This window comes from Ostrea edulis, chromosome 5 (assembly GCF_947568905.1).
Source record: "Ostrea edulis chromosome 5, xbOstEdul1.1, whole genome shotgun sequence".
In the NCBI taxonomy this organism is placed as follows: Eukaryota; Metazoa; Mollusca; class Bivalvia; order Ostreida; family Ostreidae; genus Ostrea; species Ostrea edulis.
Window position 1 is genome coordinate 78,364,271 of NC_079168.1, and position 72,089 is coordinate 78,436,359.

A 72,089-nucleotide genomic window follows, 5' to 3' on the forward strand; every position below is an offset into this window, starting at 1 on the left:
ATTACTGATATAAATTCATTTCACCATTGATGTACAAACTCTCATGTGAGCTAAGTTGTCCATGAGTGTTGTGATTGATATTTATTAATTCAAAACATGAATTAAATTAAAATTTTCCTATAAAATAGGTTTCAAATTAAATATTTTTCTATGAGTACTCTCAGTCCTTTGATGATTTTCCTTAGTGGCTGCTAGCTTCTACGTGCTTATTGCCTGCTGGTTAGTGGCTGCTAGCTTCAGCCTCGTTGACTTAATAAATGATATTGCTCAAATCTATATCAAAGCAGCTATAAAACAGTACCCTTTAAAATCCTAAAAATTTGAAAAAAAGGGGGGGGGGGGGGTAAACCCATACAAAACCTTGGATGTCAAATAATTGTAGAAGTACGTAAGCTTGGAAAAAAGTCCTGAAATTCCCTAAAAATCCAGATATTAAACAATCATTTGCCATTATTTTAATTTGCACCTTTAATTTTCAATGTGTTCATAATATAAATATCAAGATTGCTTCATACATTTCATCCGTCTTTAAAAAAAACAATGATATGATTTCCATTCTAATATATTTTTAAATATCAATTTACCGAAATAACCCAATACGTCCCTCGGTGTCTGCTGCTTTGACGTCCAGTGCTAAGTTTCAGCGACTTCAGATGGTGTTTAATTAATATCTCTGGTACACTCCCCAAGTAAAGTCAATCCCTTTTCTTTGGGGTATGCACCATATGGCGCGCATAAACTGCCAGCATCTCCACACAAGAGTGTTCCTGTGAAGTCGAATATTAGAGATATGTCAAAGATGCAAAAAAATGTTAATGGCAATTTTCTTTTTACGTGGATTGGCGCACACGTATAGTAAAATTGAGTCATTGGATTAATGAAAATGATTACATTTTCCCCCATAATTATAAATTTTCATTTATATTATTTATCAATAATATTTATTTATTTTTTTATTTTATTATTATTATTATAATTTTTTTTTTTTTTTTTTTTTTGGTAAACAAATGGGTGGGATTTTCATGTCCGCAAGCATCTATCATGGTTCAGGGAATTTTTATCATGATTCTATAATGCATTTTTGAAAAATGTTGTGCGTTTGATCAGTGCTCTGAAAGGAAAGGATCCGGAGTATGTTGGGGGGTTGTCATATCCGGGAAAATATTAGCCGGTTTAAGTCGATTATTTTGCTGACAAAATGGCGACTTCGGTGGAGCGATGGATGTGTGATGAGCTCTCTAAACTCGGTTTACCGGCTTCAGAAGATAATGCTAAGTATGTTGTTTGAAGAAAGATACGGATGTAGATGATCATAAAAGATTAGTATATTTCCGAATGTTGTTCATCCATTGGATTTTAGAGAATGCCACATATCAACTGTTTATAGGCCTACTGTTGTGCAATATGTACATGGCTTGGCAGCTGTTAGCAGTTATGTGTAGAATGAGGTAGATTTTGGAAATATATTAAAGGTATCAAATAATGACAATTTTTTACGTTTATTGGTGTATAGTAAATTGAGTACTTAGTAATAAAATGACAATGGTTCAGAGTTGGCGAAAGAGCATAATAAACTACCAGACATGATCATGTCTTGTAGATTAGGGATAATTTAGAAAATCTTCCAGACAAGTTAAAAATTTATCAGACAGAATAAAAAAAAATATCCAACAACCTGAGATTGTTTCGCCTTTTTGTTATTTTCAAGCCTTGAGTGTGACAGCTCAAAACCTTTACTTGTGTTTTAAACAGTTCTCTATTTTTGACCACATAGGAATTGGACTTTCTTATCAATTTTGTTGAGGTTTGATTTTCATTCTATTTGCTGCTCATAGGTGATTGTGGATATAACCATATACCTCGAAACACCCCCTCCCCATAAAACATCTATAGAACAAATGTAACCATTTTCGTTTCATTAGTCATTTTACTATGCATATAAATTCACCATGAAATGTAAAACTTGCCATTTTTATCATCTTTGATATATCTTAAAAGTAGAGAAGGTCAGAGACTTCGAAAATGAAAGTAAATAACCCCTTGGAAAACTCCATACAGTACTAAGAAAGAAAATTATTTGGTGTAGTTGTTTACTCACTCAACCTTGCAATAAAATTTCTTCAAGCTACGCAACACAAAGCCAGTCAATATTTACATGATCTACTACATATAAATTTTCAAAATTTGTAACTGACGAAAATCAAAGCTATCACCAAGGAAGTTAATAGTTATATGTATTCTTAAAATATTTTGTTGTAAACTAAAGGGGAGGGAGATATGCGATCATGTTGACAAACTGTTCAAGCACCTATGTATACACATTCAACTTTCTTTTTCACGTCTGAACTACAATTTTTCAACCATGTGATAGGCCACACAATTGGAAGTAGAATGACATGCGTGATATTGAAAGTATATGCACAGAGTGGGCTTATGATTTCTTGGAAAGCAAATTTGTTGTATAAAAGCAAGTTATCTATACCAGACTAAGTTTTTGTTTGCACAAAAGCCAATAAACAACACAGATATGATCCCTATTTTGTCTGCCAATATCTACCAGACAGTTTGTCAGATGAGTTTCTAAGTTTTACCGGACAAATTGAAAATTTACCTAAGGTATCCAGTAGTCCGGCATCTTTCGCCAACTCTGATGGTTACATTAATCAGATACATATATGATATATATATAACTGTTATTTTTCATAATTATTTTTCTTGTAAATGAAAGAGGGAGGGGGATGTTTATATAATCATTTCCAGAGGCACCTGTGATCTCCAGATCTGTGGCAGTACAAGAAATTTTATCATACATTTTTAGAATTCATCTTTGAAAAATCACATGCATTTACAAAGTCATTATCACATCACTTTGGGGCTGTCACAGTCAGTGTTCGAAATTAGCGTTGGCCCTTCGCCGACGTACACATCGAAGGACTTGCGAATAGTATGACTAAATGGGTCTTTCTCATAATTTTGGGTCGACACGGTTGCCGGGAGTAAAACTTTACAACGTGTGTTGGTTTATGTATTTTGATTACTTAGTTTATATCTATCCAGCACTTTGATTGAATTTGTTGAAATAAATGAACCAATGAGCATCTCTAAAAAAAAAATTACGTATGAGATTTTCAACAGTATCAATTGAAGTCAGCATTTCGCAAATTCTATGGTCGTTATAAGGATCTAGTTCATCAATACAACCTATCATTGGGTCAAATGATGTCTGTCATGTTTCATATTGATTGTTAGGCCGTTCTTGGCACACTGATTTTGACTACGGATAACTCCGTTTACATGATCAGGATATGGGGCTCATGGCGGGTGTGACCGGTTGACAGGGGATGCTTACTCCTCCTAGGCACCTGATCCCACCTCTGGTGTGTCCTGGGGTCTGTGTTTGCCCAACTATCTAATTTGTATTGCTTATAGGAGTAATGAGATTGATCACTGTTCGTTATCTTCACCTTTCATTGGTAAAAGTAATTAATTGTATCATGATAGCATCAAGCGTGCTTTTTATACTTATCTAAATGGTATTTTGAATTAAAATATAAATAACTTTTAAACTATTCATGACCATTTAAGACTCTGTTATGTCACTTATAATGTTTTGTACTGTAATTGCTTGTGAGTTGTGATAGACACCCTTTGTGAAATGAACTTATTTTACCCAATCTGGTAGGGAAAACAATGTGGCGTTTTCTGAATGCTAGTTTAATTTTTGGGCCTACATTGCTGTGGAAGGACTCATGTAGACCCTTTTGCTGTGGGTCCTTTGGTCCCATTGGAAATAATTTTGAATTTCGAACACTGGTCACAGTTCAAAAACATTTTGGTTCAGGATTTTCAAGTTCGGGTATTTCAGTTTAGGTCTATATACAGATATAGCTATTTTAAAAATCTAATATGCAAAATAAAATCAAAAACCTTTATTGTATTTTGTTACAATAATTACTCACAGATGTGGACTCTGGTTTAGATCTATGGTGCTAGAAACAGCTTTGTCGCTTCTACTCGTTTCTATTCCATGCTTTCATTGATTTGTCTAAAATGATTATGATGATCCTGTGGTGTATTTTAAATGTGTCTGACATATCTTACATACTGCAAACAGGTAAAAAAAATTGGCGGTCCTGTCAGTCATTTTTATGCCCTATCCTAAATATGGCCGGGGTATCTAAATATGCTCTGTGTTTATTATTGTGACGTGTCATGTTGTGACATGAAGTATCGGGAAATTCATTTCTATGGTGGAATTGATTGTTCGGTGGAATTCGTTCGGACGAGACTTGAAGGAATGTGGGTCTTTGCAGCTGTTCGTCCAAATAAAGAAAATGTTAATGGTTTCAGTTTCCTATATTTCTTATTTCTTGCGGGGAATAAATTTATGGTTAGGTTTTCTTTCACCCAATTGACACAATCAAATACGTCACAGTCACACTCCATACAGGATATTTTTATCACGCCGCTAGTCAAAACAACATTATTCAACGTCTAAACACCCAGGAGGCTTTTATACATATTTTTAAAACTATACATTCGTCAGGCTTAAACCAGAAATATGCCTGAAGTCAGATATACAAAACGGAATCCAGAGAAAACTAAAACAACGGATTTCAAAATCAGTTGTACTAGATGCCACCGCAAATTCGCCGGGATATCTAATTTGAGAAGGCAGTTTGAACGAATACACCATCCCATCGTTTATGGACTCTTTTTATCAATAAAATAAATATCAGTGTCCATTACATTTAACTTTCACAAACATTTATAAAGTATCATAACGTATTTGTGTATATACATGTTTTTACGTTGCTAAGTAAACACTCCACATTTTTTGTTATTAATAGTAACATGATCCACAATTTTTACCTCAGTAGAGACAATTCTTATAATTTTGTTCTGATGACGACCGCCCCCTGGTCGAAACCGGTCAACCAATAAAGTGTATCCTGCATTCTCACTATGTGTTGGTGATCTATTTCTTTAAGTCTATACTTTGGATACAGACCCTGCTGAATACCACGTGGTATCCACTTGTGAAAATCGTCCACAATTTGAACCTCAAGGTGTTGGTCTCCAGTTTTGACTTTGTTTGTATTTTCCACAAAATGAAAAAATTCAACCTATTTTCCATTGTGAATGGGGCAGAATATCAGGCAATGAGAAGGTACCAATAATCTCTGGGTTTTTAGCTCACTTGAGCCAAAGGTTAATTGTTAGCTCTCACCTGAGCTGAAAGTGAGCTTTTCCGATCACCTTTTTTTGTCCGTCGTCTCTTCGTCTGTAAAGTTTTTACATTTTCGACTTCTTCTCCAGAACCACTGAGCCAGACAAGATCAAATTTACCTGGCAGCTTTCTGCCATAGTACAGATTTATGTTTGTAAAAATCATGGCCCTTGGGGGTAGAGTGGGGCCACAATACTTCTCATTACCAGCTCGTTAGATGTATCACGCTTTGATGACTCTTGTGCGTCATTGGTAAGAAAATGCACAAGTCTCGCGAGCAAGTGCGAGATTACTGGGACATAAACGAAACGGTCATAGCACCCCCCCCCTTTTTTTTTTAAGAGTTAAAATACATGGTGTATTTTTAAATAAAATAACCATTGGTCAAACTGCATTTTTCAAATATTCTAACACAATCTTATTAAAAATGTTACATGTTTTTAAACTCCACCACACCTATTTTAAAAATTCCAAACAATGATGTTCTCTGTTCTAAATCCATCAATATTTTGTAATTTTCAAAATAGCTTGAATGCAGTTTGGAAATGCATTAGTTGTGTTAATTAGTGTTATAAACGTCTTAAAAAATGCAGTTTGGCATATATATCTAAAATATGGAAATTGAGGGGGGTGTGTGTGTTCGTGTACGATTACCAAGTCCATGCCATATGAACCTATCCTAACTGTATAATTCATAGTCTGACAGAATAACTTTAAAAACATATTACTCACATTAAAAGTTTTTGTGTTGGATGTGCATATAGGTTTTTCCCTTCACAGTTCTTTTTGCGATTGATGCTTTATATCGGTCAGATTTGGCAGATATAGTACCTGCTCCCTCAAATAGTTTAATAAGTTTGTCTGTTTTCTTGTAAGAATAATCAATTCCTAAATTTGACTTTAGAATTTTAATCAGTGTTGTGGTTTGCAGTCGGTTATATATAATATGTATCCGATGCCATAATTTATATTATGTATGCCTAAGTAATGTTTACGTATGTTGTCCCGGTAGCACGACTTTACGCACCTTTAATTTGAAGAGTTCCACTAATGGAAATGATAAGTATAGGGGATCAAAATTTTACATGCAAATATATGGGGAAATTTTTAAATATGGGCCAAGGTGACTCATGGGTCTCTTACTTTCATATTGCATTACAAATGTCACATTGGGCGGGGCATTCATGTCCTATGGACATAATTTTAGTTTCTGAAGGACCGATTGAGAAAACATAGCTGTCAGCCCTAATGATTATATGATTAGGTTTTTGTCTATTCACGTCATATTTTGCAGATTTTACAGATCACGATCATGATTTGGAATTGTCTCCGAGGACAAAAAAGGAAAGAAAAACACGAGTCTGAAAAAAAGTTGTAATTTAAACTTCTGTTCCTTCCAAACTGATTTGGCAAAATGGCACAATAATTGATGATTTATCTCTTTTCATTTGATAGAACATACGTATACATACACCGGCAACAAGTACATCATCATTTAGGAAAGACATTGCTACAGTGAATCTAACCACTATAGTCAAATAAATTCATAGATTAGAGTACAGAAACAGGGGTTGAACTGAATGTTTTTTTAAAATCTGCATGTCATGATCAGCAGCGTAGAATAAGGAAGATGAATATGGAAGCAGAAAGGGCAGGGGGGTTGGGGGCCACCCTAAGGCCCCAAATGGGTCCAGGGCAAAGCCCTGGTGAGGGCCCAGGGGGCAAAGCCCCCGGAAGCTGGTGCATTTTAGACAATTACCATGGTAAGAAAGGTATTTTCAAAGTCTCCAATACACATTTTCTTTAATTCTAAACACAGGTACATGGGGTAAGGACATCGTAATTTTCTTCCAATTTTAAAAAAAAAAAGATTATCCATTAGTTTTACTGCAATGATTTTTTCATTCATTTTCAGAAATTTTGTACTCTTTTTATAGCAACTAAATTAAATGTGTTTTTGAATTCCGTGAACGCTTAAATAAAACTACTAAAATTTGATGTATCTAAACTGAAAGAAGATACAATCAAATTTTAGTACTTCTAAATTTCTTCTTTTTTTTTACCACAACAATGTGGAAGCACATGCTTCGGATGCTTCATAGGAAGCTACGCCACTGACGATGTATCTGTCACAGATGGCTGGTCGTACAGATTGTGGAAAATAAAGTAGAAATATGAATCTTTTTTGTTGACACAAAATGGTAATTTATGTATCGTTTAAATACCACACCCTGCATTGAAAGAAGTATTATATCAATACAAGGGAAGAAAATCACCATCTTGGAAAAATACCCCCACTCAGTTCAACAAGGCAAAAAATATTGAATTATCACATCACATTGCAATTTGACCTTGGATTAACCACATTTTTTGATAATCATCCATGTGATCAGGAATACACTCTCGTGTCATAACAACTATGAGACATCAATACTAACGTAGGTAGGACTTGTTGGATCAATTATAAATAATCATTGTAATGGTAGATTTGTTGTTTGCCGATGATCTGTAAATAGTAACAAACGATGCTACATTCTATTCTAATGAAATAAAGCTACCAGAAGACAAAGGTTTGATAAAACATAAACTCTGGTTTTTAAATAAATGAATAACAAAAGCCTCACACTTTGAATTCAATGTAATCATCCCTATAAGCAAACAGAGCATGTGGCATGTGTGTATATCTGTGATTATAATGTGATGTCTGATCTTTAAAGCATTTATTTATATAATTCTTAATTTCTATAAATATATATATAAAAGAAAAAGACAGGTGGAAACAGTTGTTGAAATTGGTCGTTGATGTAAACATTTATATGATTCCGAGTCCAAGTTTAAGAAAAGCAAATTAAGCATCGCGGTAAAAAGAAACGGATATGAGACGATCATGGTTTGTAAATCACCACTCCCTAAGATTTTTGAGTGTCCATTATTTTCACTCGCAATTTTTCAAATTTACTCTTCTTTTGCAAGTATTTCTTGCTAAATCCAACCCCTGTGATACATCAACAACCAGAATATGAAATTACTTGATATAAACAATGAACTGTTTACTTGTAGATATATTTTGAGCATTGGAAATGCCACTGAGATCCAGGAGTACATGCTGGAGTTGCTAGATGGCTCAGATCCCAAAGTGACAACATTTATCTCTCAGTTAATACAGAAGTGGAGACCAGCAGAAAAACCACCAGATAGAATTACTGTTAGTGTTTCTATTCATAGAGGCAAAGAAGTTCATTTATAGGGGGGTGGGGGGGGGGGGGCTTTAGGTTGCCATCCAAAACCTACTGTACATCACAGCCAGTTGATAGAATGACCAGATAACATTGCAGTCAATGTGTCTTTTTATAGAATGACCAGATACAGTATAACATTACTGTCTGAAAAAACTTTATTGCTGTCCAATAAAAACTAAAAAACAAGATGTGAAACACCAATGTCCCAGTATGGCAACAAAGTTAATAATAGCCAAGGTTAAACATTTTCAAAAGTAGGTCAAACCTCAAGGCCAGGGCCAGAGAACACTTTGGTACATAAGAAAGGTTTTGTCACAAGGAATACATATGGGAAATATGAAAGACATGTCACTAAGAGTTCAAAAGTTATGGCCCAGGTTAAAGTTTTTCAAAAATAGGTCAAACTCCTATGTAAAGGTCACGAGGTCAAAAATCTTGCACCTAAAGAAATTCAAAATTCTTTTCAGTAAACATGGTAAATAATAGAATATAATTTAATTCTTATTGTATCCTTGTCTCTGATCGGTGAAATTCCAATTGAGGAACGCAGGTTATTTTTGTATAACCTGGTTTGGTATTGGGACATACCCCCTTGACAACCAGAAGCCGGACCTATTTTTTTCTCTCTCTCTCTAAATTTACATCGCAGCACTGTTTTCAGCCTTCTATGGAATAGAAAGTCAACATGTACAATAAGATACTTCGGTTTGATACACATGCTGTTTTCTCGTTGTCAATATTAGCATCTACTTGTACGCAAATCACTGTTGTAAAACATCTTTCTCTGTATGTATGGTCGAATAAGAGATCAATGATTTGCCAAGTAAGCATTACCCTGTTCATTTTGAAATACATTTCTCACTGGGGAAAGGGGGGGGGGGGGGGGTGTTTCATTGCTTGATCCGTCTTTCAACAAAGCAAACAAAAATTCATACGTCACATTTTATCACATGATGTCAGACACATTGACATGTGGATCGCGATTTGTCACCTGCTTACATATTTTTTTGTGTCGGATTTACTATTAGCGACAATGTTACACACAGGGGTAAGTTTTCATGTAGTAGAAGTTTTCACAGAGTTACAGTTGTAAATTATTGCATTTTTGGATATTTGAAGATTTATTTTGAGTTGGCCTAAACAATGCAATTTCCCGTATTTTCTCAATCTGTCAGAGATGATCGACTTCAAAGTCGATCTCTATCTCTAAAGGGCAGCGAAATATGCATTGCATGCATAGTCTACACATATTTTCTATCATTACAAACTTCACTTTCGGTACAATATTTTGATAAATGGCTAGACTCCGTAGAAGAACTAAGATTAAAGATGGCGACCTTCGTGAACAGCTAGCTTCGTCGTGTTGCTAAGTGAATCATTGCGCTGCTCAGTTGACTTGTATTTTTCCGAGTTTATGTACATTTTGATAAACGAAGGTTAGCATCTTTTTCCCTTGCATTAAATTATAAGGAATGACTTTAATTCTTCGCGGATTATAAAACATAAACTGACCCAAACCAGGTTATACTCATATAACTTGCCCCAGAATTAAAGTAATTCCATAAATAGATTTATTTGAAACCCCATATACCTTTAATAGGTTTACTATTTGAGATGTGAAATACCTCAAGTTTATTGCTTATTTATGATACCTTTAGGTTTATCGTAAATCAGATCAGGATGATGTGTACATCAATGGTAAAAATTCCTCCAGATCATCGAAGAGCAGTAACTCTGTCCAAACGAAAGTGAAACCGAGTGAATCTCTACAGAGAGAGCAGGTCAGTGAACTAGTTCATTAAAGTGTCATCAGTGGGAGATTGCTCCAAGCTGTACACTGAGGAATAAATACTGTATACAGGGAATATTTGTCCGGTTTTATTTTCACCCCTTTCACCCTTGTTGTCACTGGGTGAATTTAAGAGTGGGTGAAACTGTTTTTTCTTTTAGCTTTTTTTTAACACAACTATGTCTGAATCCATTAGCAATTGTAGAAAGGTGAAAATAACCCTGTATACAGTGATGATACTAGGCGTAGCTGCACATGTTGCATTGTATGCGTAAATTGTTGCTGAAGGTCTAGCTTCAGGTTGCTCGTACAGCTGTACAATATCTTAGTATTCAACATTCCATCAAAACCATTTCCATTGGCGATGCACTTGATTACAACTGCCAAACTTTCTTTGTCCTTAGCTGCACCAAGAATCCAAGAAGACCAAGTTTATTCCTCTGTTTAGTCAAGAAGGAGAAGCTAAATCTGTGATAAAACTGGCAGGTATGAATGAGATTACATAGCTTCTGAAACTAATTAGATGTATTGAATGATATTACATAGCTTCTGAAACTTATTAGATGTATTGAATGATATTACATAGCTTCTGAAACTAATTAGATCTATTGAATGATATTACATAGCTTCTGAAACTAATTAGATGTATTGAATGATATTACATAGCTTCTGAAACTTATTAGATGTATTGAATGATATTACATAGCTTCTGAAACTAATTAGATCTATTGAATGATATTACATAGCTTCTGAAACTAATTAGATGTATTGAATGATAGTACATAGCTTCTGAAACTAATTAGATCTATTGAATGATATTACATAGCTTCTGAAACTAATTAGATGTATTGAATGATATTACATAGCTTCTGAAACTAATTAGATCTATTGAATGATATTACATAGCTTCTGAAACTAATTAGATCTATTGAGCTTAAAAGAGCTTTCCTCATTTGAGTTTGTTTGTCACCCTTTACTTTGCCACTTTTTAAGCATACTTTTTTTCTTCTTGCATTTAATTTTTGTACAGCTATATTGTTTATGTCTTTTAAATTATAATATATGTAAGGGATATACACTGAGTTTTGTAATGTGGTGGTCAGACTGGTTTGTGTGGTGGTCATATGGGTTCAGGTGGTGTTCAGACAGGTTCGCTTGGTGGTCAGACTGGTTCGGGTGGTGGTCAGACAGGTTTGTGTGGCGGTCAGGCAGGTTTGTGTGGCAGTCAGACTGGTTTGTGTGGTGGTCAGACTGGTTCGGGTGGTGATTAGATGGGTTCGGGTGGTGGTCAAACTGATTCATGTGGTGGTCAGACTGATTTGTGTGGTGGTCAGACATTTTTGATAGCTGTTAGCCAGATAGCTCAGTTGATAGAACGCGTGACTGGAGATTCATGGGGCCCGGGTTTGAATCCTTGTCCGGTCCATTGTATTTTTTCCCTTCCTGTTACATTTGGTGCTGTGGCCACACTTGGAATTCAAGTGAAAGCACTGCCAGGGCCAAAAGAATCTGGCTGTATGTCTTCGAGGGTGAAGACAATTTAAGGAGGTGGGAAAGGGCAGCAGGGCTTGAAACTAACTTTTTATGTCAGCAGTCCAGCTGGACTGATGGGGTATAATTTCAACCAATCCGCAGAAAAATTTACCAGTCCAACAACTTTCCAGAAATAATTAAACATATTTCATTAATGTTATTAAAATGAAATTTAACTCAATATGCCTCACTTATAACACTTAAATGTTGGATTTATATTTACGAATCAGATTCGTCTGATATCTACAGATTGAAGCATGTCAAATGTGTATAAAATTTCATATTAAGTTTATTTTCCAAAATGATGCATTAGAAAATTAACCAGTCCCATCGGACTAAATAAAACAAATGTCAGTCAGTCCGCCAGACTTTTAGCCAGTCACAGACTGACGGGCATATGTTAATTTCGAGCCCTGGGCAGTATATGTAGTTACATGTAAGGGGCATATGAACTGTGGACATTGTCTGGATAGTTCTGTGGTTAGAGTGCTAGATTAATAATGTAGGGATCCTGGTTCAATCCCAAGTCCAGCCCAAAATTTTCTCCTTTCCTATCCTATACTGTTTAGCGGGTTTATTCCACAGGTCTAAAATTTGGTGATTTGCTGGCTGAAAGGTATGCTAATAATTTTAGCGGAATAAATCTTGGCAGACAGGGAAGAGTTGTCTCTCTTTCAAATAGTGAAGTCGCAAATGGGTGCATATTTGGCAATTGAAAATTTGGCGGAAAGCTATCTAACCGCTAAAATAAGCCAAACTTATAACTCGCTATACGGTATTACATTTGGTGACTTTGACCACCCCTGGACTTCAGGTGAATCTGGATCGTGTGTCTTCAAGGGATAAAAATGTAGTAGTTAGAGCTATATGGACCATGGATTAGTCACTAACCAGGTCATCTTGAAATAGGGTATGTCACTTGCCAAGAGAAATGATATAGGAAGTGGTGAAAATATGGTTCAGTGTTTTAAAACTCTCCTTCTGAAGTCAGAAGACCCACTTACCCAAGAAAGCTGAATCTTGTGTTTGAATTTGTTCAAACCATGATTCCTTCGGGCAGTGCCACAATAGGCATTTTAAATTTTTATATAGCAGTATACAGAAAAATTCTTCTTCTCCAGATTGATATGAGAGTGTAGAGGTCAGACTGGTTCAATTGTTGGTGACCAGATAGCTCACTTGGTAGAACACCTGACTAGAGATTCAGGGAGCTCGGGTTTGTCATAACCCTGATACGTACACTCAGGTTTTTATATGCCCGTCAAAGACGGGACGTATTATGGTATGGCGTTGTCTGTCCGGACCTTGTGGGCAGGATACAGACCGAACTGTAAGCTCCAGGATTTTACAACTTGGTACATTTAATCACCATGATGAGAGGAAGATGCCTATTATTTTTCAAGGTCAAGGTCACAGTATCGCTTAGTAGGAAAAGCTTGAAGACAGTATACAAATCAAACTGTTGGGGCTAGGACCGTCAAACTATGTGCAAATACTCTTTATGCCAAGTGGAGGATGCCTGTTGTTTCCAAAGGTCAAGGTCGTAGTAGCAGGATGCAGACCAATTCATTGGGGCAATGACTATTAAACTTGGTACACATACATCCTATGCCAAGTGAAAATATTACATAGAGTACATGATTTGTCTTGTTTTTTCAATGCAAAGAAAGTATGTCAGACTCTGATGATTGCTGATACTACTTGATGGCAAGGTCTACAAATCATGGTGTAAGAAAAATGCCCTATATTAGCTTTTCATGGGCGTTTTATGTACCATTGGTATTGTTCTGAACACTGATACCCCCAGGAATTTAATGTTTAACACAGCTAGGGAGTGTAGGAAAATTCTTAATCAGTATTCCATAATATTTGATCAACTTAAAGTTGCATTTTGAGTCATTTCGTTGGATTTCACATACTTTTGTGCAGAATTTTTGTGACGATCATTTTCTTCATGCTTGCTAAGTTTCCTTCAAAGAAGAGGGGCATATTGCTTTGCATCTGTCAGTTGGTATGTATCTCGGTCTGTAGACCACATGTTGTCTGCTCAATGTCTTGAGAACCATTCACTTGATCATAATGATATTTCATATGTGGGTTGGTTATGTGTAGAAGAGGACCCTTATTGATTTTGAGGTCAAAAGGTCAAGGGTCAATCCACTCTAAACATAGGAAGATATTGTCCGCCCATAAAATATCTCGAGAACCCTTTCTTTGACAGACATCAAACTTGGTACATGTACATTGTAAGGAGTAGATAACCTCTATTGATTTTGGAGTCACATGGTGAAAGGTCAAGGGTCAAACTGGGCATAGGAATATTCTATCCACTCAATATCTTGAGAACTCTTTGCTTGAAAGGCATCAAACTTGGTACACTGGTACATCCTAAGGGTACATGAACTCTATTGATTTTGAGGTCACATGGTCAAGGGTCAAACTGGACATAGGAATATTCTGTCCACTCAATATCTTGAGAACCCTTTGCTTGACAGATATCAAACTTGGTACACTGGTACATCCTAAGGAGTAGATGACCCCTATTGATTTTGATGTCACATGGTTAAAGGTCAAGGGTCAAACTGAACATAGCAATATATTGTTTGCTCAATATTTTGAGAACCCTTTGCTTGAAAGACATCAAACTTTTTACACTGCTACATCATAAGGAATAGATGGCCTTATTAATTTTGAGTTCACATGGTCAAAATTCAAGGGTCAAACTGGACATAATAATATATTGTCTCTTATATTTTAAGAATAATTTGCTTAATTGACACCAACTTAGTATACTGGTACATCCTAAGGAGTAGATGACCCCTATTGATTGTTAGGTCACATGGTCAAAAGCCAAGGGTCAATTCACTCTGGACATATACTGTAGGAAGATATTTTCTGCTCAATATCTTGAATTATTTTGGCACTACTATAAATTAAATGATTCTTGTGTTTAACCCTTTTCAATTATGCACCACAGTGGCATTTATATGTTTACAAACATTTCTTGTTGCTGAAAATTCCCAAAGACATAAAGTAAGGTTTCTCAACCCTCATGCGATGTCATCATATTTCATGATTCAAAGTCTGACCAATTATTATTATGCCCCTTCGAAGAAGAGAGGCATATTGGTTTGCACCTGTCTGTTGGTAGACCACATATTGTCCACTCACTATCTTAAAAACCAATTACTTGATTGTAATGATATTTCATATGTGGGTTGGTTATGAGAAGAAGAGGACCCCTATGGTTTTTCAGGTCAAAAGGTCAAAGGTAAAGGGTCAATCTACTCTGGATATTGGAAGACCTTGTCCGCACAATATCTTGAGAACCCTTTGCGTGATAGACATCAAACTTCGAACACTGTTACTTCCCAAGGAGTAGATGACCCCTATTGATTTTTAGGTCACATGGTCAAAGATCAAGGATCAAACTGGACATAAGAATATGCTGACCACTTAATGTTTGGAGAACCCTTTACTTGACAGGTATCAAACTTAGTACACTGGTACATCTTCAGGAAAAGATTAACCCCCCCCCCCCCAACCCCCCCCCCCCCCATTGATTTTGAGGTCACATGGTCAAGGGTCAAACTGTATATAGGAATATACTGTCCACTCAATATCTTGAGAACCCTTTGCTTGACAGACATCAAACTTGGTACACTGGTACATCTGCAGAAGATGACACCCCCCCCCCCCCCCCCCCCATTGATTTTGAGGTCACATGGTCAAAGATCAAGGGTCAAACTGGACATAGGAATATGCTGTCTGCTCAATATCTTGAGAACCCTTTGATTGACAGACATCAAACTTGGTACACTGGTACATCTTCAGAAGAAGATGACCCCTATTCATCTTGAGATCACATGGTCAAAGGCCAAGGGTCAAACTGGGCATAGGAATATACTGTCCACTGAATATCTTAAGAACCCTTTGTTTGACATACATCAAACTCATTACACTGATACATGACCCCAGTTGATTTTGAGGTCACATGGTCAAAGGTCAATGATTAAACTGGACATAGTAATATATTGTCTCCTACATATGTATATTTTAAGAATTATTTGCTTGATTGACAACAAACCTGGTACACTGGTACAGCATAATGAGTAGATGACCCTTATTGACTTTTAGGTCACTTGGTCAATCCTCTCCTGACATTGGAAGATATTGCTCAATATTTCGAATTGACGATACTACTGTCAATCAAATTATGCATGTGCATAACCATTTTCAATTTTGCACTGGGGGGGGGGGGGGGGGCATATATGCTTCACAAACATCTCTTGTTAGAATTGAACTACTCTAAGCACAAGGGCGAGAGAGCTCTCAGTTCTTGTATAGAGATAGATTCTTTTATAAAGTAGGAAATTTTTAAGATTGATTTTTTTTCTAATTTTTTTTTTCTTGGTGAAAGATTAAATAATTTCAAATGGTATGATTTAGTTGTTCTTTGATATCAATATAAAGGAGCACTCTAAAAATAGGCTGCATTTATAAATAGAGAATAGTTTGCAAAAATTCACAAATACTTGGAATTTTTTTAACATAAAGATAGTTCATTTTATATTCTATGAAATTGTTTGAATTTTGAATTCATAATTTTTGTTTGATTCAGGACGACATACTTGTGAATGCCAGGCTACCAAACATAAGCTGATTGCCAACTGTGTACATTGTGGACGCATTGTATGTGAACAGGAAGGATCAGGACCATGTCTCTTCTGTGGAAACCTGGTAAGCAACAGAGAGGCATCGCATTGATGGTCAAAACAGAACCTGCTTTGAAATTTGAATTTTCTTGGTAATATGGTTTTTGACTTTATCAGTATACATATTTCTACACTGTGACAAATATCATAGTCACATTTTTTTTCGTGATTTTAATTGTTTTATAACCAGGTTTGTACGAAAGAGGAACAGGAAGTGTTAGCGCGTGGTTCACGGAAGAGCGAACAATTACGTCAGAGACTAATGAAGGACAGAGGTCAGGAAGAGTATGACAAAGCTGTACAACACAAAAATAAACTTCTGGAGTACGACAAAACAAGGTCAGTCTGACTGTACCATCCAATCATAGATGAACTGAATGTACATTGTATTGTCTCATCAAATGTAAGAATATCAGATTGGACAATTCTCTAACTTAGGGCTGTTCCAGAAATGATCAAATGGGGGGTTGGGCGGCAAATGATATTTTTTTGTGTGGGTGGTCGTATTTTTTCATATTTTAATTGGTGCGTGGTTGGACTGTTAAAAAAATATTTATTATGGGTAGTGGGTAGTTTCTATTGTTTTATTTTGTGCCACGTGGGTGTTGAGTTTTCAGAATATTTTTATTGTCGCTCTTGTCGTGTTGGTTACAAAACGTCGGAGGGAAAATTGAAAACGTGCTTTCGAAATTGGAAGTAACATAGAACTATTCGAGTTGTCGCTCTTTGCAGCGCATAACTTTCCATTACGGCACTCTTCAAATTAGAGGCGTGTTTAGTAGGGTCCCTTTGGACGTGATGGCGGCGAACTCTCTTCGGTAGATTATTACAGTTTACAGTGCATCGATTTTGGGAATATTTTGAAACCAATAGGTATTCCGTTTTCTAATAAAAATAGGCAAACCTTAGTTGATTTATACAAGGGTACCGATGCGTTATATTTATCAGTCGGTGTGATGGTGATATAGAGGCCTCCGGGCGCGGGCTCCATTAGAAGACGAACGATTCGTGGAAAAACATATCCATACCCATTTCATGATAATAGCATCGTTTGGACTCCTAATCTTTCCAACATTCCCGCCATAGATGCCTTTGATTGTTGATGTGACATCGTTTCTTCAGAACTACTGTGATACAATGTCGCACAGGCATTACCGCGTCATTGACTAGAATGTTTGTTCCGAAAACCTCGCGAGATTTGTACCGTTTTCATTTTTAAAAATATTTTTGTGGTGGGTCTGGTTAGTTTTTTTTTTTTATTAGATGGGTCATTGTAAAATGAGTTTATTAATTTGATGGGTCATGGAGTAATTTTTTATTTTTTTTTATGGGTGCTTGGTATATACAAAAGGTGCCTCCCGACAACCCCCCCCCCCCCCCCCCCCCCATGTATTTATTTCTGGAATAGCCCTTAGATACTTTTACTCCTTTTACATAGTTAAGGAATTTCATCGTCTGTTACAATACCCTGAAACTTCGTCTTTGTTGAATATCAGGTGATACTACATATTTTTATATATTTTGTTATAGATTTTATTTTTTACTGATTAGCCAAAGTTTTCCTGAGCTTGCTCTGGAACAGCTGGAAAACTGTTTTTACTTGCATATTGACTTATGGGGTCATATCTGTTGACAAATGATGATGAACTTTAGATTACGTTGGTAAAATTTCATAATTTATTGCAATTTAACTGCTGTTCGTAGGTGTTCTTACTTTACTTTATCGCAATTCACCTTTGAATAAGAATGCTGTACCCGATATAGTATTGCGTTGTGTGACGACACAATTGAATGAGACGATTGAACAATTTGAATGACATGTTTGATGTAATACAACAAGAGTTTTCATTGGCAGAATACAGCCCGCCCACTTTCTCGAGCGGATTCAGTGTAGCTGGAGAACTATACATAGCTCTCTGAAAAGATCCACTTCTTATAGAAACCTTCGATTTACGGGTCACAAAAAGCTGCGGACGGTTGAGGCCTGATATAGGTGTATTCTTGTGTTGCTGTCTCATAAACTCAATATAAAAAAATCTTAACATATTTTCCTATTGTATACTTGTGTCCAAACTTACCTTCAAATATTCATTAAAGCCACACACAACCCGAAAACTCGCAGCTTCAAATGCTTTCGTTTGTTGACGTAGCCATTTTAGGTAGCCGGTCAATTCGAACTCTTGCTATTGGTATCTATTCATAAAATTGGTTGTAAGTTATGTATTTGCTCTTCATTTATTATCAACACAAATAATTAATAGAAATTGAAACATTTTTTGTACCAGTTTTTGTAAAGGTAAAATAAGCTCTTGATTAACGAAAATCTACATAAGCCCATTAGATGGAGACCGGCCGCACATGACTAATGAAAGCTGCATTGCCGTGAGTTTAGCTATTTGAATAATTATCATTTAATAGGACTGGGGTGGTATATTATTTAAACTATTTAGCTAAAATATTTGTGGGGCATTAGTACACATCTAGGCGCTATTGTGCCAGTATGGAAATGAACCAGGATTCAAATTGACTGGCTACCTAACATGGCTACGTCTACGAACAAAATCATCAAAAGCTGTGATCGAGTTTTTGGGTCGTAAGGGGCTTTAATAAATATTTGAAGGTATGTTTGGACACAAGTATAGTAGGGAAATATGTAAGGATTTTTTTTTTGATATTAAATTTATGAGACAACAGCACAAGAATACAACTTTTTCTCTTTCTTCCTTTGAAGTTTTTATACGCCCGTCTTAAGACGGGCCGTATTATGTTATGGCCTTCATGTCCGTCCGTCTGTCTGTCCGTCCGTCTGTTAGCTTTTTCGTGTCCGGCTCATAACTTAAATACTATAAGGCCTAGAATAATAAAACTTTGTCAGTTGATACATCTTGGGTAGAAGGTGTGTCGCACATTAAAACCAGGTCGCTGTGACTTTTAATTAAGAAGATATGGCCAAATATGGTAAAACCCTGTCCGGCTCATAACTTGAAAACTATTTGATCTAGAATCATGAAACTTGGTCATCTTATGCATCTTAGGTAGAAGGTGTGTCGCACTGTACTTTAAGGTCACTGTGACATTTAGTTGAAGTGATTTTTTGAAAAAAGTATGTTATAATTGGTACAATCCCTACTCATATAAGAGTTTTGTAGAAAACCTCATTCAAAAATGTTACATCAAGAAAACACATATTTTTTTATGATATACTGTACAGCTTTTTTTTAGCCTATGTAATGTTTCCTTTGTTTCTAACAATAACATGAGAAATTCCACTTGTCCCATGGGAGTAGCATGCAAAGGGCATTTTGACAAGACTAATTAATGAGTTTTGTGTAGAGCATCTCTGATCAACATGATCAAGCAGGTGTTATCTTTATCTCTAGGGAATTGGGCAGAGAGATCTTAGCCTCTTAATTGCTGATATACCAGAAATTATTTGTGAAAGTAAATTTGTTTGTTGTGGTTAGTCTTTATTTTCAAAATTAATTTGACATTGTACTATATAATTTTTAATTTTTTTTCTCAGCAACCTATATGCAGAGTATCATTTCTCACTAAGACAACAAATGGTTGCAATATGTATAAAGGCCTATTTTAATGATTAGTATTTTGATGTTTTGTTATGGCTGTGGCATTGTTCAGAAAAAAGATATACAATGAACAAAGCTGCAGATTGGGCATTTGTGTAAATCTGAACAGATGAAATAGTATTGCAATAACCATATTAAAAAATGTTAATTCAAGAAACTACACATTCTTCATTATATACACTGTACTATACAGCAGTATATAACAAACAAATTATTTCTTTTGTGTCAGTAACAAGAGAAATTTCCCTTGTCCCATGGGTGTAATTATCAAGCAATTCAGGAGGCATTTTGCTAACAGAAAAATTGCATTCTGTCAAATTACAGATTAATTAATGAGTTTAGAAGATTTCTGTTACAGCAATCTGATCAAGGAGGTGCTATCTATATCTCTTGCAATCAGGGAATTGCATGGGCAGAGGAATCTGGCCTTCTAATTGATCTGTCAAATTTTAGAACAGTTCTAATTGGTAGCCATTACTTTGAAAGTTAATTTGGTATAAAGTTTAAGAATTAATATGATATTGTAAAATATATTTTTATTTTATATCTCAACAACAAGGTGCAGATTGTCATGTCTCACTAAGATGACAGTTTTACAGTCTAAGAATAAACATAATGACTAATGTTTGCTGTTTTATTACGCTGTGCATTGTTCTTCATTCCTTAAAATACAATGAGCAAAGCTGCAGATGTGCATTTCTCAAGTCTAACACAACCAGTTGAGAAATATATGATGTATTATTTTTTTCTAATTAATAACTACACCATAGGAGATGCACCAGTGTTTGAAATAACCGTTTTTAATCTATATTTATTTATATTGACATCACCATGCATATTTTACTTTTATACTTGAAGATTTGACAAAGGCAGATACTGATATATGTATTTTTTGATATGTTGAATAAATCAACCTTTTTGAGTACTCCCATTTATTGTAAGTTGTTTGCTTGGATAAAGGGCTATCTTGCACTTTAATCATTTCATTGAAAACATTTGGGAAAATGTTTTTATATCCTTTTAAAAATCATTAAGCTTACATTATCAATATTTGAAGCAATGTCACATGAGGCCATAAAGTGGGTAAGATTCTTAAAGGAAGGTTGACATTTGGTTCCATGCATACCTATCTCTTCATGGTGATATGTTCATGTTAACAATATGTGACGGGCGTATCATGTGCCGTGGCGGTGCACTTTATTTTCCATCTAGCATCTGGCCGTCATGTTTTCAAATGCTGACTACTCCCGTATAAGGGAATTTGGGCAGACTTATACATATGGACCAATGAGAGTTTCTGTTGCATTTCACAATTGTATTACAAACAGATTCAATTGTGTCGTCACACAACGCAATACTATATCGGCCAAAGCGTTCTAATTCAAAGGTGAATTGCGATAACCTTATAAATATATATCTGGAATATATTGTGTTTATTTTCATTATTATAGAAAATATTTTGAATTACAGTTTACCCGATCCCAATCAAATTTAACTAAATATTTACATAAAGTACCAGCACATTGCATTTAATTTTCCAGATTATGCCTTTATCTTATCTTTAAAGTATTAAGTCTTTTTAGTCAACTGAACAGTGAATATTATCATTCAGTGGTATTTAGATTTACATAAAAATGGAATGATTATTGTGTTTGTTTTCATTATTATAGAAAATATTTTGAATTACAGTTTACCCGATCCCGATCAAATTTAACTACCGTATATACTCGCCTATAAGTCGGATTTTTGGGAGTCAATTTTTGGTTCAAAACTCTATGTCCGACTTATAGGCGCATCCTAAGAAGATTGGTATTTTTCTAGGCGGCGTAATGTAGTGTTTGTTTTTTTTTAAACAACTCCGACAATTATCATGGATTACCACACAAATGATTATTGTTTACAAATATCTAGACATGTATTGTTTATGTATTTTAAAATAATGTATAAAGTACAAGTATTTACATATTTTTATCTTGTTTAAAATTATTTACATATCAGTAACTAATACTTTCAATTCAACTAATCTATCGTTTATCGGTAAAATTGAATTACGAACCCAATTTAATATTGAAATATCCATATGTATACTGGCTGAAATATATTTCATAAAAGATTGAATATTGTTAACAGATAATTTAGATCATCATTCTTGACTCTTAAAAACTCTTATTGTTGATACATTGAATTATACTGGAACCCCACAATAACCGCGAGGCGCATGCCACTAAGTAAACACGGTGCCAGGTACTGGTAATTAGGATACCATAATTGTGTAGGTAAACAAGGGATCATTGTCCATGATAGATCAAGGGTTACGTTTAAACCCCAAACAGATATGGCTTGGATATTGAGCACCTCATAATTATTAATTTCTCAAAATATTTTTTGAAACATAGGTAAAAACACTAGAGCATTGTCTTGAAATTGTCATCCGATTCTGACAAAAATTTGCACCGACTTATAAGCGGGTCAATGGCAAATTCCTACAAAATAACCTTAAAAAATACAACCGACTTATAGGCGGACCGACTTATAGGCGAGTATATACGGTAAATATTTACATAAAGTACCAGCGCATTACATTTAATGTTGTTTTAAATCTGCACTGGATGTGTTTTTTAAAGGCCAGCAATTATTCAATTGATTAGAATCAATAATTGGCCAGTGGACAAAGAACCAAAATATAAAATAGATTAATGAATTGAAAATGGAGGTTTATAAAGGCATAGAACCCCCCTCCCCCCTCCCAAAAAAAAAAACTCAAAGGGGGGGGGGGGCACAAGAAAATCAAAGATCATGAATTCCAACTAACTATCAATCATACGTAAAATTAATTACTGATGTAATATGTCACATCGCTCAATTCTTTCTCCAAACAAAATAGTAATAATCGGGATCAGGATGCCATAAATCTTCAATAGATTGAATGTTTTTTCTGGTCAAAATATCACTAAAAAACAAATACTTTTGGTAATTTTGCAATATTATTTTATAATCATGTTTATTTAAGTGGTATACATACAAATAAACAACTACATTACATTAAATCATGAAGTTTTACCAGCGTACTCTAAAGTACTCTAACATACTCTAGCATACTCTGTTTAGTAGGACCCGTAGATGAATGTGTACTTCTAGTTATAGAATTAGAAATACGCCTAGGTTTAGATAAATATGGAATAAAAAGGTTATTGAATGAATATCTGGAATTATTCCTGTCTCTACATGGAACCAGACACTGGGCATGCAGATTGAAGATTTTTTTGGGGTGTGTGTTTCGGTCACTAACCTGTAATTATCTTGGCATTGCATCAAAACTGTTAAAGAATGAGTCTATAGTGTAAAAGAACAAGTGCATAGTGCCATTTCAACATATTCTCTCTCTCTCTCTCTCTCTCTCTCTCTCTCTCTCTCTCTCAATGTCAGGCATTCAGTCTATTTTATCTGCTTAAAACTGTATGATCCGAAGTTTCCTACATTAAAGTTATTAATTCTCCCTTGAAACAGCACGTAAAAGAAAAATTTAAAAAGTAAATATATAGAGTGAATGCCTATGGTAACTGTCTATAAATAGCCCCATGCATGTCAAGGGAAGACCTAACATCAACATTACTAAGAGGTATTAGATAATTTTATTTCTCTTAGCCTTAAAGACCCAATTTTAAGTTAACACCCCCAAATTGTAAGCTGCCTGTCAATCAAACATTTAACAATGGATCTCAGGTGGAGTGACATCTGCAGAAACTGTGGCCTAGAGCTACCCCAGAGAGGTGTTTTGATAACAATAACAGCCAGTACCTACAAACATTCTTTAGGTCTTGAGGAAGCCCTGTATTCTAGAGTTTTGATAGCATTGACCTGTCCACAACTACTACTCTCTTGGGAGTCAAGTCAACTCGTACCCTGACCGACTCGTACCCAGGTCAACTCGTACCCAATAGGTCAACTCGTACCCAAAAGTCAAAAAACCAAGAATCTGGTTACGAGTTGACTCCACCTCTTCAATTGATGACAACTCGTACCTAAGCGATATGTCACTTATATGCGCATAGATATATTGCATTATGGGCAGATTCTTGGGTACGAGTTGACTTTTGCCTTTTGGGTACGAGTTGACCTATTGGGTATGAGTTGACCTGGGTACGAGTCGGTCAGGGTACGAGTTGACTAGAAATCCTTTCTTGTAATTCAATTGTTTTTAAAAAGACCCCTGAAGGATTTAAATTACATGAATAAAGGAAAGCCATATCAATTCGGGCAGTAATTCTATAATTTTCAGGCTGAGAGTAACAATTTGAAACATAGTTTTCAACCATTATCCTCCAATATCCCAGGGGAAAAGGACTGTAAACTTACTGGAGATACATCAGTGTTTAATATTTTCCAAAACGTATAATAAATAAATCAATTTTTCTTTGAAAAGAGAAATGGTAGAAAGGGACCACGGGCTACAGCTAAAGTGGGGAGGTCCTTTGGAACTCATATCAACTAATTAGTTAAAGGGTAGCATTTGAATATCAGTCTTGACACAATTTTGCTGTTGGAAAAACAACTCATCAAGTTGGGGAAATGGGACCTTCTACAAGCACCTCTCTAGAGAATTGAAAGCCTTGCCAGTGCTCTTATAGTGTAAATTTGTCCACAGAGAAACTATGCACACACACATACTTACACAAACAGGACCAAAAAAGTATCTCCTTTGCTCTGTTTTCAAAAGGATGGAATTATTGATGTTTAAATCCACAATATTGTTCATTAATTAGTGTCAGAAGAACACAGGTTATTGATGACGAATCGGATTATTTCTCCACGGACAATCGCTGGTTGAGTAACACGGAAAGGACAAAGTTAAAGAAGAGAGAAGAAGAGTTACGGGCCCAGCGACATGGGTCACGCAAGGACAGAAAAGTGACACTGGATTTTGCAGGTCGCCGAGTGGTAGAGGACAATGATTCAGCAGGAAGGAACATGTATGATGTCAATGATGATGTCATCCAGGAAATTTACTTTGGTGCGAAGCCAAAAGTTAATTCCTCACAGCAAGAAAATCTCGCAGATTTAGTCAATCCCAGCATCTGTGTGCCAAGCCCCAAGGTATGTGTAGATTTAGTTAGTCCCAACATTTACGAGCTGATTCCCAGAATATGTGTACATCTAGTTAATCCCAACATCTGTGTGCTGATCCCCAGACTAGGTGTAGATCTAATAAATCCCAACATCTGTGTGCTGATCCCCAGACTAGGTGTAGATCTAATAAATCCCAACATTTGTGTGCTGATCCCTCACTAGGTGTAGATATACAGTATCCGCAACGTTATTCTTGACATTCCTATCGTGTTCTATCATGCGTGTATCCTATCATATCATGCGTGTATCCTATCGTATCGTGCGTGTATCCTATCGTATCGTGTTTTGCGTTTATCAGGTTTTCCGTTTTCTATCGTGTTTTGCGTTTATCAGGTCTATCGTGTATCGTATTTTGCGTGTATCAGGTTTTCCGTTTATTGTGAAAATCGTTTATTGTGTAGCTTCGGAAACTATCGGGATTGTATATTAAAGTCTAATGAAAAAGTACGATATTTTTCGAAAGCTTTATTCGTTTTGTTAAAGAAGCTATTTTTAGGAATCGAAGAAAGACAGTACATTTGAAGGAGAACATAAAGCTGTCGATTTTAAGGCAAAGGAAGAGCTATTTGTCTGTCCAAAGAGGATGAAAATTTATCACAATTTCATTCTAAGTAGTCTGGAGAGTAGCTAGTGGTTTGCCAGGCAAAGCAAGGACAGTAAATCTGAAAGTTCTTCATCTGAAGTTCATGAACATTTGCTTGTCTAGAAACAATTATTTGTAATTAACACTAACAGAGAAATAGGGAGTTCTGATTTGAAAGGAAAAATCAGTAAATTACATTGTTTATTACATATATTTTTTCTTCCGATTTTTTCCCACCTGTATTCTATTTTAAAATTTATACAACTACTGAACTTGTGCGCGTCTGTGTAGCACCCGTGTTTTGACAGCAAACATTCTCGGGGACATTTTATTTCACACAGTTAGAAGATTAAGTTTTAAAAGGGTGCAATGGTGTTGCATCTCCCAGAAGTGTGCTCAACTGGGCACGACTCAGCTGTGTGGGTTGTTTTTTTTACTTATACATGTACACTTGTACATGTACCAATAGTCGCAGGGGTAGATATTGGAAATTTATGCCGGTTTTGATGACTATTTGAATTTTTTACATACTAAACACAAGAATTTTTAAGCGTTTCAAAATTGCGAATTTAAAAAAGCCGGATTTTGTTTATTTTTTCCCCATAGTTTATTTATTTTTCGTTATTAGATATCAATTCAAATAAATATGTTCCAATTACTTATGACTATCAATTATCACTCATAGTGTAGAAATATATAATGTAGTGCAGTGGATTTTTTTTAAAGCGGTCATGATGAAAATAATTGTAAATGTTGAATGACCGGTGAACGTAGAGCTTGATGCAAAATAACGCCCTCCTCGCAAAATATTACTTGGTTTTATTTCACATTCAAGATAATAGACATTAGAATAAGAGATCTACTGAAGCATGATATTACTAAATTATATTACATTTTAGTTAATTCCTTGTATAATTTATATATCAAACATTAGGTGACAATATTTCAATTTTAGAATCATTGGCTGAAAAAATTCATATAGTTATATATCAAATAATGAATTAAAATCCGTATATACGTTAGTTTTCTGATTTTAGCTGTGATGGCATAAAACAATTGATTTAAAAATACATTTTTTAAAAAGTACAACCATGTATTAAAGAAATTATACGTATGAGGAATATAATAAATATTAAAATCTTTCAGTATTATTATCAACATAATGTAATTATGTTGTAGGTATCAAAATTTCGTTCTGTCTAAATTGCTAATTTACAACATTTCTCTCAGGTTTTCCGTTTATCGTGAAGATCGTTTATCGTGTTTTGCGTTTATCAGGTCTATCGTGAAGATTGTTTATCAGGTTTTGTGTTTATCAGGTTTATCATGTATCCTATCATATCGTGCGTGTATCGTATCGTGTGTGTATCCTATCGTGCGTGTATTGTGTTCTATCGTTTATCATGTCAAGAATAATGTTGCTGGTACTGTAATAAATCCCAATATATCCGTGCTGATCCCATACTAGGTGTACATCTAATAAATCCCAATATATCCATGCTGATCCCATACTAGGTGTACATCTAATAAATCCCAATATATCCGTGCTGATCCCATACTAGGTGCACATCTAATAAATCCCAATATATCCGTGCTGATCCCATACTAGGTGTAGATCTAATAAATCCCAATATATCCGTGCTGATCCCATACTAGGTGTAGATCTAATAAATCCCAACGTCTGTGTGCTGATCCCAGACTAGGTGTAGATCTAGTAAATCCCAACATATGAGTTTTGATCAACAGCTTATGTGTTAGATCTTGTCAATCCCAACCTCTGTCTCACAATATCAATTCAAAACAATCTTGAAAGCAGCATTTGATGTTAAAAAATAAAGTTTTAGGCTTATCCCCAAATACTACAATAGTGAAATACAAAATAGAATTTAATGCTCTTTGCCTGTACGTGGGAATTCGAAGTTCTTTGTAAGTTTACTTTTAAATATGCAAGATGCATTATAAAATTTTCATGTATATTTATTTGTATTTTGATTTGATCTACCTGTACTTTCTTGAAAAAATGTAATATACATATTTCCATGAAGGATAGACAAGACACTGATCATGTGATTCAAACTCCATGTCACAACAGTGGCTGTCATTGCTTCACTAATCATGACATCATAAACTATTAAACTATGTTATGTCTCATATTAGGATTTCATGTTATACTGTTTATACATTGTAATGTCACAGTGATTAGAAAATCACTGAGGTGAGATTTTTCTCTCTTGAATTTCTCGATCTATTCTCCTTCGAATTAAAAAAAATCAAAATAAATTTGATTTGTGTAATTCTTGGGAATTCTTGAATATCGATAAGAATTGAAGGTACTGTTTCAGTGTATCTAAAAAGTGAAATGTTTTCTATGATTTGCTAAATGGGATGTGAATGTTGCAAACATTAGAAAAAAGTGTGTAACTCGTGTTATGCAAATTTTTTTCCAATGTTTGAGATCTTCATATCCCATTTAACAAAACAAAGAAAGGTAACTCATTCATGCCCATAACTCCCTGCAGTGACAGGAACCCTCACATGATTTAAACAGACTTTTATTGAGGGTCCCCTTTACTATGATTTTACCAAGTATGAGGAAAACTCAAATAACAAATAATTTTCCCATTCCACTGTCCTACCTATCTTTAAAAAAAAAAATGAAACTTTATAAGGAACTTTGAGTGTAACACTTGTAAGTATTTCTTAGAATAATGGTGAAGGAAACCTCCTATGCAATCCATGGAATTGATATTTTTCCATGACAGATGCACTTGAGATTGTGTATTGTTTGTAAGGAGACTGACTGATGTATCTCTTCAAGATCTTATAGTTTGCCATACATGTAGATAAAAAGAATACAAGAAATGTTTTAGAAAGGAGATTTGCCCCCCACCACCACCACCCTTATATGGCAATATTGTAAAGGGTCAACTTTAAATTTAGAATGCCTGTAATGATAGTGAAAAATATGAGTTTATCTACTAGTCAGGGGCAACCACAATGCCAAGTTATCAAGATAATGAGCAGATATTTCTACGTAGCCTGTCATTTCACTCATGACCTTTGATCTTGTGACTTGAAAATCATTGTGGGTCACCTACTCTTTAGGGGATAGCAGTTTACCAAGGCTGATGTATTGAGCAGACAATATCTTACCATGTCCAGTTTGACTCTTGACTTGACCTTTGACCTTGTGACCTCAAAATCAATATGGGATCATCTACTTTTTAGGGGAATCCAGGGTATCAAGTTTGATGTCTCTCAAACAAAGGGTTCTTGAGATATTGAGCATACAACATTTGGTCTACCAACCAATATATTGAGCAACCAACACGTGCAAACCAATATGCCCCTTTATCAAGGGGGTATAAAAACTTCGCAAAATATCATGTGTACCTGCATAATTAAAATGTGATTTAGTGCAGTATAATATCCCGTCATGTGTACCTGCATGATTAAGATGTGATTTAATGCAGTATAATATCCCGTCATGTGTACCTGCATGATTAAGATGTGATTTCATGCAGTATAATAGCCCGTCATATGTACCTGCATGATTAAGATGTGATTTAATGCAGTATAATAGCCCGTCATGTGTACCTGCATGATTAAGATGTGATTTAATGCAGTATAATAGCCCGTCATGTGTACCTGCATGATTAAGATGTGATTTAATGCAGTATAATAGCCCGTCATGTGTACCTGCATGATTAAGATGTGATTTAATGCAGTATAATAGCCCGTCATGTGTACCTGCATAATTATGCAGTATAATTAAGATGTGATTTGTGTCATGAGGACATTTTATCTCCAGTATGTGGTGACCAGTTCAGAGAACCCAGCAGTTGATAGACCCCACAGAAAGGAGGGGGGCTCTAAACGGGATGGACTCCGACTCCAGGACCGAGAGCTGCAGGAGATGTCTGATGAGGGCATGTGTCTGAGTATGCACCAGCCCTGGGCCTCGCTGCTCATCAAAGGCATTAAATGGTGAGTATACACCAGCCCTGGGTGTCGCTGCTCATCAAAGGCATTAAATGGTGAGTATAGACCAGTCCTGGGCTTCAGTGCTCATCAAAGGCATTAAAGGGTGAGTAGTCCTGGGCGTCGCTGCTCATCAAAGGCATTAAATGGTGAGTAGCCCTGGGCCTCGCTGCTCATCAAAGGCATTTTATGTTAAATATTCACCTGCCTATGGCCTCTCTGTCAACAGCTATGATGAGTAATGAGTATGCACCCTGGGCCTCCCTGCTCTCAGAGGCATTTTATAATGGTAGCTGCTTCATCATGCATGTACCTCCACAGGCCTATTTTCACAGATATGAATGTATGTGGGGACTATTTTGGCAAATGTTTATGTGTAAATACTTGTATTCAAGTATTTTACAATTAGTGTTAGTAAATACACTTGTGTATTAAAAGATGTCAGAATAATATTTTCAGATACTATTAAAAAAAAAATGAAACAAAATTACATTTACTGTAAGAAAATGTAAAGATCCCAATGCATGTAATACTAGTGTTCCATGAAATGCAAAGTCCTTTGTTTTTCTGTTTCCAGTCATGAGGGCAGGACATGGTACACAGCTCACCGTGGAAGACTGTGGATTGCTGCCACTGCCAAATCTCCATCTCCACAGGAAGTGGCTGAGGTGGAGCAGTTTTACAAGTACCTGTATAAAGGTGAGGAACCATTAATACCTGTATAAAGATGAGAAACCATAAATACCTGTACAAGGGTGAAGAACCATTAATACCTGTATAAAGGTGAGAAACCATAAATACCTGTACAAGGGTGAGGAACCATAAATACCTGTATAAAGGTGAGAAACCATAAATACCTGTACTAGGGTGAGGAACCATAAATACCTGTATAAAGGTGAGGAACCATAAATACCTGTATAAAGTTGAGAAACCATAAATACCTGTATAAGTTAGGAACTATAAATACCTGTATAAAGGTAAGGAACTATGAGTACCTGTATAAAGGTGAGGAACCGTAAATACCTGTATAAAGGTGAGGAACCGTGAATACCTGTGTGAAGGTGAGGAACCATAGATACCTATATAAAGGTAAGGAACTATGAATGCCTGTATAAAGTTGAGGATCCATAAATACCTGTATAAAGGTTAGGAACTTTGAATATCTGTGTAAAGGTAAGAACTGTAAATACCTTTTTAAAGGTAAGGAACTATGAATACCTGTATAAAGGTGAGGAACGGTAAATATTTGTAGAAAAGTGAAGAGCAATTCTAACAATAATTGTATAAAGGTGAGTAAACAATTTTATGAATTCCTGTATATTTTGTAAAAGTAAACAACATTTGTATAAATCTCTGTATATTTACCTAAAGGTGAGCAACAATAAAAGCCTTTGTTATTGTGAAGTGAGATGTTCGTGCAGTGTTTGGAATGTACAAAGACAAAACACAGAAATTTATGCCTTCATTTGAATCCTACAACATTTTAATGAAAAATACAAGTATTATAAATACATATAATTGTAATTCAAACAAGAATGTACAGAGTTATTATTGAATGTAATTTTTTTTTTTAGATTCTAACCTACAATGTCCATCTCACTACCCAGTTGGCTGTTTATTGGGGTGTGCAGATCTAACAGAGTGTCTTGCACAAGAGGAATATAAGGAGAAGGTATGGACTAATCCAAGAGATGCACGTTCTATTTGTGTTGTGTTTGAATGAATGAACCTGGATTATCAAAGCATCTAGTTATGAACTAGCTCTGGGGCCAGAAAATATTTAATAATATCAATGTTAAAGATACACTTTAGATAAATTATGTCTACAGATCATCAATGTTATAGATACACACCCTAGATAAATTATATTTACAGATCATCAATGTTATAGATACACTCTAGATAAATTATGTCTACAGATCATCAATGTTATAGATACACTCTAGATAAATTATATCTACAGACCATCAATGTTATAGATACACTCTAGATAAATTATATCTACAGATCATCAATATTAAAGATACACACCCTAGATAAATTATATCTACTGATCATCAATGTTAAAGATACACACTCTAGATAAATTATATCTACAGATCATCAATGTTAAAGATACATACCCAGGATAAATTTTGTCTACAGACCATCAATGTTATAGATACACTCTAGATAAATTATATCTACAGATCATCAATGTTAAACATACACTCTAGATAAATTATGTCTACAGATCATCAATGTTAAAAGATACACCTTAGATAAATTATATCTACAGATCATCAATGTTAAAGATACACACTCTAGATAAATGTCTACAGATCATCAATGTTATAGGTACACCCTAGATAAATTATGTCTACAAATCATCAATATTAAAGATACACACTCTAGATAAATTACAGTAAAATATCTCTATCTCGAAGTCCGAGGGACCTCGAAAAAACTTCGAGATATCCGGGGGTTCGAGATATCCAAAATCGATCTGGGATATTTTTTTTGAAGGAGGATATTTGATGCATAGTATGGGATTTGCATTATAAACAAAAACCCCGTTGCCGTTTCTTATAGTTTAATACAAGTTGATAAATTAATATTGTGGAATTTCAAAGACAAACATTTTGTTTTTTTTTTTATATATATAAACATCCAATTGAATTCACGGTGTGTTTCAAAATTAAGATGATCGTGCCTGTATGCTTACTTTAAGTTTACTGATGTCCAGGTTCGACTGGGATGTATAGTTATTGCGCTGTAATGAAAGAACCTATCACGTAAGAAACAAAAAAGACGGATTTTTCAAAAAATCAAACTTTTAAATGTTTATTGAATAAATTTTCGTGTTTTCTCTTTACTAGTTTTAATGATGAAGCGTGTACTATTAAATGCATTATCTTTATTAAGAGCATTACCTTCAAGCGTACTTCGACGGTTTTGTGCGTTTATCTAACCCACATGTTAATGATAGAGCGTGTGTCATTCAAAACACCATCCCTGGAATCGGGTGTGTTAGTTCATAATTGGCGGTGAACTTTAGCCGTAATGTTGAAAGGCTTCACTAATCACCCAAGCTGTTGAACCATTTATTGCGACCTGGGTCTACCCGGAAAAGGCGAGCGTGGATTAGCGGTCATTAATTATAATTGATGTAGCCGCGGGTGTGAATGTGTGACTTAACGACGCCAGGTATGGTAAGCAGAGCATAAAATTTACTGCACTTCGAGGTAAACCAGGTGAATTTAGGGTATGGGACCTTGAAAATACTTCGACATAAGCGGAGTATTCGAGATGATGGTTTTCGAAATATCAGAAGTTTTCTTAATCATTTATATAAGGAAAACGGCCGGGACCGGCGGTCGACTTCGACTCAAGCGGGGTATTCGAGATAAACCATATTCGAGATACAGATATTTTACTGTATATCTACAGTTCATCAATGTTATATATACACTCTAGATAAATTATGTCTACAGATAATCAATGTTATAAATACACACCCTAGATAAATTATGTCTACAGATCATCAATGTTAAAGATACACCTTGCGTAAATTATATCTACAGATCATCAATGTTAAAGATACACACTCTAGATAAATTATATCTACAGATCATCAATGTTAAAGATACATACCCTGGATAAATTTTGTCTACAGATCATCAAAGATACACACCCTAGATAAATTATATCTACAGATTATCAATGTTATAGATACACCCTAGATAAATTATATCTAAAGACCATCAATGTTAAAGATATACTCTAGATAAATTATATCTACAGAACATCAATGTTTTAGATACACCCTAGATTAATTATATCTTCAGATCATCAATGTTATAGATACACACCCTAGAAAAATTATATCTACAGACCATTGATGTTATAAATACACACCCTAGATAAATTATATCTTCAGATTATCAATGTTATAGATACACTCTAGATAAATTATGTCTACAGATCATCAATGTTATAGATACACACCCTAGATAAATTATGTTTACAGATCATCAATATTACAGATACACACTCTAGATAAATTATGTCTACAGATAATCAATGTTAAAGATACACCTTACATAAATTATGTCTACAGATCATCAATGTTATAGATACTCTCTAGATGAATTATGTCTACAGATCATCAATGTTATAGATACACACTCTAGATAAATTATGTCTACAGATCATCAGTATTATAGATACACACTCTAGATAAATTATATCTACAGATCATCAATGTTATAGATACACACTCTAGATAATTATGTCTACAGATCATCAATGTTATAAATACACACCCTAGATAAATTATATCTACAGATCATCAATGTTATAGATACACCCTAGATGAATTATGTCTACAGACCATCAATGTTATAGATACACACTCTAGATAAATTATATCTACAGATCATCAATGTTATAGATACACACCTTAGATGAATTATGTCTACAGATCATCTATGTTAAAGATACACCCTAGATAAATTATCTACAGATCATCAATGTTAAAGATACACCTTACATAAATTATGTCTACAGATCATCAATGTTATAGATACACTCTAGATGAATTATGTCTACAGATCATCAATGTTATAGATACACACTCTAGATAAATTATGTCTACAGATCATCAATATTATAGATACACACCCTAGATAATTATGTCTACAGATCATCAATGTTATAAATACACACCCTAGATAAATTATATCTACAGATCATCAATGTTATAGATACACACCTTAGATGAATTATGTCTACAGATCATCTATGTTAAAGATACACCCTAGATAAATTATCTACAGATCATCAATGTTAAAGATGCACACTCTAGATAAATTATGTCTACAGATCATCAATGATAAAGATACACCACAGCAGGGTTAAGGTGTCCCGAGTAAAATAACAAGTAATAACAGCATATTCATATAAAAGTAAAATTCTTTCAAACGTATATTTTTTGTAAAAATCGTTTGTCAATACATAAACATCGTATCACGTGGGGAAATTCTTCGCTTAACTATTACATCGTCGTACAAGTGACATAGAGCTATTTTTTATCCGCTAGACTTTTAGTTGTTTATCACCTCGTTACAGGTGAAAGATGCACTCAAATCATTTGCAGTTTGGGCTTTATATGTCAACATTGATATGGTAAATTTTAAGAGTGATATGGATCGGTACAATATCCTCTCAAATATAGCAATTTCCATAATCCCAACTCAAATGTTGGGCATTTTCCACATTCACATCCAAATCGTATCTAAACGAGGCAAAATATTGTACCTTCCGTATCAAAATCCTAAATCTGCAACTACTTACCTTTCTGAATATGCCTTGATCGAAATAAAATATCGTCATCTTTCACCTGTATTGAGTCGATATGTACATGCATTGGTTTTCTTTATTCCAAATTACTATACACATCGGGGCGATATCAAGGTCACAAAGTGATGTAAAGATTAATTTACAGTTGTTTGTGCACACACTATATATGAAAATATGAGACTTATATATTATCGAAGAAAACAGAAAACTGGGGGGGGGGGGGGGGGGGGGGGGGTCATCGGACAAACAGCTATAAACACATACAGCTTGAACACTAAATGACGGCAATAAATAGGGAGAAAATATTATGACATTTTCCCCGCGATACAACTATAGACCTGTACCTCTTGACGTACTTTTATATTGTGACGTCATATAGTATCAAGTGCACCAAGGTACATTTTATGATGTTCGTTTTAACTTTACTCGGGACACCTTAACCCTGCTGCGACCCTAGATAAATTAAATCTACAGATCATCAATGTTATAGATACACTCTAGATAAATTATATCTACAGATCATCAATGTTATAGATACACTCTAGATAAATTATGTCTACAGATCATCAATGTTAAAAGACACACCTTACATAAATTATGTCTACAGATCATCAATGTTAAAGATACACACTCTAGATAAATTATAATTACAGATCATCAATGTTATATATACACTCTAGATAAATTATGTCTACAGATTATCAATGTTAAAGATACACACCTTAGATAAATTATATCTACAGATCATAAATGTTATAGATACACTCTAGATAAATTATGTCTACAGATCATCAATGTTAAAAGATACACCTAAGATAAATTATGTCTACAGATCATCAATGTTAAAGATACACACTCTAGATTAATTATATATACAGATCATCAATGTTATAGATACACCCTAGATAAATTATGTCTACAGATCATCAATGTTAAAGATACACACTTTAGATAAATTATATCTACAGATCATCGATGTTAAAGATACACTTTAGATAAATTATGTCTACAGATCATCTATGATATAGGTATAGTATAGATAAATTATCTTTAACATTGATGATCTGTAGACATAATTTGTCTAGAGTGTATCTTTAACTTGGCAGGGGGGGGGGGGGGGGGGGGGGGGGGCATTCACTTTATCTCCTATTCAATGTGCCCTACAGGGGGATTAGTGACATTAGGACAGCTCTAGATTCTAGAAAATAGAAATACCAGAGAAATAAGTACACACACAGTAAACATATTGTGAGTGATAAACTGAATGGTGGATCCTAGGAGAGTGAGGAGTGGAGAATGTGAGACTGTGTTTCTGCAATCTTTTGTTATCAGTGAGTCATGATTCACAATGATATATGTACATTGTATATATAATCCAGAAATAGGTATAGAAAAACCTACATAAGTAGTGTGTATATATATATATATAAAGCACTAAATAATCACAACTAGGTACTGAAAATTTTCGCCCCAGCCCGGGGTCGAACCAGCGACCTACGGCACCCACCACCTAGCAAGATTGTCAAACCAGTGCGTAAGTCCACTCGGCCACAACGACTTCCCTAGGAAAGGAAGCTTTGTTATGCTCCTAAAGCGCTATATATATATATATATATATATATATATATATAAAAAATGTCAAAATTATTCACAAGAACCTTATTTTCGCATTAGGCAACTTATTCAGGAATTTACGTTAGAATAGAAATATCATAAATAATCAAAAGTAATATTAACAGTATAAAACATTACCTCTTGGAAAGGCATAAAATGACCCCAGTTATGTGTTTGAAGGTCTCTTAATGATTACCCATTGATTTTCTTTGTAGTTTCCAGATGGCGAATCGGGGTCTCCATTTGTGTTTATATGTGAAAATCCCCAGGAACTGGTTGTGAAATTCCCCATCAAGGGAAAGCACAAGATATGTATGTAGATTAAATTTATTTGTTCTTTATATTAGAATACATGCACATCATCAGTCGGTTAAAATTACAGCCAAGTTGATTGATCCCCATACTTGTAAACTTACACTTTTTTGTTAGAAAAGAGATTTTGTGTTATATACTGATTAGTACCGACCAGCACTCAGATGTTAGTACAGGTCTGAGGTTATAGATACATTTTACATGTAGCTAGCAATAGTAGAGTTTTGCTTGTACATGGATATTTCCATAAATTTTATGATGAATACACACACACACTAAATGAGAAATTTTATTTAATATCTAAACATTATGAATTAAACACACAAACTGATGCATGTATTATATAAATTGTAAACTTTCATAATTATTATGTTTCAAAAACAAATCCTTACTATTTCAATTTTGCAATATTGAAAGATGAGTAATGGTACTAAGACCATGAAATAAGTTTATGTGCATTATTTCGTGTATTTGTTTGACAGAAAAAACAATTTACCACCAAAGTCATATCAAACCTGCACCATCATATTTTTTTTTTAATTTAAAGGCCATGGATATGATACAGCACTGCTTTCTTAAGGAGAACACTGTAAAATAAAGTGCTAAATGCATGTGTTCTTTATGAAAGAAAGGTTTGGGGAGAATGAAATATTAATTATATGATATTTTGTTCAGAAAATGAGTAATTCCTTTATAATATTTTTTTTGCAGACAAACTAGAGAACCATATATTACAAGCTGCTAAAAAGGGATTGAGGTGAAACTAACTTGTCCTAGAACTTCATATGGATTTCATTGATTAAGGAAATTAAGTCAAATTTATATTTTATGTGAGGATTAATTTGTAATTGCTTTTAAAACTTGGACTTGGAAAAAGGTGTTCTTGCATTCAACATGTGCAATATTGTTTAGAATTCAAATGTTCACACACCATCTTTCTATAATTGTCAAAATTGTCATGTTTGGAAAGTATAGCAGAATATTTAATGTTATTCCGAGTTGTTATCTGATATTTTATGATGTAAAATGTAATGAATGGGAATATTAAAATATTTATATGCAATACATGCAGCTGTTTTATTTCCTTGCTTTATTAAGAGGATATTAGGTTCATGCTCTGTCCGTCTGTCAGTCCTGCAAATCAGTTGTTTTTCTCTGTTCTCGCAGATATTTATTTCATATTTGGTACATTGCTTTTCCATAACAAGTGACATATCAAGTTTGAATTTGGTTTCATTCCATTGATTTTTCACTAAGTTATGGCCCTTGGACTTAAAAGAATAGTTTTCCACACTTTTCTTTTGTTGTGCTTGTAGATATTCATTTGATATTTGGTACATTGTTTTGCCATAAGTTATAGATCAAATCTGGTTTTAGTTCGTTGATTTTTCAGTTATTGCCCTTGGACTTAAAATAGCGTGATCAGATTCTGAACTATTTTGTTGTGCTTGCAGGTATTCATTTGGTATTTGGTACATTAACATGATGTTACAGATTAAATTTGAATATTGTGATTTTTATGCCCCCCGAGATCGAAGATCTGTCATTTTGTCTAAAACTTTAACCTTGCTAATAACTTTTGAACAGTAAGTGATAGAGCTTTGATATTTCACATGAGTATTCCTTGTGACAAGACCTTTCCGTGGGTACCAACATTTTTGACCCTGTGACCTTGATCTTGGAGTTTGACCTACTTTTTGAAATTTTAACCTTGCTTATAACTTTTGAACAGTAAGTGATAAGAGCTTTAATGTCTCACATGAGTGTTCCTTATGACAAGACCTTTCCGTGGGTACCAACATTTTTTACCCTGTGACCTTGGAGTTTGACCTATCTTTTGTTGCTAATAACTTTTGAAAAGTAAGTGATAGAGCTTTGATATTTCACAGTAGTATTCCTTATGACAAGACCTTTCGGTGGGTACCAACATTTTTGACCCTGTGACTTGACCTTGGAGTTTGACCTACTTTTTGAAAACTTTAACCTTGCTAATAACTTTTGAACAGCAAGTGCTAGAACTTTGTATTTCACATGAGTATTCCTTGTGACAAGACCTTTCCGTTGGTACTAAACCTTTTGACCTTGACATTTGACCTATTTTATGCCCCCGAGATCGAAGATCGGGGGACATATTGTTTTTGTCCTGTCTGTCATTCTGTCTGAAACTTTAACCTTGCTAATAACTTTTGAACAGTAAGTGATAGAGCTTTGATATTTCACATGAGTATTCCTTGTGACAAGACCTTTCCGTTGGTATTAAACCTTTTGACCTTGACATTTGACCTACTTTTAATTTTTTTTTTTACATTTGTCATAACTTCTAAATGGTAAATATTAGAGCTTTCATGTTGTACATGAGCATTTCTTTTGACAAGATCTTTCTACTGGTACCAAGATATTTGCCCTTGTGACCTTGACCGTCTTCGGAATTGGCCATTATCGGGGGCATTTGTGTTTCACAAACACATCTTGTTTAAAAAATTGACATTGGTCATAGCCTCTGAATGGTAAATATTAGAGCTTTCATATTGTACATGAGCATTTCTTGTGACAAGATCTTTCTACTGGTGACCTTGGCCATTTTCGGAATTGGCCATTATCTGGGACATTTGTGTTTCACAAACACATCTTGTTCACTGAGCTACAGTAAATAGTGTGAATTATCAGTTTTTCTGACTCTTTGTTTTGTTGTGCTTACAGATACTCATTTGATAATTGGTACATTTTTAGTTCACTCCAACAAAGTTGATAAGAACTAGTGGAGTCACATCCATACCAGCTTAAAGTTTACATCCAAGTTTCCTCTTTATGTAGATAAGAGTACTACACTCATTAGAACATCTATCATAGTAATACAACAATGTAACTAAATTATTCATGATCACCTGCATTTCACAGTTCATTGACCTAAACCTAATTATGAATTTGTCATTTTTCCTGGTCTAGTTTTTGTACCTGAATAGTAGTCGGTTTCCAACCATTCCTATCTTTTATTCTCCAATTTTACCATGACCCACAGAAGGAACTTAAGGGCCATTTTCTCTTCAAAATGGGGATAATCACAAAAAATTGGTGGGGTCATTTACAGGTAAAATCTTTAAGTCTTCTCAAGATCCACTCGGCCAGATAAATTGAAATTTACATGGCAGCTTTCTGACATAATGCAATTTTAAGTTTGTTAAAATGTGACCCCTGGGGGTAGTAGGGTGGAACCACTATAAGGAAACAAAATTTTACATGCAAATATATAGAGAAAATATTTTCAAGGGCCACTCTTCCAGAAAAGTTCAAATTTACATGGCAGCTTCCTGACATAATACAGATTCAAGTCAAATTATGTATCCAGGGGGTATGATTAAGGATCAAAGTTTTACATGCATATATATAGGGAAAATCTTTAGATATGTGCCAAGGTGACTGAAATGAGCAATATGGCCCATTGTCCTCTTGTTATTGTAACTATCGGAAAAGATTCCCAACAAAATTTATGTTTCTATCCTGCATAAATCCTGTTATATGTTCTGTTTCATCTTGACCTTTCCAAAATGACCTCTCGAGTCTCGAGACCTTGGTCCAAATGATCAATAACTGTTGAAATGGGGTTTTTCTTATGTACAAGGTATATGTTCTGAATGACCTTAACCTTTACAAAATGACCTCGAGTGACCATTGCCCGAAAACCATTTCCCTGTCACTTAATATTTGCGTTGTATATGATTAATACCTTTTCAAAAACTGTTGAAATATATAAGGTATATGTTCTGAGTGACCTTTCCCATTCCAAAATTACCTTGGACTTGGAGCCCCATATCCTGATCAGGTAAACGGAGTTATCCGCAGTCAAAATCAGTGTGCCAAGAACGGCTTAACAATCGGTTTGAAACACGTCAGACAGCATCAAACAATAAGCCTTTACGTGGTAACTTTAACGTGTCCACCGAAAGCAGGCGCGTAGCAGCGGCAGTGGCGTAGCTTCCATTGAGGCAACCGAGGCATCTGCCTCGGTAAAAAAAAAAAACCCACCTTTTACGTTGTTAAAATGTCGATAGCTTCTGGGGGGCTGCGCCCCCAGACCCCCTGCCTCGGTAATATTCGAACCCAAGCTACGCCTATGCTGCCTATACGCAATTACGTACATGTACACATTATTTTCACACACACAGAGAGAGAGAGAGAGTAAATGGTAAGCGGTAAATGTAGTGCGGCCGAAATCCGAAAGTCCCGGATAGCGATTTTTTTTCGATATTTCTCTCCTAATGCTGCATGTAATAACACAAAATTTGCAGCGGTTACTGTTTGTAACCTAGGTACATACATAATATTAACTTTTTCTAAGAATTCTTCTACAAAAGTACCAAATCAGAGTTTTCACCTGCCAAATAGCGGTAAATCTAGTACGTATTATAAATGTCGGAACCCAAACACGGTCGAAGACACTAACCGATTTCCACAGCCCCTTTGTAAATGCTGTGTTCTAAGTAATCCAATTCATGCACAAGTATTGATTTAGACTACACTTTATGTTTCTATGATTATTTCCACAACACAGAAGAATAAAAACTGTTGTATTTTGTGACCGTGATATTGTTTTAATCGGAACAAGTAGTACGTCCCCTTAGTTTGGTAAATTCGTACCTAAACAGCGTGCGCGTACATGCAAAACGATAGATGATAATGTCTATCGGTAATTAGTAATGATTTTAAAATTAATTATTGATTCCGTTGCCCACTTAGCTAAAATTCTGAAATCTGTACGGGTGACTGGTTTTAGCAAGGCAGGAATGGTGCACAGGTAAGGGTGTCAAAGAACAAAGGAAAATATTGACAGGTAACCTATAGTCTGTTTTCTAATACATCACAGGTAATTTGGTTCAATATTAAGATTGGGCAGTAAAATTCCGTTTCAAAAGAAATGCATGTACATAAAAAGGAACACAGTCTAAATGAATGAGATGAGATGCGGCATCTGCATAGTCCATCACTTGGATTTCACACCGGCGAATTCGTGTATCTAACTGCCTGTAATTCTTCTTTTTAGTCGAGTTGCACCGAAGTTGAACTCGGCTATTGGTTTGGTAATGCGGGCGGGCGTCAACAATTGGTTTCCGGATGATAACTCGAAAAGTTTACAATCTAATCAAATGAAACTTTGATATATTGTTGGGTACCAGGTAAGAAAGACCCCTATTAATTTTGGAGGAAAATGGTTAATGGTCAAGGTCACAGTGACCGAAAATAGTTTCCGGATGATAACTCAGAAAGTTTCAATCCGAATCAAATGATACTTAAAGGACACATCTCATGTTTTCAAAGTATACAACATTACATGCATTCCGTCTTCTTTATGCTTATAGTAATTAATTCTAATAGTTCGTTCGCCGAAATTTTGCGGTAATTAACCACAATACAGACTTAAATATAAGCCCCGATTTCAAAAAGTCTAGTTTATTAGGTAGGTATAGTCACGTGGTACAGTGACGTCACATGTGCCCTTCGGATTGTGAAAGTACTGCGAGATGTTATTAAAAACTCTACTTTTAGGGGCTTAATTTATTTACCATGGGCAACATTTAAATCGATGTTGAAAATTTTTCCGAGTTTTATATGTTTTCGCTACCACTGCACACATATAACGATGTAAATACCCAAATATAGCGAGTAAAGCGTGTATGAAATCGGCAATATTGTGAGTAAATAATGTTTATATGGGTCGCTGTCTACAAACTATTTGGTGATGTTATTCCTTTATACATCTTATCGACGCTATTTTTCTAAAAATAATCAGTGCAATCATTATATTTATTTTTGGATCAGACAAATTATGATACGTTAAAGAGACACTACAGCTCATTTTGCGCAAAAATCATGAAATGACAATTTTCCTAGTGCTTTCTCAATTTTTGTTGCATTGTTGAAAGTATGAACTTTGCGAAAATAACATTTATCTAAAGTTAAAAATTATCGTTTTAACGTAAAAATTAATACTTTTTGATGGCCTATACAAAAAATATCGAGTCTCCTCCTTTCAGTCTTCAGACGCATGCGCATAGACAGTAAACAGTGCAGCATGTCGTCCAGTGAGAGAAAGTGTAGTTGATAGATCTAGAATTTTGACAGATTCTGTGAGAAAAGAAGTAAAAATAGAATGAGATAAAACTCATACGTGAAATAGAATTTACCATGGTATCAGTTTGACCGTTGGAAAACAAAGAGTTCGGAGAAACCCATGTAACTCAGTGGCGGATCTAGGATTTCCGAAGGGAGTGTGAAAGTCAAAGGTTAGCCACAGTAATCGACCATTCTGGTGCAACATTTGGATTTTCATTCAAAATCTGTGGCGTAAAAAGGGAGGGGGGATCCTGCCCCCCCCCCCCCCCCTAAATCTGCCATTGAGATTAGCTGCTAAGACACTACTTTTAAAAGTAAGTGCTATTTTTATCTGAACACGACACGTGTTAGTTGTAAAAACATCGATCAATGGGAACATGGACGGGTTTCTGATGAAATAATGATTGATATAATTACTTATTTTAAGGAGCAGGGAATACTCTTATACTTGAAAGGTGAGTGTGGACCTCCTTGAAGGGGAATTTAAATAATTTCCTACACAACACCTTTGCTGTCATTCAAAACCACGTGATGTAAATAAGCATTCAAAAGTCCGAGTCAGAATGAAGAAACCTTTAAATTCCGAACGATCTTCAAAGCGCAGTTGAGAGTAAATTGATGCATCCCAATTGTTCAAAATTGTCAGTATCGATATGAATTTTATCATTTTATCAATACATGTTTTAAAAAACACTTTATTAAAATGTGGAAAATGAGCTGTAGTGTCTCTTTAAATTGTTGACAACTAGGCCCTATGCCAAGCTATTGTCACGAGTGCATTTCAGAAAGAAAGAAAAAGACAACACACACACACCAGGGACCTATATACTAACTTTAGTATATAGGTCCCTGCACACACAAATCAATAAAAATAATCAAATTTAAAGTGGTAATCACATCGTTTTATTTTGATAAGTCAATCTTAAAGACCCAACTTTAAGTTAACGCCCCCAAATTTTACCTGTGTCGCGATCAATGATAAGCCGCTGGTCAATCAAACTTTTAACAATAGAGCTTAGGTTGATAGACGTTTGCAGAGACCGTGGTCTACAGCTACCTGAGAAAGATGTTTTGATAACAATCAAGGCTAATGAAAACCGGCAGTCTTCAGATCTCGAGGAAAGCCCCAGTATACCTGGATTTGATAGCATTGACTCGCACTTAGAATATTTTAATTTCTAATCGTATTTTCTCTCTCCATCTTTATACATGTATTATAGATTAAACAATCAGAAATCAAACAATAATAATAAAAAAAAAAACAAAAAAAAAAACACCAAACAAACACAAGTTACTGGAATATTTTCTATTAATGATTTATTGTGGCTTTATATTTATAAAAAACATGAACAATTCTTTATTGGCGCAGCATATCAACATGTATAATAGTTATATTGTCCATGCGTAAAACTGTTACAGTAGTTTAAAAAAAAAATGCTTCTGTTTGAGATACCACATGGATTATAAATTACACAATCAGAAATCAAACAATAGTAAAAAAAAAAAAAAAAAAGCATAAATAAGTTATTGAGATATTTCTATTTATAATTTATCACGGCTTTATATTGAGAGAGAGAGAGAGAGAGAGAGAGAGAGAGAGAGAGAGAGAGAGAGAGAGATTTCTATTTATAATTTATCCCGGTTTTATATTTATAAAGAGAGAGAGAGTTAGAGTTATTGAGCTATTTATAATTGATCACGGTTTTATATTTATAAAGAGAGAGAGAGAGAGAGAGAGAGAGAGAGAGAGAGAGAGAGAGAGAGAGAAATATGTAAAGCTGTAGCAATAATAAAGGTAGATGAAATAATATGGCATGGCAATAGTGTTGCATACGTATGACAATAATTACTCATTTAGTCAATGATTGAGAGTAAGGGAGAGAGAGAAAGGGGGGGGTAGACTAGCTATCTGTCAGCTTCTGTTTGGGATATCATCGTTACACAAACACTACCTCCACAGAAACCCTAAGGAGAGAGAGAGGAGGGGGTGTAGACTTCGTGTCAGCTTCTGTTTGGGATGTCATCGTTACACAAACACTACGTCCACAGAAACCTTAAAGAGAGAGAGAGAGGAGGGGGGGGGGGGGGTAGACTTCGTGTCAGCTTCTGTTTGGGATACCACCATTACGCAAACACTACAGCTACAAAAACCCTACAGACGGCCCATATTGAGGGGTATCTTGATCATTCTTCATTTGGTTGTACATGTACACAGATCTACTTGGATTTGAAACATGGATATTTTACCTACTACACCCACGACACCGCGAACTCCCAGGACACCAGGAAGTGCCCGGAAACGCCGGGTAATATTATATATAGGAAATTATTTATATACGGTATATAACAATTTAATTAGAAGTTTTAAAAAGCAAAGGTTTAGAAATGGGCTAAACCTGTTATTTGCAATATATAAATATGACCAAGTTTGAAGGTTTACGGGAAATAGAAATGCGGTATGCATGTAGGTAGAATTTTTTTTTTTTTTTTTTTTTTTTTTTTTGCACAAATCAAGGCACTAGGCATAAATTTGTAATAACCTGAAAAATTTCCTGTGTATATCATAAAAATATACACAACAACCGATCTCTTGGCCAGGTAAATTCCAGGAAAATAACATTGACCATGGATAAGCTCCGCCCACATTCAGTGATCCGTGGAGCAACCGTACGGTGTTTTTTGGGGGTCTTTAAATTATTACTATTTTTGAATTGTGATCTGCACGTCTTTAGGAAATACAAAGTGGGAGCACGGCGTTATAGCCTACTGCTACGAGTTCAATAAGGAAATAATTTTATAATTCAATTTTAAAAAGTTAGGAAATGCAATACAGTGTATTCTATTATTTGTATAATTAAAAGTTCAATTATTTTGTATCTTTAATTTTTTTGTGTAAATCTACCAGAAGTTACATTGTATCGTCGATATATGTTGTTACAAGGTGAAGGTCAGTTGATCCGAGTGTGTATTGAATTTGAAGAGCAAACCAGAATGTATGTTATAGGCCTACCAGTGCTTATAGCTTCGATATATCCATTTTCTCGCAGTTTATCAGGGTCTCTGTCCAAGCGGTTTTTGAAAAGGTGACTGGGTGTGTTTTTTAAGGTAAAGTTCATGCTTCCACAAAAAAAATATCCACGTCTTTTTTTTTCGTACCTTCCTTCGAAAAATTGAAAAATACTCAATCTAAATCCTTTTTACCGACAAGTAGTACACCCGAGCACGGCACAAAACATCTTAATGCATTATTATTGCATTATTATTTGTAAGTTGTTAACGTGATAATTGGTTTTGGTCGATTAAATCTAATCTGTTTATGAAATGGTTAATAGATGTTTTCAAACCCGAGGGCGCATATGACGTCACACATAATGGCGCCTAACTAGCGAAAGAAAATGTGCATATCGCAATATTTGAATTTCGTCGCTTTCAAACTGGAAAACTATGCAAAATATTTCATTTAAAACACAATTAAAGTAGTTTTAGCCATAAAAAGAGTTGATTTTGCTGAAAAAATGAAAAAGTTTAGAGACATGCGTTGTGTCCTTTAAAGATATTGTTATGTACCATATATACATGTATACTACGACGTCACAGTAAGTATTATAAACGACAAAGTTGATATTGGGCGAAAAACATTTGAGAAAGGTAAGAGTCGTAATAATAAAATGAGCAATAGATAGATAGATAGATAGATAGATCGTGTTTATCTCTCATAGCAACGTAACGCACGACTACATACGCGAAAGTACTATGACGTCACAGTAAGTATTATAAACGTCAAAGTTGATATTGCGCGAAAAACATTTGAGAAAGGTAAGAGTCGTAATAATAAAATGAACAATACTCACCCGACCTCGTGGACACATCCTAAAATATGACTATGAGTACAATTAAATATTTGGTATTAGTAATGAAACAGAATTTTAGAAATGTTTGTTCACAAAGCAGTCAACTAATGGCCTAAGTGAATACAAACATGAAAATCATGTTCTAAATAAATTGCTACTTAGTAAATTTTAAAATACATATTATATGTATATAAATGAAAAATGATATAAATTATATATGAAAGCAGTACAAATTATTACATGTAGAATCAAACATATATATAATAATGTACTAAATAAGTTGATCTAATATATATAAATGATATAAGAAAGCTATGAAGTAATGGACATTATATATAAATGAAATATGAAAGCATTATATATAAGCGATATACGAAAGCCACCAATGTCGATCTGTAGGACACACCTTATTTACCGTCCAACATTACCCTCAGGTAAACAAAGTGTTAAGGCACTGTCTCCCTATACACCGGATAGCTTTCTGTTATCTTAAAAACTTTAGATTAACATATTTTTCCTAAAGAGAGTTACTTGCATCTAAATAAAATTATCTATAATTTTATTCGCTTTTCTTAGGACATTGTTTTGCATGGAAAGACGGTGTTTCAGTGTCATTTGAAGGTTTTCCTCAGACATATTAACATTGTTAAATTTACATTTCATTTTGTATTTATAGATTGTGAAAGAAATAAAACAAATCATGTTATTTAATCTAAAATTGTTTGTTTTTTACTTACTTTATAGTAAAATCCCAATATTATGTTTTTCCAACTTATATGAAATTTCAAAAAAAGTGCTAATTTTCTCCCATGCATGTCTTGTAAGTTTACATGTGAATAGAAGGTGCTCAGTGTCTTCTACAGTTTGACAAAATTCACATAAAGAAGAAACATCTTTGTTCCATTTACTAACACTTGAATTATTACATAAAATACAGTGTAATAATTTGTAGTTGAATTCTGCAACTTTTCTTTCGTATGTGTGTTTTATTTTGGATATATAAATATTTTTCCAAACACTATTGTCAGATATTCTGAAAATATTTTCCCTTTTTTCATATATTGGTTTATGGAATTTTAAATTCAAAAATATAAGGTAATAGAAATCACAACTGAGATATTTCGCTGACCTTACACTTCTGTCCTTGAATAAAAATAATTCCTTATCAAGTATATTTACATGTTTACATATTTTGCATAGTTGCAATCAACCTTATTTCTGAATAATCTAGTGGCATGTTTTAGCATCAAATATTCACAAATTATGTTATTCTTTTTTACCACTTTATTAGTAAAATATAACAAATCATGCATGTCCCCATCATTATTGAATAAGTCTTTAACATACAGATTAATCCCACTTTTTATCCAGTTTATAAAGAATAGAGGTCTGGATCTATATTGAAATAAATCATTATTCCAAATCAGTTCAGACAAGAAATCACCTCTTTTCAGTGTAGTTATGTTTTTACATTTTTTGCATTTGTTGAATGCTGTGAAAACTTCGCCGTAGAATTGTGGTATTGTACAGATCCCTATCCAAATATTTATTATCTGTTGTTTATGTAATTTCTTTCACTGACATATTTATTTTTTCTAGCAATTTATTTAGTAATGTCTGTGTTATACTTTCTTTATCTAATAGTCTCTCTATCCAAGATGCTTTTGCAGCTAGAAATTTACTCTCAATATCAACAATTCCTATTAATCCTATACCGCCTTTTTCAATTTTTCCGATGAGTGTATTTCTTCTAATTCTATCTCTCTTTTTCCATAGAAAGTTAAATATGATTTTTAATTCCATTTTGAAAACTTCAGGTTTAGGATTAGACAAAATGAAGGCTTTATAAATCAATTTAGATATTGCCAGCGTGTTTATAATCGTATTTTTCCAAAGATCTCTTCCAAACACTAAATATTTTTTCCAGTTTTTCTAATTTACTTATCCAGTTTTTTGTATAGCATGTGTCTTTATCATGTCCAAGATGATTTAATACATTCTTTCTCGATTTTTACTCCATGAATATAATGATATTCAGAGAAAGTATTAATATATGAACCAGTTAATAGGCATTCTGTTTTATCTAAATTCAGTTTAGGTCCTGCAACATTACTAAACTCGTGTATGATCTCTAGCGCTTTCTTCAGTGAATTTGGATCGCTTAACAAATTTGTGCAGTCGTCTGCATGTTGTACGATTTAGAAATTTGTATTATCATTTCCATTTAAAATCAAACCATGTACAGCATCATCATTTCTAATTTTGATGACTAGTATTTCTAAGACAAATATAAAAAGAAGAGCTGATACAGGTCATCCTTGCCTGATGCCTATTTGCAATGAGCATGACTTTGACAACCATCCGTTATTTTTAATTTTGAATATTGGTTTATTGTAAAGCGTTTTTATCATTCTAATAAACAAATTACCTAAATTGAATTTTTCCAAAACTTTGTACATGAAATTATATTCCACCGAGTTAAAAACTTTCTCAAAATCAAGAAAAAGCAATATACCATCTTGATCATTTGTCATACAGTATTCAAATATATCAAGTATTAATCGTGCATTCTCCCCAATATACATGCATCTTCCTTTAATATGCACACTTTGTTCACGTCCTATAATTCTATTTGCAACCTTTTGTAATCGACTAGCTAAAACATGGGCAAAAATCTTATAATCTACATTTGTTAGGCTTATTGGTCTCCAGTTTTTTTAAATTTTCTTTTTCTCCCTTTTTATAAATAAGTGATATTATTGCACCTCTTTGAGAAAAGGGCATTAATCCGTTTTCAATACTTTCCATTAAAGATTTATAAAATAGATCTTTTATTTCATTCCAAAATACTTGATAGAATTCTACTAATAGACCATCCTGACCAGGAGATTTATTATTTTTCATGCAATTGACAGCTTTTCTACATTCTAATAAAGTTGGTAATAATGTCAACTATAGATACTTCTTTACTACGATATAACGAACTGTAGACTGTTATTGTTAACTTAAAAGTATATATGGGGTTTTGTTTGCTAAGTCATTTTTGTGACTTGTCCTACCGATTTTGTGACTTGCAAACGAAGACAATGTTGTTACTAGCTTTGTCAGCTGGAACCAAAACATATTCCTCATATAACCTATCTAATTCTTTTATCATTTCTGGTTTACTAAACACAGTAGGATAGATGGTACATACTTTTGTTTTAATATGTATAATGCGGGATTTTAATATTCCTCTTATGCTTTTAACCCATTCTGACAACGTATCAAGTTCTTTTTCATGTTTAGCCGATCGTCTGGCATAATCTTCGACAGAATTCAGAATAAGAGATGAAGTTCTGTCGCCAATTAAAAGACCGAGGTTCTCTGTATTTAGGACCTTTTAGAATAAGTGACCTGAGGTCCTCATTTTCAACTATATCAACATCACCAGTAATACATGTCTAGCTGGACTATAGTTGAAAGAAGATGAAGAACAAGAACACGTTGGTGGATTACGTATAAGATGGTCTATATCTAGGCACTTGCAAAGTTTGTTTATAATGAAAAAGTTTGGATGCAATACATGCAGTAGAAGTGTAGCTGTAGGAAATACAAAGTGTACATAGACTTGAATTTGAAATAAGTTGGAATACACGACTGAACCCTTTTATGATGAAGAATGTTGCTTATGTTCACGGCATTTATTAACCTTTGTTTGTACTTTTGAGCGTCATGATTTGGAAGGAATATCGTCCATGACCCGTGCTGGTTTCAACATTGGCAACATCCATAATCATAGAGTTCAGTCTATATTCAGGTGTTGAAAAATCCAAGTATAGACTAGCTGTGGCTTTTTGAAATAGCGTATGTAAAACTCTCAATGGAACAGAGTAAAGTTTTGTACGAATATGATGTGAACCTAATTGTTTGTTGACGTAAGGCAAAAGTGAATCAAATGTGACATCATTTATACTTGGTCTTTTATATGAACGATGTCCATGTCTTTTGAGTATTGGGAAAGAGTCCCATCACATTCACGTAATTTTTTGTGGACTAGTCAAATTTCCCACATCATGTACTTGATAATTGCATCCATATGGAAATGCAGTGCCTAGGATCCTGATCCAGTGTCTACGAAAAGGGGTGCTTCATTTTGGAATGTTTGTGTGATGGTAAATTTTTTCCAAAATCCTTACCCTCATGGACAAGATGGAGTGGTACGGTGCATTAAAATGCTTGTAAAAAAGTTGGTTACCACCATTATTTATTTGAAACCTATGCCCCGATATTCTTTTATTAAGTGCATCTTTGGTTTCTCCCACATAAATTAAGCGCTAGAGAAATATCGAAAAAATCGCTATCCAGGACTTTCGGCATTCGGGTTTTGGCCGTACTACATTTACCGCTTACCCTCAAAAATAACTTTGCGTTATATAATTCCCATTTATAATTTAACATTATAATGTCAATTCAATCAAATCTCGTCCGTTTTGAATTTCAAATTATCAACTATGCACTCCAAAAAAAGGAGGGGGGAATTTAGAATCGATTTCATTCATAAAGCACAGGCTCTTCTAGGACGTCAAGGCGGCCATCAGACCCTTTGCCGTTCTTTGCGTACACTTCATTTTCTTTCTTACGCCACAGGAGAAAGAATCGTTCAATTTGCCCCATAGTTTGTGACAATGCCTTAAAAAAACGAGACAATCTTGTGGATTAAATAAGATATGATCACGACTTTCGGTAGATAGTCTTCATTCTTGTCATGAAATATGAGTTATCTATCCGTTGTAACCTTCCTGCCTTGACTTTCCGTATGATAAGGTTAAGTATTTTTCTATATAAAAGGAAAGCAGAAAGACCTGTGTATAACCTAACTCTGTCTTGATCTGAACACAATGTTAAGGATTCTGTGTGGAGTTGCTCTGTTAATCGGTAAGACATTCCTGGACATCTAATTAATAATGGATGTCCCCGTGTCACCGAAAGAGTTAAAAATTGGTATTTTAACTTTTTCCATTCACGAACTCAAAGTTTGCAAGGGAATCGGCGTGTAGATTGTAGCTGTATTTATTTCTGTAATACTCAGATTTTGGTAAACCATAGAAAATTTTCACTGTCAAAATATTAGAACAATCTAACATCTCTTGTGAATTCGCAAAAATATGTCCTTCAATCATTAACAATAAATTGTAAATCGGCAGTCTCAAGTTGTTTGCTTTAATATAAACGTATATTTTTCATGGATTTTAATGAATGGACAAAGAAGGATTTTTATTGGGGGCTCTTCATTAATTTTGTTCATGAAATATTTTTTAGAGACCGTTGTCTAGAATGGAACGTGTCTGATAGACATATATTAAAAAGCAGTGTTCATTATTCGTTTTGCAGTGGAGTCATTCTATATAAACTTGAAATGCAAACATTCTAAACTACTCTTTAGATGTTCATGTAAACCATGCTTTATAAAATGAAGATTTTTGGATCAATATATTGGTTCATCATTGCAATTAGCTGCAGAACTGTAGGTCACTTCGAAAAAATATTGTGACGGAACAGAGGTGGTCCGTCACAATATTTTCTCAAAGAGCTACAGTTCTGCAGCTACATTGCGATATAATTTTCAATATTTTTGCTTTAGTCGGGTGACTTTGAAATGATAAATAGGGCCCAACCCTTTTTTAAGATGGCTCATTACACCAAAGTTGTATTTATTGGCTTGTTAAAAGACCCCGTGTTCACCATCGAGAGAGAGAGTGATACAAGCTTTCAATTATTTTATAATGATGAGCCACCAGAAAACCAGGCTTATTGAGTTTTTTCATCAAACTGAGATTTTAACATTTTTAGATAGGTTTGATATCAATAAATAAAAATATGAAATATTTCAGTGAAATTCCTTATTGAGTTATGACATTGCAAAATTGACACCTTCCTCCTGAAAATATTGCAAATACGTTTTTGTAACGTTTACTGTTCTTTTAAGAACAGAAATCCCTATAAGAATAGAAAATATTCACTTCCACAATAAAGTCATATTCATAACAACAAATTGATAACAGTCGGTGAGTACTATTTTCATATCTTAAGTACTCTAATTAATTTTGGGACAAACGTGCAGAAAGGTAAGTAATTATTGAATTTTAAATTTAATTAAGTTTTGGCTACATATTATTTCGTCTGATACTTTACTGATAATACCGGACTGACTCATGGTAATTCTAGCGTATTTCAACGACTCTTTTTCTTCAAATACAAGTGAAATTTTTACTAAATCTTATTCCCACCGATTGTTTGCATCGGTAAGGGTGTTGCTAAAACGGAACGAAAACTATTTATGATTTTTTTGTATTATTTTCCGGAATGATGAAAATATCCAAATTTCGCTGTGATTTGGTGGTGCATGATATGAATATCTAATAAAACACATTTTTTGGGGGGGAAAATTCATATAAAATAATTGTGAGCCACCTTTATAATGCTATATATACATGTATATGCTTCTGTAAATACAAACCATGAAATCTTAATCTAATAATATTTTCGTATAGCTACAGTTTCGGCCTTTCCGAATCTTCAAGAAAGAGCGGAGAGTTGTACCACTGCCGACGATTGTGCCAACGACACGTGCCATGGCCATGACAACGGAGGAAACATAGTCTGCGCCATTCACCACGGAGATACTGGTGTCTGCCACTGTGAACATCACCACCACCACACACCACATCCACACCCTGCAATCCGAGCAGAGACTTGTACCACTGCCGCCGATTGTGCCAACGACACGTGCCATGGCCATGACAACGGAGGAAACATAGTCTGCGCCATTCACCACGGAGATACTGGTGTCTGCCACTGTGAACATCACCACCACCACACACCACATCCACACCCTGCAATCCGAGCAGAGACTTGTACCACTGCCGCCGATTGTGCCAACGACACGTGCCATGGCCATGACAACGGAGGAAACATAGTCTGCGCCATTCACCACGGAGATACTGGTGTCTGTCACTGTGAACATCACCACCACCACACACCACATCCACACCCTGCAATCCGAGCGGAGACTTGTACCACTGCCGCCGATTGTGCCAACGACACGTGCCATGGCCATGACAACGGAGGAAACATAGTCTGCGCCATTCACCACGGAGATACTGGTGTCTGTCACTGTGAACATCACCACCACCACACACCACATCCACACCCTGCAATCCGAGCAGAGACTTGTACCACTGCCGACGATTGTGCCAACGACACGTGCCATGGCCATGACAACGGAGGAAACATAGTCTGCGCCATTCACCACGGAGATACTGGTGTCTGTCACTGTGAACATCACCACCACCACACACCACATCCACACCCTGCAATCCGAGCGGAGACTTGTACCACTGCCGCCGATTGTGCCAACGACACGTGCCATGGCCATGACAACGGAGGAAACATAGTCTGCGCCATTCACCACGGAGATACTGGTGTCTGTCACTGTGAACATCACCACCACACACCACATCCACACCCTGCAATCCGAGCAGAGACTTGTACCACTGCCGCCGATTGTGCCAACGACACGTGCCATGGCCATGACAACGGAGGAAACATAGTCTGCGCCATTCACCACGGAGATACTGGTGTCTGCCACTGTGAACATCACCACCACCACACACCACATCCACACCCTGCAATCCGAGCAGAGACTTGTACCACTGCCGCCGATTGTGCCAACGACACGTGCCATGGCCATGACAACGGAGGAAACATAGTCTGCGCCATTCACCACGGAGATACTGGTGTCTGTCACTGTGAACATCACCACCACCACACACCACATCCACACCCTGCAATCCGAGCGGAGACTTGTACCACTGCCGACGATTGTGCCAACGACACGTGCCATGGCCATGACAACGGAGGACACATAGTCTGTGCCATTCACCACGGAGATACTGGTGTCTGTCACTGTGAACATCACCACCACCACACACCACATCCACACCCTGCAATCCGAGCGGAGAGTTGTACCACTGCCGCCGATTGTGCCAACGACACGTGCCATGGCCATGACAACGGAGGAAACATAGTCTGCGCCATTCACCACGGAGATACTGGTGTCTGTCACTGTGAACATCACCACCATCACACGCCACATCCACACCCTGCAATCCGAGCGGAGACTTGTACCACTGCCGCCGATTGTGCCAACGACACGTGCCATGGCCATGACAACGGAGGAAACATAGTCTGCGCCATTCACCACGGAGATACTGGTGTCTGTCACTGTGAACATCACCACCACCACACACCACATCCACACCCTGTTTTGAGAAATGAGAAATGTTTCAATGATACAGACTGTCCTCCTAGCACCTGTCATGGACAGGATGGAGTGGTGACATGTGACATCCATCACGTGGGTCATGAGGGTATATGTCATTGCACTCGTGAGTATTGAGATTAGTTTTTCTTTTTTCAAAGAAATACGCATGTACGGTAACGACCAGTATTAAATACTTATTGACACATCTTGGTATTCTTTTTCAGATACTGAACATATGAGGAAAGACGAGCTGAACGACTTTTAATGAATATGTACATGTATATATAGGCCTACATCTCATTTATTTCTGATCTAATGTAAATGATGAAAACAAATGATTATGTTTTTATTTTTATAATACGTGGGTATTTTTTATTTACTTAAATAAATATTGTATATTTGTAAACTATATATTGCTTGGTGTTTTCCTCTGGCATGCGACACAGGAAATGGTATTGTATCTGTGTATTTCTTTGAGTGCCATGGGATATAGCAATTAACACCTTGGTAGACCCTGGCCACTCCAGGTAAATAACATCTGTTTAGATTAGGCTCCGCCTACATTTTCACTGACCGTACGGTCTTGAGATGGGTTTTTAAAATGCTATCGAAAAGTATTTAGATCACCACATTTATTATACCGAGCGAAGCTCGAACGGACCGATGTAACACATATGTGAAAATAAAAAGACAAAAGAAAAGAAATGATCGATATCTACATTCCATACCTGAAAATTCTGTGAGCGGAAGGGGCGCCGCCAATTTGTTCAACTATCAGTATCCTCCTCACAATACGTGCCTTGTGAGCTGGTGCATTACGAAGAGTGTTCCAAAAATAATGTAATATGTGCATTTTCTCGCGAAAATCATATACAGTGTGACCTCAAGAACGGTCATAGGAAAGTTGGTCTAAATTTCACCCACCCCCACCCCCGGAATTCGGGACTCCGGTATAAATCCGTCTTTTGCATGATAATGCACCTATTCACAAGGTATGCTTTCCCTTACCAAAATATACCATAGGCCCTGTGGCACACAGTTGTTGCCAGTCCCCCCCCCCTAAAACTCAAATTTAAGGTAAATCGTGGTCTCTTGTTCAGAAAAATATAAACGATAAAAGAATAAATTTCTTCCATTATCGGAGGAATAAATGACAAAATCTTTTGATTTACTGAATTATTTTTTTGGAAGAACTTATATTTTTTCCAAAAAAAACTTAGAATTTGCGTCATTTTATTAATTTCACCTTATCAAAAATGACAGAAAATTACAACGTGGAAGACATATACCAAGCCTTATAAAATCTGTAAAATCAAGGGGTTTCGTACATGGACTCCCATCAGGGCTTTGCCCTGGGGGCCTCAAGGCGGCCCCAGCCTCATAAAAAGTTGCGCCCCCCAACTGCAATTCCTGGATCCGCCCCTAGTTGCTGTACAGTGCATTTGCGGAAAGTTTGATGCACATTTATAAACAAGAAACATTGGTGCACGCACCAAAGTTATGGGCCGAACAAATTTCCAAGAGAGTATCATTGTTTCCATAAACTAAAACTGTCTCGTAAACATATTGATTGGACAAGTGTCCAAATTCGACCCATTAACATACAAAATGAACAGTAATCTGTTACTCCTTAAAGATCTGTGAACTACGTGTATGTCCAGTAGGCAAAGGTTCTCCAGTGGACTTTTTTAAAGAGCAGTCTGAACCTTAACCTTAAACCATTGTGACCTCAGAATAATGTGTTTATATGCTGCTTTACGTCTCATTCTCGAATTTTTCACTCTTATAGAGACGTCACCTTCGGGCGAATTGAGCAGTGAGGGTTCTTTATCGTGCTAACGCCTATCGTGACACAGGACCATGGCTTACAAGCCTCATCTGAATGACCTAAAAATAATAGATATGGGTTATTCTGCTCCTTGGATGTTATAAGTTTGATGAATATTTACAATGTTCATTATTGGAAAATATTGAGCTTTTATCACTTGAATATATTAAGCAAACATTTTCTAATGTGCAAAATAATTCAACCAATGACTGTTGCATGAATACTGCATTAATTTAATTTCACACTTTCCATATTAAAACTGTGACATTTAATTTGGGTTATCCAAATATCATAACCTTTCGCTATGAAATAAATCAGATTTATTCAAGATTGAAAATTTTATTGGCACAACCTGTGACAATATTTAACAAAATAGTATAATATAATAATGCAATAATCAAAACATTCTTTAGCACCCTTGGAATTATGCATTTTTCAAAACAAAACAAAAATGACGCCACCTCTATAAATAGGTCAGCAGATAAGCGCACGTGACCTGTGTGTTACACAAAAAAACACAACAAAAACAAAAAAAAAAAACAAAAACAAATGTTTAAAAAACACCACCGAATTACTTTACATACAAAATGAAAACGTATCATGATAATCAGTAATCCAACTTAAAAAAAAAATACACACTCATCCCGCAGAAACTCATACACTTCTCAAATTCTTATTTCATAGAATGGGCCGGCTCGTGCCGGCCCATAACAAGGTTTATTTGTGTTTCGGTTGTCGAAAATACTGATGAAAATCAATTTAACTATGATGAAGAATTGCTTATATAAGACGTCTTGATTGTGAGCTAAGAAAGCCGAAGTCGTAATCAGTGACTAAAATATTATTGTTCAGGGGAAATAGCTCGCACAACATGAACATTGTCAATATATGCATGTGTATTATCTAGCACGTTTGAGTTGATTATACTTTTAGAGAAATTTTCGTCCTAGAATGCGAACATTCACATTCGTCATTGTATTCTCAGATATCACTAGTATCACTGTGTATCATAAAGAAATATTCTGTTCGATTGTATATTCATACATCTAGAGTTAGTCGACTTTCCAAGTATACCCGGGCCGGTGATTTAACACTTCAGGTCACAGACCCCCTGCATTGCACGGTATGCACATACACAGTGAAGAAAAACAACCTGAAACTTTACTCACCATGACAGAGACGCTGCTTATTTTTATGAACAGATGCAGATGTAACTGTATGATTATGATGAGCTTTATTTTTCATAGGCTTTAAATTGTTAATGGAACTCCGTGTAGCATTACCAATTTAAAGAAGAAAAGGAGAGTAGGAGTGGGGGTCTAGGATATATGAAAGTTGAACTATATTTATATACATGATGCGAATGCTGAAACATTTAGGATTCCGATTTACTCTACGAAGATTATGTTAATATTATGTAACACAAAATTAAGGTTACATATCATTGGAGATTTATGAAGATTTTTTTTTTATCCTAGGCCAATGTGTGATCTTCATTACACTACAGATTTTCCCAATGTTTTCCTTCTCAGTCAGCATGCATCTTTATTTTCTTTAGATCAGTTAAATGTTACTGTACATGCACATATGAAGGGAAGGGTTGGTCCGAGTCACACCCTCCCCACGATTTTGGCAGATAAAAATAAATATGTTTACCCATTCATATGCACTTCCAGTCGTAGAATACTGTGTATCATGTCCGAAAACTGCATGTAGTGACCCCCTCCTCCACAGCGAAAATTTTGAATTCTCTTAAGAGCAATGGCGGATTTACACCCCGCCCCTTTTCACCACAAATTTACAAGGCGTTACTGGAATATTTAGATAAAAACTCTAGATTTGGCATCCAAAATGTCTGAGCATTTTGGCTAGTACTTGACCTTCACATGCCCCTTTCGGAAATCCTGGATCCGCCACTGAAGCGCTCGCTCTAAAGTCGTAAACCGAAAGATCAATCCAATGAATTACATTTTAAAAAATAATTGCCCGCTCTCGTACTATGAACGATTTTGAGGTGTTTGAAGGGGACTATCACCATATATATTTTACTGGGGTTTTGTTGGGGTTTTTTTTGGTGGGGTGGGTTGGGGTGAAAAGGGTATTTCTATAGAAAATGCCTCTTCCATTTTATGCAGTAACCAAATCATCTTATGGGATAGGATTGGTAGTGTCCTTTAAATGTGCAATAACTTTTTGGAAAGGATCCCCCCACTTTATCTGTAGCTTGTGGTCCCTCTTTACCATCCCTTTTTTCAAAGAAAAATTTATTTATCTACATGTGTTATACTTTTTGGTAAATATTAAACAATGATGTGTATCCAGTAAATGTACAGTCCTCTTCCCCTTGGATATTGGAAGATAAGGGTAGAAAACTAAGTTTTACATGTAAATGATTACCCATAGCCTAAAAACTACAGAATTACTACCCGAGGTCAATACAGGTAAATGAGGTAGAAAGAACACGTGTAGTTTTAGCAGATTTTTATAGTATTTATTTTTATGAATTTCAGCACCAGCACAAGCGTGTCCAGTCGTGCCTTTTGGATATAATTTTTTTTTATTACCAAAAAAAAAAAAAAGCCCCCCCCCCCCCCAAAAAAAAAACCAACGACTTATAATAGAAGAGAGAATCTAGACAGGAATTCCATTTAGCAATTGAAGTCGGAATTTCTTCTTTATAAGTAATGTTCTTATATATATAATTTGTGCATTTCCATATTGGAACATTTACAAAATTCGTTTGTGTCCGAGAATTCAATGCCAAGTGTAAACTCATTACCTTCATCCATGAAGTAAAAACATCAGTCCAAAATGGATTAAAAGTATTTTTTAGCAGACAATATATATATTCATCCCCAAAATCTAAGATCTTATTCACCACTCCTTTTCCATAAGAAGCTTCAAAAATGTTCATCCAGGATGGGTTGCATGTTAATACTTTTTGAATCCATGAGCACTTTAAAGATTTTATGAAATTATTTATATTGGTCATGTTAAGTCCACCCAACATGCATTTCTGAGTAACCGTTACTCTTTTAACTTTATCACATTTTGCTTTCCATATAAATCTAAAGAGTTCCTGTGTTAATGAGTTTATGATTTCTTGACTGGGATTTGGTAGTACAGTAATAAATTTCATAATTTTATATACCAAACAGTATATATATTTATGTTGCAAACAAAACAGATTACCATCTTTTGAGGGTGTACTACAATATATTAGGATAAAATTGACCATTGTATATTTTCAAAAAACTGTAATTTAAAAAAATTCAGTACAATCTGGGCTGTATGAAAAAATATTTTTGCTTAATGCCTTTCCTCTCTTTACTTGGTACTGTCAACCTTATTGTGTTATTATAACTAAACTATGTGTGTGAATGTATGTATGAATGTTATCAAATACTATTTGCAAATTAAAAAAAAAAGTTAAATTTTGTGACTATGCAAAATTAAGATGCTTTAATTCATATTACAAAATTAATATTTCACTGGTTTGTTTGTATACATTAAAAGACTCGAATCTTTATTTACATAACACAGATTATAGGTAAAATATTGCTTTTATTCTTGCATTCAGAAGGTCAAAATGTTGGCTGTCAACATTAAATGAATTATATTTTTAATGCTTCACATCAAAATTAAAATAGTTTGTTCAAAAATCGAGAATCAGTCCCTTTAAGGTATCCGCGCAGATCTTGAATTTTCACATCTTCGCAAGCCAAGTGTCCGATTCGCTTACTCTCATCTAGATGAGAGTAAGCGAATCGGACACTTGGCTTGCGAAGATGGAATTTTCATTGTACCTCGAATCAAAATGTTGAAGTAGCTGATTTCCTTAATCGTAAATTAGTCAGATATTTAATACAAACGCAGAGATCTTTGAAGTAAACAAAAAACTTGAAATTTCATGGTACATGTACCTTGAATCAAAATGGGATAAAACAAATTACTCTAAAGCGCTTTACACGGGTAAAAATGAGGAATGCAACAATAAAAACTATATCAGTAATTACAACCTTTATATCTTGTAGTAGATGGCTATCAGCCCAGTAGCTTTTAAAAATTGAAAATCGTGTTTATGCCCCTTTAACATGTGAATATCACTTTAAACATGTTAAAGGGGCATAATTTTTTTTAAAAAAGGACTATGAATATTGGCAATCTCTCACCAGAGGGCGTTACGCTACGCTCCACAAAAAGTGAAGCTTGCGTAGCGCGCCCTCTGGTGAGAGAATGTGAATTTGGTTGAATGGACATCATAATGTTGATTAATCAAATTATAAATTGGTATTTATACGTACATGTTACATCCCGCAAATCACACGCAAAGTTATGTTTAAAACACATGTACACGACAGCCAGCTCTCTCTCTCTCTCTCTCTCTCTCTCTCTCTCTCTCTCTCTCTCTCTCTCTCTCTCTCTCTCTCTCTCTCTCTCATTACATTTTATTTAGGTAGAAAATTAAAGCAAAGCGCGTGTTGTAAATTGTTTTAATTTCAAATACTTTCAGAATAAAATGAAGTGAATTCTAAAACCTGAAAAATGAATCATATTGTACGAACAGTTTCACATATCGTTCTAAAAATATTATAAATTGTTCTAGGAATTTCTTATGGTACTCTATTACTCTAGCGACTTGTATAAACGATTTGATTGTATTTTGCACGAACTATTATATGAATGTATCAAAGAACGACTGCCTAAATTCAGCTTGATAATCAACTTCCGGAATATTATTTGCACATGTGAAGGTTTGTGGCGCGTTTTGTCTCCAAAACTGAATTATTTTTGCGAGGGATGGTGACATATTTTTTTACAGAGTATGTCAACATGCAAGATAGTTATGCAGACATGTAACTTAATTATATCAGTTTGCGGCACAATTATATTCACATGCGGGTTTGAAAATGGTGAATTATTTTGCATTTAACAGGTTGGGAACATGCACTTCCCCTATAGGCTATAGCGAGATCTTCTCGATAAAACGCGATTACCCCTCTCTAGCGAGAGTAAATATATCCCGTACAACCGAGATAAACACCCGTGGAATACATCTCTTCGTGTTTCACGTGAAAAGAAGAAAGTGCAGAAATGTCTGATACTTCTGGAAATATATAAATCAAAACAAAAACACCCACGATGTGTACAGTATTGGATTTCAGACTGCATCCCTCTTACGCAGCAACTTTGATATGCAATTTTCTTGACTATGTTGTCAATTTCATAGAAACAATTCGCATCATGTTGAGTGTGTGTCGCACTTATTCAGCGTCGCACGGGATTTGCCATTATCTTCAATAAAGACGCCAAAACACCTGTTTTTGGTAATGTTTATTTCTTGCTAAAGACGGATAATCACATTTTAGTGAGAATATCTCGCTATAGGGGAAGTGTTCCCAACCTGCTTAGTAGCATTGCACAGTCACAGAGTTTGCCATTACTTTCAATTTACACCAATTAATGTTATAAGTTTTCTCGCGAAAGAGGGATAATCGCGTTTTAGCGAGAAGATCTCACTATAGGGGAAGTGTTCCCAACCTGTTTAACCACAGGGGATTGTCCGTAAATAATATATGACTCCTCACTCTGTATAAAATATATATAAGTTAATTAATATATATATAGAGAGAATGCAAATATTTTGTGACGGGACCCCGTGATTAAGGAGGTTGGGGACTCTTCTCCGATATTAACCCTCTTCAGAAAGAGTAAATATGTCCCATGCAATATTGAGAAAAAACACCCAAAGAGTAAATCCATTCGTGTACTACAGAAACTGTAAATATATAAACTAAGATAAACATGATTAAATTACTCACTATGTGAAAATGGATTTCGGCTTCCTCTCTTATGCAGCAACGTTGATACATGGGGGTTTCTAGCTGCAATAGGACTACAACCCCTTGGGATCTCTTTAATGGTGCAAATGCGGGAGTGATTCACTCCAGCAATATTTTTGAACAGTCTAAACATTTGCTGACTTTCTTTACGTAAATAAAATGATTTTCTGTTTTTTCATCAATATATAAATTTACAACCTGCAACTTACGATTTGTGAGGCTATTCTACCGTTTTTAATGATTTCGATACCTTCCAATTTCTTGATTCATGTTTGTGCGCCATGTTTGATGTACTGAAGTTTCAACTTCTGATTGTCAAGTTATTTGCATATGCGATATAAAGTAGTATTTACATCAATGGATGAGTACAGAGGTGAAAGCTATTTCATCGGTATTGAAAAAGTTCAAATTTAATACCAAGTTAAAAAATGAACTGTCACTGCAGAGTGTAAATTCTTTTTGCAACCATATGATTTTCCTTTCTTTGTCGGAATTGCTCAAGTAACTACATTTTCGCGCTGATTGTCAATGTTTAGATTTTTCAATAGATCCACCTTCAAGATCTCGTTATAACAAGCATGGCGGAGCAGACAAAGAATTTTGCATGATGTACATGATATTTAATGAAAAACACCTTTATTAGACATGCCTGAGCACAAAGTTGGTACTCCTTTTGGTGTAAACAACATTTGGGACTACCGTATTTTGTCGAATATAATACACACTTTTTTTAGAGAATATTTTTGTGCCAGAAAGGGGTGCGTATTATATACCACAATAGGTTTTTGACCTTTTTTTCCAGATGAAACTCGGCGATTAAGTAGTGTAATATTTCACTCAAAGACCAAGGCTTCGGATACTGTACGCCTTTTCACGTTCACCTATTTATTAAGTAGAAAATTCGACCTCAAGAAAATTACTACAGAAACGTAAAATTGCAGAAAATGTGATATATATACTTACAATATCTAAATAATTCAATTATCATGAAACAAACAGCCAATCAAATTGCATTGGATCTGACTATTCATTACATCGCATGCCGCCATTATTGAAAGCATGTGTACACAATAATGCCTTGACACGTTCTAAAATTGTTGGAAAATAATTTTGTCACTTGCTAAAAGTTTGTTTACTGTAAGTTTTATGAATAGGCCTAATTTTTAATGAAATACTTATTTGAATCTTTGAAATAACTATTCTTGCGTAAAAGCGTGTTTTACGAAGCCATTGTTGTGTACACTGCTTTTGTTAGATACCCCCTCCGGGTAAAGAAATACCTAACAAAAATTTTTTTCACACATTTTAATAGTCATCGTAGTTAACGAGGAGTTGATAATTTGCATCTTTGTACCTACCATGGTGTGTTGATTACAGTAAAATAAGCGATAGTTTAATTTTATTTTTATAACATCGGCTATTTGATTGATTTTAAGTTTCAACAAAGGAAATATCGAGTCAGTTAAGACTTTAATGCTACAAAATCTCGTGCTTTGCTGAAATGAACAGGCTTGTCCGGGTTGATATTTCCCTGAAGATTCTCATTGAAGATTACCGCGATGTAGACCTCATCTCAAAAAGTTTGCAAATTATTGTGCGTTGTTTAGAATTCATTATTTCTGCAAAAATATTAAGTGAAAATTAACACCAAGTATAAAATAAAGATTACCGCTTGGTCAAAATTTTTGCTGCGTATTATACACCCGAAGTGCGTTTTTTCACCAACTTTTAGGCTCAAAGTGGGGGGTGCGTATTAAACACCACTGCATATTATATTCGGCAAAATACGGTAATACACAGAGCTTATTATCGGTTATTCATTAAATTATTTTGCACCATTACGGAGATCCTATGGAATTGTAGCGGCTAGCCCTATCCCAAGAACGTCAAAATAAAATAAAATCGAATAGGGCTACATTTTTGCAGCTAGGGGATTTCTTATCCATTTTGTTCTCAATCTATATATATCTATCAAGAGATGACTCGAAAATGGGACATCAGTTCCTGTTTGTGATCGATGACAATGCAGACAACTAGAATTATTTTCGTCTATAAAACTCATTAGATTAAATATGAAAGGATTGGACTTGTTTTAGATGTTTAGCACCCTTTGGATAGGGAGTTTTGATCTGTTTCTTGGAACTAAGATGATTTTGAGCTTTGTTTACAACCGATGTCCTATTTTCGAGTCATCTCTTGTTAGATTATATTCATATATAGAGAACAAAATGTATAAGAAACCCCTGTGGTTGATATGAAATTTCTTGACTGTGTTGTCAGTTCAGTGGTAATTTGTGCCATGTTTGAGTGTGTGTCACACTTTTGCACAGGATTTGTCATTATTTTCAATCAAAACGATAAATCATGGTAGGCCAAGTGCTAAAAAGCATTGTTGCAAGCCACCGCTGAAAACACGCTCCTCTCTCGTTTCATCTTAGACTATCTGCGTGACAATATCATTGTTTCTCATAGATATGCATGACTTAATTCTTTACCGATAGAATTCATTCTTAGTCTAAAATGGTAGGTCTAGTACAGCGCAACTGTGTTTGATTTGTAATACAGCAATAAAGACTGCGGTTATTAGGGCTGTTATGGTTAAAAAAATTTCAGGTTGGGTCAATTCTAATTTTTTTTACTAAGGGTTCAGGTATTTCGTTTCGGGTTCTATATAACTATTTTAAAAATCTAATACACAGTTAAAATCATAAACCTTTATAATTGTAGACTAGTTTGTCACAATAATTACTCGGGGACGTGGAATGAGGTTTAGACTCGACATCCATGGTACTAGAAACAGCATTGTCACTGCTACTCGTTTCCATCCATGCTTTCAATGTTTTGTCAATGATGATGTTGCTCATGTGGCGTATTTTCAATGTGTCTGACATATCTTACATATACTGTCATTATTTACAGTTTTGTCCACAATGCCATCATTTTGCAATTGATCAAAATACAGCCACCTTTGAGGATTTTGACGACGTAATGATTCTATTTTAAAAACCAAGCCCGAACCGAAATATGGAAAAATGGAACCGAACCTGACCCGAACAACACAACCCGCGGTTTTCGGTTATTTCGGGTACCCGTTGCAGCCCTAGCGGTTATGAGAAAGTTGCTTTATTTTACCAAATTATTGTAAACAAAGAATCCTACAGATTGATGACATCTGCACAGTTTCATAGTTTATTTCTTAAACATGATATACAACACAGTAGTTATATATGTCCACTTGTGCCTTCATAATAGTCACAAGTGTGGGGGGGGGGGGGGGGGGGGATATATTACCAATACACAAGACTTCTCGTCATTAGTCTCCGAATATTTCATTGGAAATGCCTGGTAGCATAGAGACTTCCCACCGCCTGTTTGTGAAAGAAAAATTTTTTTATTCCTTATTAAATGCACCAAGACGTTGGTTTGTTCAATCGTCAACTGTTGATGTCCAACACACTTCATACTGTCGTCATAATTGTATGTACATACTGATTCTGCATTGGTTAGTCGACCAAAGTAGTGAAAGAACAAGCATTCTGATTTGTTAAGAGTAATATTCCCTCATTCTATAAACAGTTTAAATCTCCGACTAACTTGCTCAGAAGCTCAGCGATTGGCCAAATCATGTCATGCATATTTATGAGAAACAATGACATTGTCACACAGATAGCCATGGGTGAAAGGGAAGAGGAGCGTATGTTTCAATCGAGGCTAGCAACAATAATCACAAGAAGATCTTGCTACAAGGGCAGTGTTTCCAACCTGTGAAAGGGCATATACTTTATTTCTTTTTATTTTATGAAAGTAAACAGTATATTTAATTAGGATGAATCTTAAAGTATATTTTTATGCTCCCTGAAAAATTTAGGGTGGAGCATATGGTTGTGGTTGTCCGTGTGAACTCATCTCCTAAACCTTTCATCAGAAATTGTTAATTTTCTTTGAGACAAGGAATTGTGGACCAAGGTCTCGAGTTCATTTTTGTAAGGTCAAGGTCACTCAACATATACCTTTTATATGTGTGTGTGTGTAAAACTGTAATTATACCCCCCACCCCCCGCAACAAGTGGGGGGTATACTGGAATCGGGCTGTCCATCTGTAGACGCAATGGTTTCCGGGCTCTAAAGCATTATCCTTTCCACCTACTGTCACCATATCATATATGTGGACTACCCATGGGATGAAGATGTTCCCTATCAATTTTGGGGTCAAAAGGTCAAGTGCACTGGACATTGAAGTAGCAATATGGTTTCCGGGCTCTAAAGCGTTATCCTTTCCACCTACAGTCACCATATCATACATATGGACTACCCATGGGATGAAGATGTTCCCTATCTATTTTGGGGTCAAAGGTCAAGCACACTGGACATCGAAGTAGCAATAAGTAGCAATATGGTTTCCGCGGGCTCTAAAGCGTTATCCTTTCCACCTACAGTCACCATATCATACATATGGACTACCCATGGGATAACAAAAAAATAATGATTTAATAAAATTGCTTGAATAAAATAATTTAAAAGTATTGGGATTTTCACCATAAGTTTGATCATTAGGGTCTTCCGTCTTCAGCGGAAGACCCTTCTATTATTCTATTGTTGATTTTTCACTTTTCTTATTATTATTATTATTATTCTTTTTTTTTCTCCTTACCGATTTTTGTGCAGAAGATTTCTCGGAGATGGCTGGATCAATTTGCTTCAAATTTTCAGGATTGATGCGTTGCCATTTGAAGTTTGTACCGCCGTTTCAATTTTTGAAAAATCACTTCCGGTTGGAAGTTATCCCCCTTTTATCGATTTTCAGATGACCATTTTGTCCAGACAAAAACTCAAAAACGATAAAAGCTAGAGTGCTGAAATTTTCAGTGATGTTAGACGACATGTTGTAGTTGTGCACCTGGGTTTTCAAAATTTCCGGAAGTGCCTAGTATGGAAGCTCGGTAGGGGTCGAAAATGGGGTTTAAAAAAGTGTCTCATTTTTCTCCACGTTTTAAATCATAACTATTTACTCGTAAATATTTTGCTTAGACATATATAACAAAAGTTGTACAGTTTATTGAGATCTTTCGTGTCATATCAAGAAATGGGCGCATAGGCCTCATGGCTCGCCTGAACCATTGAAGTTCTGTTACAATGATTAACTTTTTTCTCACGAAACTTTTGATAAGACATGTAGAATAAAAGTTGTTCAGGTTTGCAAGATCTATCTAATGATATCAAAAACTAGGCCTCAGGGCGTCATGGCTCGCCTGAACAGTCGAATTTGTATCACAATTAATAACAATAACTTTTTTCTCGAGAAACTTTTGACAAGACATGTAGAACAAAAGTTGTTCAGTTTCGCAAGGGTTAACTAACGATGTTAATAAATAGGCCTGCGGGTCTCATGGCTCACCTGAACAGTTGGGTTATTGTTGCAATCTATAACATTTTTGTCAAGAAACTTTTAATAAGACATCTTGAACAAAAGTTGTTCAGTTTTGCAAGATCTTTCGAACAACATCATGAAAAAGGCCAACGGGCCTCATGGCTCGCCTGAACAGTTTGATCAGTGTCACAATTACAAACTTTTTTCTCGAGAATCTTTTGATAAGACATGTAGAACAAAAGTTGTTCAGTTTTGCAAGATCTTTCAAACGATATCAAGAAAAAGGCCCACAGGCCTTATGACTCGCCTTAACAGTGATAAATGTCGCATAACGTTATACTCGTAAATATTTTTTTTAGACATATATAACAAAAGTTGTACAGTTTATTGAGATCTTTCGTGCCGTATCAAGAAATGGGCCCATGGGCCTCATGGCTCGCCTGAACCATTGAATTTTTGTTACAATGATTAACTTTTTCCTCACGAAACTTTGATAAAACATGTAGAATAAAAGTTGTTCAGTTTTGCAAGATCTATCTAATGATATAAAAAAAATAGACCTACGGGCGTCATGGCTCGCCTGTACAGTCGAATTTGTATCACAATTAATAACATTAATAACTTTTTTCTCGAGAAATTTTTGATAAGACATGTAGAACAAAAGTTGTTCAGATTCGCAGGCGTTACTAACGATGTTAAGAATAAGGCCTGCGGGTCTCATGGCTCACCTGAACAGTTGGGTTATTGTTGTAATCTATAACATTTTAGTCGAGTAACTTTTAATGAGACATCTAGAGCAAAAGTTGTTCAGTTTTGCAAGATGTTTCAAACAACATCATGAAAAAGGCGAATGGGCCTCATGGCTCGCCTGAAGAGTTTGATTAGTGTCACAATCAATAGCTTTTTTCTGGAGAAACTTTTGATAAAATATGTAGACCAAAGTTGTTCAGGTTTGCAAGATCTTTCAAACGATATCAAGAAAAAGGCCCACGGGCCTTATGACTCGCCTTAACAGTCTGATAAATGTCGCAATCAATAACTTTTTTCTTAAGAAAATTTCCATAGGACATGTAGAACAAAATTTGTTCAGTTTTGCGAGATATATCTAGAATGATATAAAAAAAAATAGGCCTCCGGGCGGCATGACTCGCCTGATCAGTCGAATCTGTATCGCAGTAAATAGCATTATTAACTTTTTTCTCGAAAAAAAGCTGACCCCTTTAATTAGTTGCCGAGAGGTAGAGAGAGTCTTTAATTTATAACATTTAAATGATCAATATTTGTAAAACATTACCAAAGCTAAATTGTACGTCTAGACAATATATTTGTATCATTATTTATGAACAAAAATGTCAGTCAAATTCTTATCTAATCACATCTAAATTTGGACGGAAGACCCACTCGTTGCTCGCAACGAGATCGAATCTAGTTTTTATTATTATTTTTTTTCGAAATGCACCTGTGACAGAAGGCCAAGTTGTCAATGATACTTAATTGTATCATAATTTAGGTCTAACTTCTCCAAAAATAAATTTAATAATATTTGCACTGTTTATTTTCAAAAAGCAGCAACGCTAATTACAGTTGTTTACAGAAATGACATTACCAAATAGTGTTTAGACAGTGATCCCATGTAAACATTATTTACTCGCAGATTTCATACTCGCTTTCCTCGCTACATTTGGGTCGCTATTTGTATGCACTGGTGACTAAAAAATATAAGACTCGGGAAATTTGTCAACATCGAAATAAATGTTATCCATGGTAAATAAATTAGGCCCCTAAAACCCGAGTTTTTAAAAATATCTAACACTACTTTTACAACAAGTTGATTGACGAAGGTCACATATGACGTCACTGTACCACGTGACTACCTATCTAATTAACTAGGCTTTTTGAAATCGGGGCTTAGATTTAAGTCCGTATTGTGGCTAATTAACGCAATACTTCAGTGAACGAACTATTACAATTAATTTCTACAAGCATAAGGAAGACAAAATGCATATAATTTTGTATACTTTGAAAACATGATATGTGTCCTTTAAGGCAGGGGATTTGAAGGCAACCTTAAGCCCCCCTGCCCCAGTGGGTCCGAGGCATATTGTGTATCGATTCCTTTGACTAACATTTCAGAATACCCCAGTATGTTTTCGGGCTTCATTGGATTTTTTCCTGTTATTCATGCCAAACAAAGTTGGGTAGTAGTTATTATTATAGCTTCGGACAATGGTGCTATTGTTTTGGACAGTGTGGTGTTACAACTTGGGACAGTTAGTAAACTCGCTTGTTGCCTTTTATGATGTGGTTCAGGTTCAGTGGTATTCTATACATTCGTTTTTGCACAATAGTTGTCAGTTTATTTTTTGTAGGGGTTTTGATAAAAAGATAGCTCGCCTAAATACTAGACATATCGATTCTATTTCAGAGGCAGTAGTAACAGGTGTTCAGTATGCCATCTAGTACAGTTCCAGATCAAGTAAAGAGGAACATCAGGGCCGTCCTCTTGTCCAAGGTGGGCGGGGTGCTAGTCAGTGACCTTGTAAAGGACTACAAAAGTCTGCTTAAAGAATCTCTCAGGTTCAAAGATTTAGGCTTCTCTAACATCAAAGAATTTGTGGAGGCTATTCCGGATGTATGCAGGTAAGCAGAAGATGAAGCTGAGAGTGAATAAGATCAGGATTGGAGGTGCTGTACTCAAATTCATACTCTGTGTGCACGCAGCCATGCTTGTTTTGAGTACGACCTTGAGCAAGCTCCGAATCATACTCAAAAAATCTAGAGCATGTACTCCATTTGAGTATGAGAGTGATTTTATCAAAGTTTTATAACAATTTAGAATTGAGTATGAGATAGTGCTCAGAAGTTTTTTTATAACCTCCATGTCTTAATATTTGTAGATGGTTGTGATTTTGTGTTAGAAGAACTGATTTACAGTTTCTTGTTCTTTCAGATTGGAGTATGATGAAGGAATCATGGCACACAAGCTGTACGGCATAGGAGACAAGTCTACTTACATGTCACTCAGTCAGAAGAGAGCAGAGAAATCTAAATCATGTAAACTAAATACAGAAAAGATACAAGGAAAAGTTGTACTTCAACTGTATTTTTTTAAAAACTTTTTTTGTAAATAGAATTTAAGCAAATATTACTTTATATATGTACACGTAATTTAAAGGAAGTGTACAGGAGAAGGCTAACATTATAGTTAATTCCTTTTTTATTGAAACAGATTTTTATACCCCTCCGAACGAAGTTCAGGGAGGTATATAGGAATCACTCTGTCTGTCTGTCCGTCTGTGCAGATTCGTGTCCGGGCCATAACTTCTTTGTTTTTTGACTTAGGCATACCATATTTGGCACACAGGTGGATCACCATGAGACGATGTGTCGCGTACCTTCATGACCTTGACCTTTAACCTCAAGGTCAAAATTAAAGGTTTTTACAATGGATTTGTGTCAGGGCCATGACTTCTTTGTTCTTTGACATAGGCATACCATATTTGACACATGAGTGTATCACCATGAGACGATGTGTCGGGTACCTTCATGACCTCTATATGACCTTGAACTTTGACCTCAAGGTCAAAATTGATTTAAGGGTTTTGACATAGTCATACCATAAGACATGGGTATATCACCATGAGACTATGTGTTATGTACATTCATGACCTTTGATCTCAAGGTCAAAATTAGGTTTATGCCATGGATTTGTGTTCGGACTATATCTTGCATTTTC

The 72,089-nt window shown here is 35.2% G+C and overlaps 3 protein-coding genes across 5 annotated transcripts in view; all 3 read left to right on the top strand.

Annotated features, from left to right (window-relative positions):
• The first annotated feature begins 1,160 nt into the window (after positions 1-1,160).
• LOC125649888 (activating signal cointegrator 1-like) lies at positions 1,161-38,117 on the top strand. The gene is made up of 12 exons (XM_048877730.2): positions 1,161-1,275; positions 8,291-8,435; positions 10,128-10,250; positions 10,663-10,744; positions 16,413-16,531; positions 16,697-16,845; positions 24,857-25,187; positions 29,615-29,790; positions 30,362-30,483; positions 31,359-31,456; positions 36,954-37,050; positions 37,762-38,117. Exons 1-12 carry the CDS (start codon positions 1,199-1,201, stop codon positions 37,809-37,811), a joined length of 1,569 nt encoding a protein of 522 aa, XP_048733687.2. The 5' UTR covers positions 1,161-1,198; the 3' UTR covers positions 37,812-38,117.
• A 13,719-nt stretch (positions 38,118-51,836) lies between these two features.
• Positions 51,837-55,723, top strand: LOC125649881 (uncharacterized). The gene is made up of 3 exons (XM_048877718.2): positions 51,837-51,926; positions 53,543-55,438; positions 55,539-55,723. The coding sequence occupies exons 1-3, from the start codon at positions 51,890-51,892 to the stop codon at positions 55,577-55,579; spliced, it is 1,974 nt and encodes a 657-aa protein (XP_048733675.2). The 5' UTR covers positions 51,837-51,889; the 3' UTR covers positions 55,580-55,723.
• Positions 55,724-61,853: 6,130 nt separating this feature from the next.
• Positions 61,854-72,089, top strand: part of LOC125649880 (uncharacterized) — a 50,384-nt gene continuing 40,148 nt past the window's right edge. Inside the window, exons 1-3 of one of the 3 annotated variants that reach the window (XM_048877715.2) lie at positions 61,854-61,896; positions 70,779-70,993; positions 71,304-71,407. In XM_048877715.2, coding sequence (XP_048733672.2) covers positions 70,803-70,993; positions 71,304-71,407 — 295 coding nt within the window. In that variant the 5' untranslated portion in view covers positions 61,854-61,896; positions 70,779-70,802. Of the gene's footprint in view, positions 61,966-70,778; positions 70,994-71,303; positions 71,408-72,089 lie in introns of all 3 variants that reach the window. The other 2 variants (XM_048877717.2, XM_048877716.2) reach the window with 2 other exon arrangements.

Excerpts from the sequence above, each read along its gene's own strand:
- LOC125649888 (XM_048877730.2), top strand. The coding sequence starts at position 1,199 with ATGGCGACTTCGGTGGAGCGATGGATGTGTGATGAGCTCTCTAAACTC. Across the intron at positions 29,791-30,361 it reads CTCATCAAAGGCATTAAATG|TCATGAGGGCAGGACATGGT; the intron begins GTGAGTATACAC and ends TTCTGTTTCCAG. Across the intron at positions 37,051-37,761 it reads CAAGGGAAAGCACAAGATAT|ACAAACTAGAGAACCATATA; the intron begins GTATGTAGATTA and ends TTTTTTTTGCAG.
- LOC125649881 (XM_048877718.2), top strand. The coding sequence starts at position 51,890 with ATGTTAAGGATTCTGTGTGGAGTTGCTCTGTTAATCG. Across the intron at positions 51,927-53,542 it reads TGGAGTTGCTCTGTTAATCG|CTACAGTTTCGGCCTTTCCG; the intron begins GTAAGACATTCC and ends ATTTTCGTATAG. Across the intron at positions 55,439-55,538 it reads GGGTATATGTCATTGCACTC|ATACTGAACATATGAGGAAA; the intron begins GTGAGTATTGAG and ends ATTCTTTTTCAG.